This window comes from Apus apus, chromosome 1, assembly GCF_020740795.1.
Source record: "Apus apus isolate bApuApu2 chromosome 1, bApuApu2.pri.cur, whole genome shotgun sequence".
In the NCBI taxonomy this organism is placed as follows: Eukaryota; Metazoa; Chordata; class Aves; order Apodiformes; family Apodidae; genus Apus; species Apus apus.
The window spans coordinates 70,489,149-70,553,487 of NC_067282.1; the positions used below are offsets into that span (position 1 = coordinate 70,489,149).

A 64,339-nucleotide genomic window follows, 5' to 3' on the forward strand; every position below is an offset into this window, starting at 1 on the left:
TCCAAGCCAAACCCAGAAAGTTGGCTTCCAAACAAACTTGAATTTTCCACTGAGGGGGTGGATAATCGCAGTGCAGAGGAGGACACTAAAACCAGAGCTTGTGCTCTGGAGCCGCAGATGCCTGTAGCATCCCTCGTGTGGGAAAATCCCAAAAGCCTGCTGAAGGGTGTGTTGCCGGCTGCGAGAGGCAGATGGTCAAGCCACCTGCTTGCCTTGAGGATGCTGGTATATATAAGTGACTATTTGAGGGGGCAGGAGGGGGCTGCCCAGGGCAGCCAGGAGAGGAGGGCTGACCTGTGGAGGGGGCTCTGGCATGGCTGTGCAGCCACAAGCACAAAGCACCACCAGACGCTTCATCCTGCTACCAGAGAGCAGAGCCTCCTGCACCTTGGAGGAAATCTCTGCGGGTACCACTTTGGGCCCCCTGGGAGTGTGAGCTGGGAGGGGGCTGTGTGCAGGGGCACGGGGCAGGCAAAGCGTTTCTGCACCAGCCCCTGGGTGAGCCTGTGGCAGGAGAGCTCCCAGCCTGAGCAGACAGGCTGTCTCCTCTCTCTAATTGCAGCCTTGCGCAGGGCTCCTGCGTCCCTGAGTGGGAGCTGGCTCCTTCCCCTCCGTTGCATTGTCTCTTCCCACAGCCTGGCTCCCGCGGGGCTCCCAGCTTTTCCTCTCGGGCTCGCAGCCCGGCCCTGCCCCGCTGGCCCTGCCTTGCCCCTCACATCTCAGCACCGCCTCCTTTCCCTCCCTCTTCTGGTCAGATTTTCCTTTTTTTTTGCCCCCCACCTCAGGGTCCTCCCTGACACCATCTTTTGTGGGACAGTCCAAAAAGGGACGGGGCTGAGCTGGGGAGATGCAGAGGTGGGCTGCCCGCTCCATCCCCTTCACCTTCTCATCTGTGCTGCCGGGCCACAGAGGTCCTGCTGCTGCCTGCCTGGTGGGGATGGGCAGCCCTGGAGCCCGCTCAGACAATAGCAGCCCTGTGCTGGAGAAGGCAGCTCTGTCCGGCTGCCGCCGCGCTCCACAGCCGCCGCGCACGTGGGAGGGGAAGGGTGTCCCACTGCTCCCTGCACGCTGGGCTAGACTGGGGAGAAGATGGATGGATCAGTGTCCCGGACCATAACCAGCGCACTCCCCCATGCACTGGCAAGGCTGGTGCCTCTTTGCAGGGACTAGGGTGGTTCTGTGTACCCCAAGTGCTGGCTGGGCCTTGGACTTCCGCTGTGCTACAGGCTCCCCCAGAGGAACACCGGGCAGGTCCTTTGGGACACACTGGTGCCTGGAGGACCCTGCAAGGCATTGAGACTGCCTGGGCCAGCCGCACAGCTGAGTCCCTGCAGCTCTGCACCTGAGGTGTGGATAGGCACCCCAGGCACAGAGCCACACGGCTGTGCCCCAGCCCTGAGCCAGCACCCCACGCAAGGCCATGAGATGCACCAGCCTGGGGGGCCTCTGAGGCAGACCCGTGGTGTGTGGGTTGGCAAGACCCACAGACCCCGTGTCCTTGGGTGCAGTGGAGGAGACAGCAGCACGTCTGGCTCCATTTCACAGGGGCCATCAGCCAGATGTCCAGACCCTGGCTGCATGTCAGGTATCAATGCTAGCCTGGTATAAAAGGTGGTTTTCTCAACCCTTTCCTCATCCATTAGCGCCTCACAGAGCAATGAGTTATGGCGAAGGAGTTATTGCAGCATCAAAATGATGTTGCTGCCACTTGCCAAGCTGCGGTTGCACTCAAGACCCTTGAGGAGAGTAGGAGGAGGAAGGCTCCAGCTGCAAGCCCAGGAGGAGAGCTGGGTGGGCAGTGGAAGCTGGCTACTTCCTTCCATGGCCCCAGCAAGCAGACCTGGGAAGGACAGGAATCGGGAGCAATGTGGGAGCATACTCACCTGTAGGCAATCCCAGTGGTGTGTCTCACCTAGAGAAATAAAAGGCAGCTCTTCCCAGGCACCCAGGTGCATTGCCTGCTGATATTAAACGGGAAGAAATCACAACTTGCTTCCTTCTGAGCAGTCCCTAAGTGCAATTTGTGCTGAGGCAGAGGCAACCTTGAAAAAAGACTTTTCCCATCAGAGCTATAAACCCCCTTTGAACCCTGACTTGAAAAACACTCAGATTTCCTTTCCTTCCTCTTAGGTTTCCACTGTAAAAATCATTTGCAGAGCTTGCTGCTTCACAGCTTGGGGCTGTAACATGGGAATTTTAGACTTGAGAGGGTTGGTGCCATGTTTTTTTAAGCAGGGGCCTTTCCTAAGAACTGGCCCTCTCGCTCTGGCTTGACTAGGGAAGCAGTGGGTTGGTTTGGTGGTGCCTGGGAGAATATCTGCTGCTTGGTTATTGCAGGGCAGCTGGAGATTCAGCAGCAGCTGACCTGTAGGTGCAGGTTTATTATTGCAGGCTTGCTCTGGAGTGTTGCTGCCTGCCCACTTGTTTAGTGTGTGACAGTGACAATCTGATGGTGGCTGAATCACTGATACTGATCTCCCACATCTTCCTCTTTCCTTCCCACCTCCGGAAGGCCACCACAAATGTCTTTGGGAGAAGGAAGAAACACAAAGGGCTCTGCAAGTCCATGGCAAGGAAGGAAGGGCCTGTTTGGCTTTCCCTGCCCCAACTCCTTCCATGCACATTTATGTACATGCATTCCATGGGCACCATGCCTACTAAAAAGCCTCCTCTGCAAGCTTTCTCTTAGCTCCTTGAAAAAGAAAAAATCTCCTTTGCTTCAGTTCATGCATTGAATTGAAACTGGGCCTTTCTGCTTCTCCCCTGCAGGGTCTAGAAGTCCATTCTGGGATGCAGGGGTATCATAGAATCATTAAAGACCACCTAGTTCCAACCTCCCTGCCATGGGCAGGGACACTTCCCATGAGACCAGGTTGCTCAAAGCCCCATCCAACCTGACCCTGAACACTTCCAGGGAGGGAGCAGCCACAGCTTCCCTGGGCAACCTGGGCCAGTGTCTCACCACCCTCACAATGAAGAATTTCCTCCTAATATCTAACCTAAATCTCCCCTCTTCCAGTTTCAAGCCATTACCCCTTGTCCTCTCACTACCTGCCCTTGTAAAAAGTCCCTCCCCAGCTTTCCTGTAGCCCCTTCAGGTACTGGAAGGCCACTATAAGATCTCCCTGGAGCCTTCTCTTCTCCAAGCTGAACATCCCCAACTCTCTCAGCCTGTCTCCATAGGAGAGTTGCTTCAGTCCTCTGATCATCTTCATGGCCCTGCTCTGGACTCACTCCAGCCACTCCGTGTCCTTGTGTTGGTGCTGTGGTGGAGCTGCCTCCTTGTAGACACAGGCATGCGGGGAAGCTTGCTCACCAGGCCAGCACAGCTCAAACTGGGACATCCTGGAGCCAGTCCTTCCTTCGTCCTCATCAAAAAAGGTTCAAATCCAGCTGGCTTCTCTGCAGCAGAGCTGAGGATGGCCTAAGCAACTATCAGGCTGCAAGCCAGCCACTCTGTGATGGCGCAATGCCTGCAAAGCTGGGTTCCTCAGTTCCAGCAAGCCCTCTGTCTGACACAAAAGCCCCCAAAAAACAATGGCCCCACTTCCCAGTGGCCAGTGACCCAAAGGATGCCACGTGCAGAGGCAGTCAAGCATGCAAGGATTAATGACAGCTAGAGGAAGCCGCTCTCCAGCCGCACCGCCGTGGGATTCAGCAATACAATGGCCAGAAGGAGCACGTGGGCTCCTCAGCTTTTTCTCAGGGCCTAGGTAAATAATCCCCTTCCACGGGAGCTGTATGGATTCCCATAAAGCTGAATAGCAAAAGCAGTTCCCAGGCTCATGGGTAATAACCATTGTTTCCCAGGCCACATAATTATTATTTTGACTGTCAGGAACCTGGGAGAGAGAGTGCAGAGACAGTATTTTCCCAATCAGCTCATGGCGAGTAATTTAACTCTGCTTACAAGGAGCCAGCTGTGAAACAGTAAGCACATGCTGACTCCTGGGAGAGGAGCACGGCCAGTGCCCGTGCCTGCTGCTGTCTCCCAAGGCAGCGAGGACCCGGGGGTAATGGCATGTGATGGAAACCACATCTCCACATCTCATGAATGTGTCTCCGGGTCTCCCATGCCACAAAAATGCTTTGGAAGTTGCTGCAGGGCAGAGCGAAGCCGGGAAGGAGGAAGGAATGTGCTCAACTAGGCAGGGGAAGGCACCGCAGCCTCTGTGCATGGGCTAGGAAGAGGCAGGGTGCAGGGCTTTTGGCAACCAAAGCCCAAATGTTTTTTTGGGCTGAACCAGGAGAAAGCAGCTGATGGGTGTTCATTGACAGGCAAGCTGGCAGCCTGGGAGGCCAGGTCTCTCCTGGCAGCTACGTGGAGCTGGCAGCTCGAGGGCTTTGGGCAGGGAAAAAAAGAAGGACAAGAATCCCAGCAGCTCCGATATGGGGAGATGGTGCAGAGCACCAGCTAGATCACACTTCTTGATTACCAGCAAATTAATTCGTGTGGCTGGAGAAAAACGATGCCGAGGGCAAAATCCTGCCTCTACAGGTCGGAGCAATTCTGCCGGCGGCAGGGGTGGGACCAGCCTCAGATCTTACCCATGAGGAGATGAAGCAGCTCAAGCCCACATGGTCCCACTGCACATCTGTGCACATGCCGGCGAGTCGGTGCAAAGGAGCAGGACACGTGCCCTGCTGCTCACACGTGCTGGAGCCAGCCTGCTGCACCAAACCCTGCCCTTGGCAGCAGCGGAGCTCGGGGTGGCTGAGGCACGGCAGGCTTGCTGGGGCAATGGCTGGTGAGGTTTGCAGGCAGCACCTTGCCTGGCACCTAACCTGCCCTGCTTGGGGGCTCCTGCATTTGTGCGCTCCCCCAGCTGCGGTGGCATCAGGAGACGGAAGACGCAAGGCAATTTGGTGGCCAGGTGGCTGACTCGACAACTTTGGATGCCAAAAGGTGATGCTTGAAACGCACTGCATGTGCAGCTCATGCCTGGTGGCTTTTCAGACTCATTTCAAATCATAGAATGGTTGGGGTTGGAAGGGACCTTTAAAGGTCATCTAGTCCAACACCCCTGCAGTGAGCAGGGACATCTTCAACTAGATCAGGTTGCTCAGAGTCCCTTCAGTGTTTCCAGGGATGGTTATCTACCACCTCTCTGGGCAACCTGTTCCAGTGTTTCACCACCCTCATAATAAAAAATGTCTTCCTTACATCTAGTCTATATCTACTAACTTTTAGTTTAAAACCATTACCCCTTGTCCTATCACAACAGGCCCTATTAAAAAGTCCCTCCCCATCTTATAAGCCTCCTTTGTATAATGAAGGGCTACAAAGGGGTCTCCCCAGAGCCTTCTCTCTCTTCTCCAGGCTGAACAAGCCCAATTCTCCTGCCTGTCTTCTTAGAAGAGGTGCTCCAGCCTGCTGGTCATCTTCATGGCCTTCCTCTGCTCTCACTCCAAGAGCTCCATGTCCTTGTGTTGAGGACTGCAGAGCTGCACACAGTACTCCAGCTGGGGTCTCATGATTGCAGAGTAGAGGGGCAGAACCATCTCCCTTGACCTGCTGGTCATGCTTCTTTAGATGCAGCCCAGGATACAGTTGGCTTTCTGGGCTGCAAGCACACATTGCTGGCTCATGTCCAACTTTTCATCCACCAGTACCCCCAAGTCCTTCTCTGCAGAGCTGCTCTCAAACAGGCTGCCCTCTGACTTGGAAAGGTCTGGCTTGCCCCACTTACTAGCAGTGCCATCACTGTTGTCCTGCTCTGTCCATCTTCTCTTCATGTCCATCTCCTCTCTCCCGGGCTCCTTGGGCCACATGTGGGTGTTTGCCCCAGCGACTGGAGTCTCCCACCTTTCATATCCCTTTGCCAAAAGGGTTTCAGTCTTGCATATTGTGTAACCACTTTCCAGTGCCAGCACCAGTTTTGGCTGCTCAGGTTACAGGAGGATTTCAAGAGCCATTTGCAATAAAGGAGCAGCATTTAAAGGGGCACAGGCACAGCCCGAGAGGCTCTGCTTGTGGCAGCACAGCTGTAAAATCTGCTGGCTAACTGCAAAGACTGGTATGTGCTGGGCTTGGAGAGGAAACCCCGTTCTTGGAGAGTTAAAGCAAGCTCAGGAAAGGTTACTTTTAGCAGGCTTGAGGCGCAGGGAGCCAAGGTGACCTGCCTGAGGTTACACACAGCAGCAGGGTGTAGACAGCCTCCTCCCTGGCTTTAGGACCTGGGTGCTTTGCCTGCAGGCAGGTCAGAAGGCAATTTGTGGTGACCTCTGCTCTTGGAGCCATGCTATGGGGGGAAGAAATGTTGGCTTTTCTGCTTCCAGGTCTGAGTAAACGTTTCTCCAGCTTCAAAACTTTTCTTGTGGGCAAGCACACAAGTGCTCTGAACTTTTGTGGGGGCTGCAATTCCCTCAGCTTCTGCTGCTCTGCCAGCAATGGGGGAACCAAGTTCAGGGGACAGACCAAGGGGTCTGCCTTGTTCCCATTGTCAGGGCAGTAACATTGCCAAATGCAGAACAATAAATGCCCTTTCCCTGGATCCAGTTCTAGGGCAGATTGGTCGTCATGGGTGAGACTGACTCAAAAGGAAATCTTCTCCAAACAGACCTTCTCCAGGAACTTTCCTGGCATCGTGTCCTCTGCAAATCTTTCTCTGCAGACTCTGTTACTGTCATGGAAATGGGCAGTTGAAGTTGTTGGGCTGTTGGTGTGGAGCATGGATAACCCATGTGCTATAGCTCTCCCACTGCACAGGAATGGAGGGAAGCTGGCAGTGCAGGAGATCTGATGGTTGAGAAGGGTGAAGCAGATTGCCTGATGGACACAACAGGTCCCTGAGGCCCTCGCTCATCAGACCAGTTGGCAAGGGCTGGGTTTATTTGGGGGAGATAGATGCCAATGACATTCAGCTTCTGCCAAGGACAGTTTGGAGGTGGTGCTGCTGGAGACCTGCACTTTCTATGCAGCTTGAGCTTTGAGCAATGGCCTTGTCCATGTTTCACAAAGACGCCCAGCCCCTCTGAGCAGCCAGAAGCTGCTCTGCTCCCAGCAACACAGACGACAATAACATTCCTGTTGCCTTTAATTGCTGTCATATTTGAGCCATTGTATCTGTTGACAATACACTGTGGGGAGAGCTGAGACGCTTCCAAAAATGTCTCTACAGAGCCAGCCTGAGAGTGATATAATTGTTTGTCTGGTATGCTGTTGAGGCACCAGAGCAAACATCAGCTCAACACCCTCAGTGGCAGCAGTGGTAGGATGCTGGAGAGAAAGTGAGACCAGGGGTGGGGATGAAACAGAAGGATGGAGATTAACACAGACCCTCTTCTTGCTTTCCTCCCTCTGACAGTGCTCCCCTCCTGTAGTGCTTACAGTGAGAAAGCCTGGTTATATTTCGCTTCTGTTCTGTTTCAGTCTTTGGGCTTGATAGAAAAAAAAAGCAGCGGATGCAATGGAAAAATGAAGTGAGAACAGCAATGCTCCTAGGTCACCCTCTTTTTCCTTTCCACTGTGCTTGCCAAGCACAACCCTTTTTGGTCTCTGCTGACAATGCTCTGTGCTCCACCACAGCATGCTCCAGCCCTCTGGGACATGAGCTGAAACAGAAACTCCTGGCAGCCCCCAGGGAAAAGCAACAGCGAGGAACTCTATAACCACCACGAGGCAGGGTGTCACTGCCATGAGATGCGTGCGTCAGGGAACTTCGTGAGGGCTGCAACCGCCCCAGGAAGACACCATGTCCAACATCTGAGCGAACAGCCAGCTAGAGCTCTGAGTGTGAGAGAGATGGCGTAGCAGTTGTGATAAGGCTGCTGATGAGCCCCAGGGGGTTCATAGACCAGTCTGTCGTTAATCAAAAGGTGTTTTTTTAATTTTTTTTTCCCCTCTGCTTATCCTCTCAGCTCTGAACTGCTTGCTCTTTGGTGTATCCTGAAGAAGTTGTTAAAAATACAAATTGTTTCCTGGGAGCTTAATCCAAGGTATAGCCCTAGGCAGTATCATGTTCAGATGCCTGATCCCTTGCACTTGGTTTTCAAGAGCTTAGATCTGAACTTTCTTTAGCAAAATGACTTTTGGCTTGTAGTCTGCAGACCCCATATTTCTGAAAGGTCTGTGAAATGTAACTAAGGAGAGCAAACACTGGCTAGTTTAAATTATCTGTATGGGGCCTGCGCCTTCAAAGGGAGAAAATCTTGTGAAGATGTATTACCAGAAAGATTGAAAGCCACCAGGTATCCAAGAAACTGGAGGCACTTGCAGGAGAGATGGCTGTGCTGGCAGTGATGTTTCTTTGTTCCTGAAGGGGAAGTTTTGCTTGCTTTTAGAAAGCACTGGAGGACCTGATTCCTCTCACAATCCTGCCTTAAGCATTGGCTACAGAGTAAATGGAGGATGTTTTCCTTCCCTGAATATCTGTTTCCTTCCTAAATAAACCATGGTTGAGTCTGTTGGGTTTTGTTTTGTTGTTGGTTTTTTGTCTGGTTGGTTTGGTTTGGTTTGTTTTTTGTTTTTTTTAATGGAAGAAATACAAAGCTGTAGGGAACTTACAAAGCTTTTAATATCTGCATTTGGTCCCTGGGTACTGTGAGGACTGGTGAAATCACTGAACACAGAATAGGAAAGGACCTTGGGATCAGCTAACCCATCCTCCTCTCCAAGGCATGATTACATAAACCTAGCCCATGCTTGACAGATGTTTTTCTGACATACCTTTAACAGCCTTCCAATTCTCCAGCCTACTCAGGAAGTGATTAACTTGCTTTATTATTTAGAGATGGTTCATGGTATTGGCCTAGATCTTCTCACTGTGTTTTAGGTATGTGAGTTTGACTTTTCCCCAGTGGGAAAACTAAATGGGTTATTCTCTTCCCTTCTGCAGTGACCTTTCACATGTTTGAAACCTATTACCGTGGCTCCTCTCAGTCTCCTGTAGATTGGGCAAAAACACAAACCAAGCTTTCTTGACCTCCCATCACCATCTGGGGACTGCGATGGGAAAGCAGCTGAGCAACCCTTTGTGCAATTCTCCCACTGTCCGTGATGGAGATGATACAGAGGGAGTGGATAAAACTAGGATAGGTCAAAATGTCACCCATGCTCTGTACTCACAGAGCTCAGCTGAGAGCCATTCACATGCATCAGCACCAAGATGCCTTTTTTGCAAATGATCCAAAGGCCTGAAGCTATGATTCTGCTAAACTCCCCTTGTCCTCATGAGTCACAGGATAAAGGAGCTGCTGGATTTGGACTCTGTTACCTGGTCTTTACCTTCTACTGATATGAACCCTCTGATCTTTTCTGTTCTGACTCTTACCTCTTACACCACTGAACTTCCTGGAAGTCTTCCAGGAAGGCTTGGGCTGAGCCTCAAACACCCGCTCTGCGTGGGCAAGTTCAGACGCAGGTTTTTGCAAGCAGGTCTTTGCTTCACCCATGGACAATTTTCATAGGGGTGGTTTGCCTCCAGCCCGATCTGTTGTTGTGGCCTTACACATACAGCTCATGGCTTGTTCTTGCCTCCTACTCCTCGGCCTGCCAAAGTCTCATCTCTGTTGCAAATACCATAGCCCTGGAGCAGGCAGGCACAGTGCTCCTCTCATGTTACAGGAAAATTGATCCTTTTCATCCACAGAGAACTAGAACGGCACTTAACTATTTTCTGAGGCAGCACCACTCTTGAAGCTAATGAAATGTCAAGATTTGGTCCATGTCTTCTGTAAGGCTGTAATGTGGTAAACCTAGGGTGATCCCTTCTACATAGGTGAAGCCAAATTTTGTTTGCGACAGGACACTGCTCCATATCTAACCTAGTGCATGGACACACTTTCTGTATCTAGTGTTATTGTCCGACCTTCCCACGCTTAAGACCCGCTGTCACCCCATCAATATTGCAGTGGGGTGCAATATTGTCTTCCTGTATTCAGCAAGACACAGTCATGTTTGCAGGTAGCATTTCAACACCTCCCCTCAGCCAGGCCAAAGCCTGGGGCATGGTGTTTGGCTGACTAAGTGGAGATAGCTTCATTTTGGCATGCTGACAGGACCTAACACTGTGGCCCCGTCCCCCAAAGGATTCCTCTTAGCTGCAGCACAGCATCACAGCATCCTTTCTGCCACCTCAGAGACACACCTGATGGCATGCCTCATGCTACTCCAGCAGCCAGGACTGTGGCCTGTATTGTCTACACATGCTTGTACTGGTATCATCCTCTTCATGCATTCAGAAAGAAGAACCTCTGACCCACCAACAGTGTGGTAATGAAAGGGTGGGTTTGGTAGTACAAGTGGCCTGGGAAATGCCCAGTTATGGAGTTCCCTCTGCCAGATACTCCTTGCCTCTACTAGAAGAGATTTTGCCAGTGCAGCTAGATGTGGCATCTATGCTGGCATGGAAGTGCTACTGCTGAGGAGGTTCTGCCTGTAGAAGGCCTGGCAAAGCCAATATAAGGCACCTGCACTGGGAGTTTTGCTGGGATACATTTGACATTGCACGGTGGACCTCTTTTATTTCCCTCAGTACCTACTTGTTCAAGCTTTCAGGAACAGGCAAGTGCTTTTCACAACCAGAGAGCAATTGCATGCTGCCAATCAGGGTGTACTTCATATTGGTGGTTGGGTTTCTCCTCCCAATGGCAGGTTTTGGTTGGTCACTGACACATGTGGGGACCACACCATGTCCTCAGCAATTAGCACAGCAGTGCCTCTGACCACTCAGCCTCTCTGTGCTTGGCGCTCAGCGGCTTTGCATCCATCCCCAGAGCAGTTCTTTCACTGGCCTTGGAGCTGTAGTCAAGCTCATAGGTCCCTGCTCAGGCTGCACGCAGAAGAAATAAGCTCAAAACCCATAAATGATCATGTGTTAAGTTTTATTGAGGGAACAACTAGGAGTCCCTACCCTGAGACAAAGGTTTTTTGGTGGAGATCTGTGCAAACTCCTGTACCAGTCTGCTTTCCACCTGGGGTCTAAACAAGTTGCTTCTCTACCATGGAGATGCAGTTGCCAATACAAACTCTTCTGATGCATATAGACCAAACACTGCCTGTTTTGTTGGATTTCCAGCTCCAAATGATGATTTTTGAGGCTCCTTGAAAGAATTATTCTGACTTCGTATTCTAAAAAGGCAGAAACTGTTCATGTATTTCTTTAATCCAGAAAAAGTGGAAAAGTTTTGATGATGACCTACCCTTTAACATGCTGCTTTTGTTCAGAGGGTTTCTTATACCAAAGGCCAGGTCTGATGCTTGCTCAGCTGCTCTGAGCAGTGTGAAAATGTTGTATTATGTGGTTGTCAGAAAACCATGATGAGGCATGTCCACTTGGGAAATTTTCCTGACATAAATTCTTTGACTGTATGAATTATGCTGGTGTAACTAAAGAGATGATAGATATGACCACATATTATATGTCATTCTTAGCTAACAATACTGTGCAAAGAACATGTTGTGGGCAATACCCTGTTTTGATGTCTCTGGCCTACATAGACTGTGGCTTCCTCAGACTGCAGTCAATTCCCAAGATTGTACAAAGGTTATGGACTGCCTCCAAACTTCCAGTTGGGGACCACTGTTGTGTGTAGGGGTACAGTAATAGCTAAACTATACAATTACTTCTGATCACATTCACATCAGGGACTTTAGGACCAGACCTTTGCTACATCTGCTATCATTTAAGGCTGTGAAGAAGTGTGATCTTTTGTCTGCTGAGCTGTGTCAGCAAGTCCCTGCTGTGTTGTACATGCAGGAGTTGAAATAAACTACAACTGGCAGTCAGTGTGTTTTGCTGTGCAATACAGCAGTGAACTACCTTGAGAAGGAGTTTCTGAATACAGACCTGGCAAGACAGTGGCCAGCCAAGAGAGTTTTGAAGCCAGCAGCCTGCAACCGGTCTCACCAAGCACCTGCATGAAGAAAGGATAAGGGTTTTGTGGTCCAAACAGCAGCAGAGGCAGGTGCTGAGTCCTGTCAAGTCCAAGCAGGGATCAGATGCATGCAGCCAGCTGTTTGATAGCAAAGCCTGCACCTAACGACTTTTTGTGTCCTGCATGAACATCCCTGCCTGTGGATGCCTTGCCAGCACATGGGGCAGACAGGCTCCCAGCGAAGAGAAGTGAGATACTCCTCTTCCACATGGCTTAGCCCCAGGTCACTTTGCCTGACCAGCTCCATCTGGACACCATCAGCTCCAGAGAAGGACAAGACTCAAACACAACTGAAGCAGAAACACAAGACCACCCTTTCTTTCTTGAATTCTTTCTTTTTTCCCTCTGCAAGGAATGAGTAGCCTCCAGTCTTTTATATTCCCTTGCAAAGAAGGCTGGTTAGGAAAGGGCAAAGCTGGGAGGCTGAGCACCCCGGGTGTAACTGAGATCTGTGTTATGCTAACGAGGAGCTTTGCTCCACGTGGTGCCATTTGTTCTGCTGCTGCTTGGCCGGGCTCCTGCAGCTAAGCTGGGCATGCAATCACCTCTCGCTCTCATTAATGCCAGATTGGGTTCCCGCCGTTGCTCTCCTGCTGCTTTTAATCATGTGGCCACCAGCCAAGTGCTGCTGGGGAAAACCCTACCCCTTAGGTTGGGTGTCAGCTGATCCTAAACCATATAGCTCTTGGGATGGGGGGGCAGAAAGGAAAACAGCAGAAATGGGGACAATTCATGGGAGAAAAAGGATGACGGTCAGAGGGTTAGAAGTGCAAGAACCTTTTGTAAGGTATGTAGCAATAGGATGAGGGGTAATGGCTTTAAACTGGAAGAGGTTGCATTCAGGTTAGACATTAGGAAGAAATGCTTTAGTGTGAGGCTGGTGAGACACTGGAACAGGTTGCCCAGGGAAGTTACGGATGCCTCATCCCTGGAAGTGTTCAAGGACAGGTTGGACAGGACTTTGAGCAACCTGGTCTAGTGTCTCTGCCCATAGCAGGGTGGTTGGAAAGAAATTATCTCTAAGATCCCTTCCAACCCAAACCATTCTATGATTCTGTTAACAGGGTGCCAGGAAAGGACACAGGGCAGAGCCCCACAATTTGTGCCCACCTCTGCATGTAAGCATCCAAAGCAGGGAAGGGAAATAGTCACTGTGGATTTCTCTTTATTCTCCTCCTCCCAGAGCTGCAGGTGGTCAGCCTGACCAGGGCCAAGAGGCTGCTGCCAAGGTCTTGTGGCACGGTGGGGCTGCAGGTGCAGAGGGCGTGAGTAGAAAGGTGGAGAGAAAAACACTTAGCCCTTGGGGAGTTGGGAGAGGAGCTGAGACACACCAGGTGCGTGTGTGCCAGGGTCTCTCTTAGGCTGCAGAAGGGATTTGTGTCCAAGGACTCCATAAAGCATGCTGTGACCATGCCCGTGCCTGCTGCTTCCACAGGTTATGAGTTGGCTCATGGGCCTAGCAGTCCTGCTGGTGTCCTTCAACATCTTCTAAGCATAAAGAGCTGACTCCATTGAGGGGCTGGGAAAAGGAAGCAAGTGGAATCCAACCACTTCTAGTCCAGAAAGGGTCTGATTTTGGTGACACCTGCCAGGATTTTCCTCTGGAGCACTAGGGTCTCTCTGCCATCTTCACCCAAGAGGTGGAGCATACACAGTGGAGACTGACCAAGGACATCTCCCCTCTGCCCCTTGGGGGGTAAAGATATGGTTGTTCTGAGATGTTCGCTCTGGGCTGGAGAAGATTGGTGGCAGAGGCAGACTTGAGCAGAGCACAGAGCTGGTGTTCCCAGGAATGGCACAGAGCAGAGGCAAAGGAACCCCTGTGGCCGGTGCTCTTGGCCTCACTGATGTGGGCATGAGAGACTGCCATGCTGGTGACCAGAAGCCTCCACATGCAGCAGGCCTGCTGGGGGAGGAGGAACGCTCTTCAGCACGTGCCAGGAGCAGCACCTACAAGCTTCCTCTCAGCACAAGCCCCCTCTCCTCACTGCAGAGAGAGGCAGAGGTCCCTGGAGACTCAAAAGGTCCAGCCTGGCCAGGTCAGCCCAGAGGCACCTACTGTAGCACTGGTACTGTGGTGGTATTTTTAGGGGCAATGACACTTGTGTTCCAAAGCATACAGACACAAGGTCAGTCTGACCTTGGTACTCCTTTCTATTCCCCAGCCCCAGGCAGTTCCCCACACAGGCCCTCTCGATTGCTCACCAGCCTCCTAAGTGTCCCTTACAATCTTTGCTGGCTGCACACAGGAGCTCAGGAGGGACACAGGCCACCTGAACGAAAGGACAGTGTGGTGGGTTGACCATGGCTGGCTGCAGACACCCACCCAGCTGCTCTCCCACTCCCCCTCCTCGACAGGGGGAGAAAATAAGATTAATAAAAGTTCCTCGTGGTCAAGATAGTGACAGTTTAAAAAGTAAAGCAAAAGCCACACACAGAAGCAAAAAGAGGAATTCATTCACTACTTCCCATCAGCAGGCAGACGTCCAGCCACATCCTGGGAAGCAGGACCTTAGTACCTATAGTGGTTGCTTGAGAGGACAAACACCGTAACCATGAACACCCATCCTTCCTCCTTCTCCTGAGCTTTTATTGCTGAGTATGATATATGGTACAGTCATCTGGTATATCCCTTTGGTCAGTTGGGTCAGCTCTCCCAGCTGTCCTCTTCCAACCTCTTGCCCACCCTCAGCCTGCTTACTTGTGGGGTGCAGGGGGAGGAAAGAGACAAAGCCTTAGCACTGTGCAAGCACTGCTCAGCAGTAGTCAAACCACTGCTGTGCTATCAAAGCTGGTTTAGCCACACATGCAAAGCACAGCACCATACAGGCTGCTGTGAAGGAAGTTAACTTCCTAACTCCATCCCAGACAGACCGACTACAGACAGTAGACTTGTAGAGGTCTTGTCTCTTTTGTACACACACTTCCAATTGCTTACTTTATTTATTTAAATTTTTTTGCACACTCTTGCCATCTCACTTGCACCTGGGTCGGCCTCCCCAGTGACACCCATCATGTCAGCTCCATCACATAAATAATGAACCATTCTCTGATGTCCTCAGGAGTGTTCCTGCTCAGAGATGCCCATTTCCCTCATGCATGCTACCGTGAACACCTGTCAGTGAGCCATTACACACATTCGTGCTCATACACAACCATTTGTTCCTACCACAAATACAGCTTGAACATGAATCTGAACCTCTGCACTGATAAGCTACCCAGCAACCTGAACTCCTAACATGGACTGCACTGGTGAGCAGCACTTACAATAAAAATCATATTAGCTTCCCATCTGGCTTCCCAGCCAGACAGTGTGGCAGCTTGGGAGTCGTGTTAGGTCAAGAGATGTGAAAGTCTGAACTAGCTGCAGCTGCCTTGAACAGCTCTGGAAGGATCTCTGTCTTTGTTCAGCTTTGATCCTGCTTTAATAGGCAAGAGGAACTGGTTTAAGGCAGCAGGCAGAGTCCCTGGGAAACCCACTGCCAGAGCAGAGGCTTGGCTTTGTCCAGTGCCTGGGCACCTCACGCAGAATGAGGACTTTGTGTTTGCTTTTGGCAGATAACTAATTCATATAGGAGGTTCATGAATATTCAGCTTGTGCTGAGGGTTGGGAAGAACAATTCTTAAAACAAAGAGGCAAAGTCTTTTACCCTTCATTTGGGGGAATGCAGTTCCCAGCCTACGGGCTGTGAGTAGCCTGCAGTCCCTGTCTGTCACAGTCAGATCCATTAATGACCCGTGTTTTTCCAAGCCTGAGCGTGCATCAGGGTTTTGTGAAAAACAGATGCAGTCAGGGAGGGCTTGTAGTTAATGTTTCTGCATGAAGGACAGTTTGGAGGTGAGTCCAAGAGCATAAGGAGCCAGGCTGCAGTCAGTCAACCTAGCTGTTGTAGCCTGTCTGGCTTTGACTCCTTTCTGTGGCTGTACCTGTCCTGGGAAGCTGTAGCAGAGAGGTCTCCCAACAGTGTGAATATGGCTCTTTCTGCACAGCTACTCTAACTATTCCTCCTTGCAATGAAAAACAACTGGTGAAGACTTCATCTTCACCAAAGAGGTTTGTCAGTAGCATGCTGTTCCCAAGTGGCCTCCTCTCCCCTTTGCCTTACGCAGCACACATATTAGAGCTTAGACATGCTGTCAAGGTACTGATGCTCACAAACTACTAACAAATAATTACTGTAGCTTGTTTGTCTATGCTCAAGACCCTGCAAGTGCTGCAAACTCAGAATTCCTTCCCAGGCAGTGTGCAGCTGATGAGCAGGAGTTTGCTACACCCCAGCGACCTGGGTGCGCAGCTAGGCTCTTGTGTACATTTTCTCCAGACAAAGCAGTTGTCCATGTTGTTTGCAGGCATTTCCAAGTGAAACGAACTTTTCTGGTAAAAGTGCAATAAGCTTTCCTTGTAAAAGTGCTCTTTTGCAGCACAACTTCACCTACACTGGAGTTGTTGCTGCTCTGACAAAGTGCAGCCTTTCCTTCTCTTCCCAGCCACTTTCCAAAGTGGTTACGCTGGTCACACTGTTAAGTACAGCCTTGTTTTCCTTGTCTACATCAGCACGGGGACTCTCCAGGCTCCTGTAATTGTAATTGTTCCTCGTTGTCCAACCAAAGCAGTAGAACAAGTTTGGTGATCGCTGTGTGAGGGTTTGCCACCCCGCAGGGGGGAAGGCAAACAGTGGGGGCTGGAGCTGGGCACAGTGGGCACTGCTTGCACCAAATGAAGGTGATGTTACTTTTGTGGATTTCTGGTCTGGACCCAAAACTCTGCTGCAGTGATGGCAGGTGAAGACAGCTGCAAGATGTGTTTATCAGTGCTACCTCCTGGGTATACAAGGCACCTGCCTGGAGATGCATGTGCCGGGAAGGAAGCTCTGTGTGACAGTCTCTGCTGTATTTTCACACTTTCCGGGAAATGTGTGCAACACCAGCTCCCATCCCCAGGCCCTCCTCCTGTTGCCTTTCTTTTGCAAGGGTGTCTGTGTGCTCCTTTCTCTCCTTCCCTCTTTTACCCCAGGATCTCTATTTTCTCCTTCTGTTCAGCTCCAGCTTTTCCATTCCACCCCATACTGCAACCCTCCATTCCCCCTGCCTTCCTCAAACCTGGTCTTCCCTCTTCATCACCATTTCTCTTTTTGTCTTCCTGGCAGAGGGGACATTCAGGCTGTCTGCCTGTTGACCAAGGAGGAGGAACAGGGACGAAGGAGAGAGACATGGTTCATGGGCAGCATGACTTGGTGCAGCACAACCACATGCTGATTTTGTGCCTAGCAGTGATGGAGAGTGCTGTCACACCATCATTATTGTGTTGGCATGGCAAAGGTGGGAGGGAGGAGGCAGGAGATGAGGGGGAAGGAACTTGAAACTTTGGCTGTTCCTTTGTCTTGTCACCTCCTCCGGTTTATCTGGTGCCCTGCGGAATTTATGATCCTCCCCCCTGCAAAGAGTTGTTGTATTTCAAGTCACAGAGTGCCTTCCAGCTGGGCCTGGTGTGGCTCAGCCAGCTAGTTGGCCCTTTTATAGCCTTGCAGGGCTTAATAAGCAGTAACAAACTTTCTCCCAGCAACAGATTTGGGAAGACTGATTATCTCTGTTTTACAAATGGGGAAACAGTGTCGATCCAGTCCAAGTCTTTCTGGTGGAGCTGAGAGAAGGATACAGACAAGGATTTTGCATACGTTACTCCGAGGTTAATCCCTTGTTCTTTCTCCCTCTACACACTCAGCTGGATATTTGCCTGACTTAGGGAAAGTAAGGACATTAACTCTTGCCGCTTGAGGAGGCAGAGAAAAGGTAAAGCAGAGGAGCTTTAGCAAGTTGGAGCGAGTCCAGCAGAAGTTAGCCAGCAAAATTCCATCTCAGCAGTAGGAGCTGTCATCTAGGTATTGCTTTTCAGGTAACCCAGATGAAGGACCTCAGGAAAGTCAGCCTTATCTGTTTCTTGTCTCATTGCTACAGAGTGTTGTGGAGCGGACAAGAGGTAAGGGAGCCCCTGTGACATGCAATTGTACATCACAGCTTCCAGAGCAGTTATGCCAGAGATGGCTTTTACAGAGCAACCACTCAGTGAAGTTCAAGCATCCACAAGTATGAGGGGCAGCCTCCTGCCCCCTCACCCTGTGTCAGATCACTGATCAAGGGCCACCTTCCCAGTCCAGGCAAGGTCACATGTAAGGCTCTGGCAGCAAACTCTCCACAAGCGCTGTGCCAAGCTGAGAGGCATTGGGAATGAGAGCTAATCCCCAGCACTATGAGCACATCTCCTGCCAGCCCTGTAGCATGGTGGAGAGGTAGATGAATACAGAGAAGTGGATTTCACACCTCCTGTGCAAGGTTTGAGGCATTCCCAGCTCTGGAGGAGTAAGGTGAGCCCTCAGCACCTGAGGACATGGGTGGGTGCTGATGCAGCCACCTGCATGCTGGGTGAAGCACCAGGTGCCCCAGCCCTTGGGAACAGGTGCAGGGATGCAGTGTATCACATGTTGCTGGTGGCTCTGTTCCCCTTTTCAGTTCAGCCAGGAGGGGAAAAACACAGACCTCAGATGAGGGAGGTGCCTGCCAGGTATGGCTTTCTCTGAGCATTAAAAGCCACCTGTTTTGCATAGAATCCTGAGGTGGCTTTACCTTACAAAATGCACCTGGGTGCTCTGGGCATCACCCTGAAACCCTCCCTTTCCCTATGCATGGAGCAGCCAGAGGGCCCCGTCACACTCCTCCTGTCTGTCTATGCATGTACAGTGCCTTCAGGCTGTAATAGGTAGCTGTAAGACTGTTAACTCCTTCCCTCCCATCCCAAGAGGGCAACACACATGCAGTCATACCAGGCAGAGCTCCTGTGCAGCCAACAGCCAACTACTGGCTTGACAGGAGTGGCCTCCTCTGTATACCACCTGCCACTCCAGGAGCGTCAGTCTTCCTCCCAGAAGAAAAGTTTCAGAGGTCAACCTGATACACCTGAGATTCAGCTGTCTTGCCACTGCTTTCCTACACATGGTTTCTCAGATTTTTAGAGACAGGAACACATTGGCTGCAAACTTGTTGGGTTTGCATTTATTTTGGGTTTTTATATGCACAAAATGTGAAAGGCCCTGCTATTCAGTAATCTCCAGTACTGCTGTACTGACACCCTCTCAGTGGGGTTTGCAACCGGAGAGCTGATGGACTACACGTTTCTTGGATAGATTTCAGCTTGCCTTCCTCGTGGCTCTGCTACAGCTTCTCTAGTTACCACATGTAGATGTGCTGAAACCCAGATGAGTAACACGCACGGTGCCTTCTGCCACCCCTGCTCACTGGAGAGCGAGATGGAAAGGCAACTGCAAAGGCTCCTCCATCTCTGCCAGCACAGAGGAGTTGTGCAAGCCTCAGTGCTAAAACCTGCAACTCAATCCGTGGGCATGACCCTTTTGGTAAATCGAGCTGAGCGTCCCAAGTTTCTAATTCTCCTGCATTATTAATGTGAGTCAGGCTCTGCTTATAGGCCCAAGTGCTCATTTCAAGTGTAAGCTTATTCAGAGTTTGGAGATGGAAAATGGCAGGACTTTGGCTTAGTCTTTCTTTTTTTAAAAAGACCCTCTGAAGTTATGATCCAGGGACAAGTATCCCCATAGACAGAAGGGGACCCGTGTTTCAGTTTTGTTTCTGTTCCCTCACCAGGGAAATTGTGCACCTAGGGTCACAGTAAGTGTTATGCTCCGGTCAGGATCCAGGCTGAGTTTGCATTGGATCAGGTAGGGCTTGGAGAGGTAAGCAAAAACTTCAAGAGAAAGCAGCAAGCTGGGCAGAGGGCTCCATAAACAACCTCTGAGGAGCGTGTGATAGAGTGGCATGTTTCTCCTCCAGACACAACTGGGGAAAGACTAGAAAACCTGCCCTTTTGGAAAAGTTGCAATGCACTATTCATGAAGACAAGGCAGGCCTAGCTTGATTTACAATAAGGATGATTTATGGTAGGCATTGGGGAAGAATGTCCAAGTTTTTAAGGACTGCCAGTCCTCCAGTAAGTACCCCCAGCCTCTGCTGCTGCGCAACCACCCCTCAGCTCTCTGCAGTTTGGGCAGGGTGGGGGAGGTATCCTTGATCCTGTCTCAGAGCAACTGGTGGGTTAGGTCAGCATGAGCTAATTGGTGATGCAATTGGGTACAGCCCACAGCCTTTATCCTTGCAAGAAGGCAGCTTTTGGGGTATGCTTCATTCAGCTGTGTGGGGCTGGGTGATGACAGCCAGGCATCTCCCTGCTGTACCACTGTAGGAGAAAGCTTGGGGGCAGCAAATGCATGGCCCAGTAGGGAAGTACAGTTTTTAATTTAGGAAGTAGCTGGAATTTCATAGGCTTGGAGGTGAATCCTCACCAACTAGGTGTTTTAGACTTAAGTATGACTAGAAGTGGGGTGATACTTTGTGCAGGGAAGCTTACAGCTTGATCTTCGTGGTTCAGCTCTAAATCTTACCCGTTGGATGAAACTTTTCTCTCTTTCAGATTAAGGGTAGAAATCTAGTCTCACAGTCAGATTAGTGTAAAGGTCCAGTAAGAATGAGTAACAGCTACACAGTGCTAAGCACAGAATTAGGTGCAGAACTTTGACTACCTTTTTTATTACACTATAATCTTCCTTCAAGGCATTCCTTTTACAGTGGCAATGACCCAGTTTCATACTCATTAACTTGGATGGACTGACAGCAATGAGCTTGGCTTTCCTGCCCCAGCCACATCAAACAAACAAAAAAACCTGCATCAACACAGGAACAAGCACTACTTGCCAGCAGGAACCAGAGGTGTAACCTGCATCCACTTGCACAGTTGTTTTCAACCTTAGCCTTCTCTGATCCTTATGTTTGCTTCTGGTGTTGCATCTGCAGAGACCTCTTGCAATCTACAGCACTGTTCCCAAGCAGAGACAATGAGGCTCTTCATGGCACTACAGGAGAGTGGAAATGTAAAAAGTTAACAGCACAAGGTGGAGTACCAGTTATGCTCAGGTCTGTCTGCAGTCCTGAAGACCTTCAGGTGAAGAAGGACAGCTGACATCTTTCCTTTGTGCTCCAGCGTGCCATAGCTATGTCATAGTACCCTGCCTGGTGTCCCCATCTCTGATCACACACTGTCCTTCTCGTGCTGTGATTTTTTTTTTTTTTTTCTTTCTTGCCATCTTGTAAGCTGATTTCAGGACTGCTACATGGCCACAGACCATGAAGACACTCATGCTTTGCTGTCAAGGACTCTGGAAGCACTGCTAGAATCAAGCTGACCCTCAATACACTACTGCCTATGTTGCCAACACAGGCAAGAAGTATTTCCAAAACTCAAATGCAGAGCAGACTCCCTCTGTGGAAGAGCAATAAACAAAACTCCCCCTCCTCCTCTTGTACCCAAATAATCCTTTTTTTTTTTTTCTTTTTCCCCTCCTACTTCTCTGTCACTTGGGAGAGGCAGAAAACTCGACATGACATCTATCTTTCTTAGGGTGGAAGCTCTCCCAAAAGCCTCAACATATTCATGAAATCCAATACCTCAGAGAACCACCCACCTCACTCATGCTAAAACCATTTATTGAAAGATCGCATGAAACAATCTGTTGTGCAACACTCAGAACATCAAACAACCCCCTTATTTACAGTATATACACTTAGAGCAATAAACCTCCCTTTTGAACTGCATTGGCCAATATAGATTTAAAGGGTTTTTTTTACTTTTAATCAACACTTCAATTTGTTGTTTAAGCATTCAGTGCTTTGGCTTGAGAGGAGCTGGTCTCATGACGTCCCATAGGACGAGTCGATTAGGTTTGCAAAACCTTCCGTTTCCTCCACTGTGGTTCTCTGGGAGAAGAGAGTACAGCTCCAATTTAGTAATGCCAGCTTCTTGCTCAATACACTCAGCTTCTATCAGGAAGCCTATGGTTCGAGTCTGGAAGTATACCTGGGAAATGCTGCCTCAAAAATGAAGGAAGAGGAAAAAGGATATTTCTTCAAGCTGTTAAGCAAGATTAAAAAATATCTGTAAAATCTGAGAAGCCCTTTCTGCAATAGCTCCAGCTGGTACAGGCCAGCAGCAGAGCATCAACCACTTACAAGCAGTCCCCACCTTTGGTCAGTCAGCTGAAATAATGTGTTTCTGCCAGTGCCCTGAGCACAGACCCCAGAAGACACGTATTTCTCGTAGCTCCAAGCTGCCTGTCCTGGCCCTGCCGGATCAGCAGCACCCTGAGCCCATTCCAGGGCCACCACAGCCCATCAGCTCAGGTCTGAGCCAGGCAGGGAGCCCTCAGCCCCGCTCCCGTCCTGCTGGCTGGCACAGTGGTTTTGGCTTCTCCATCACCCAACTTGTTCCAGACGCCTGTTATTTCAGCTAAAGAGCAGCCAATCCCCTCCACTTCTTCTTCAGTCTTTTCCATCTCTACTGCAGGTGACTTCCTCAGGGCAAGGAAAAACTTTCTTTTACTGAGTTGGTACAATACATAGGGAACGATTTGCATGCTTTTATGGGCTGTACATGCCCTTGCCTGGAGCAGGAAAAGAGGATTGCATGGGGGGTGACGTGTTTTAGCTCTTCAGAACATACCTTGGGGAGGCTGTCTGGTGAGTTTTGCAATGCCCGTGGAGAGGCTGGTGTGCACACTGTGAGGGTAATAAGCTGCAAAGTATGAAGACAAGGCTGGTGATGTTTGTTACTGCTGTCTTACTACTCATCAGGGCATAAACAACAGAGAGGAAGCTCCCACTGTTTATGTAGGAACTGGAAGCAAGGCAAAGTTTTCTCACCTGTCCATCAGGATAGACTGAAGATGACTCAGGCTGTTTTCCTCACTGCTTCTTTGCAATATATATATGTTATTTATTTATTTATAAATACTTAGTTCAGTGAGTTTAAATTCTTAAACTTTCCAGGTGTAAGTATTCCAGAAGAGCTATCCCAGCACCCTCCTCATGGAAGCACTGCTTTTGCTGTCACAAGAGTTCTGTTGGTTTAGCTGATTTTGACAAGTGAAACAAAAATAACTATATATTGGCAAAAAGACTTAGAAGCAGATTCAACAGTATTTGCACTGAGGTGTTTGCCCTCGTGGAAATTTCAACTTCTCCGCAAAAAAAAACAACAAAAAAACTGGCACAAAAAAAAAAAATGAAAAAAAAAAGAAAGACCTGCCTCATGATGAGCTTCTTCCCACTAAACACTTTCAGTGTAACTAGAGACCAGGCTTGAAACAAGCTAGTGCATCCAGCAGTCCTCCTGCTAATGCACAGGAACAAGATGTGAATTCTGACACTGAGCCCTCAAGCCAAAATAAAATCCTCAGGCTCTTTAGGACTGGGAAAATCCAGCTCTGGTGTGTTTTGCTTTTGTCTGCCACAGAGGAATCTGCTGGATTTGAGCATTAGATCAGAACATCTTGAGGCTCAAGGGTGGATCTCAGTTATGCAGCTCAGGTCTATCACTAACCATAATGGGCTCTGCTTTGTTTCTTGAGGACATGCCCGTGCAGACAATAGCTATGTGCTGGCAAGCCAAAGTCTAAACGTATCTAAACACTATATAATAATAATAAAAAATCCACAACCAAACACACTGGGGGATAGGGAGCTGTGCTACCGTACTGTATGTACTTGGCAGATAGTTGTGCACTGTACAGAGCCAATGCCTTTGGAAGAGCAAAGCAAGTTCTCCTGGGACATGCTGTTCCTTAGAGCTGCTCCCCTGGTCTACCGTCTCCACTGTAATTGCCGCTTGGACTGCTAGATGTTAATTCTATGGCCCCAGGGAACGCTGCTTTTTCAGCAGTCTGTGGGAAAGAACAAAGAAGGCAGCAGCAGAGCGCCCAGAGCAAAGCACCTTGCTCTTCATGAGGGAAAGCTTCAAGCTACAAGTCAGCAGGATTACCACAACTCCAAGCGCTGCTAAAATGTCACTGCAGTCCTGGTACAAGTATGTGTTGCATGAAAGTAAAGCTGCACTTGCCCAAAAGCAGCCAGTGCCAAAAATACACTGAAAAGAACAATTAGCTCCTGGTGAAGAGCTGGTATCCACCTAAGCAGAGGCTGGGCTTTTTAGGTTAGTCTGTAGCTGAGATCCCAAGCAGAATTATGGACACACCTTAGCTTTGCCATGAAATTTCCAGGAAGCCCAGGCAAGACAAGTTTTGGTGAAATTCACTGTCCCTAACTTTAGCTTATTCAAAAGTTTAGGTCTCTGAACAGAGCCAAAGTTAGTGAAGAAAGATGGGGACTTCCAGAATGACTCACCTCGCTCTAGGTCCATTGGTGGATGTTGGTGGAGAAATTGCTCTTTGGAAAGGTGCTCTCTAGTGAGTATGGAAACAACACAAATCCCAGCCTTGCCTCTCTGTGCTGTGCTTCTTTCAGCCTCTTGAACAATGAAGATAATGGCACGATGAGGCTTTTAGTTTGGGACTACACTGGGGAGATACCGTTTGCCAGCTGGGTAAATCCACAAGTGGCTAATACAGTGCATCACAGCAGCTCTGAGAGCAGAAGTGAGCTCTCAGATGGGTGTACCAGGCACATCTCTTGGTACTTATGGCAAATGGGCAGCATCCTCCCCTCAGCAGGCATTGCCTCAGGCAGCCAAAGGAACTGATGCATTATAAAACCACGTGCTCTTCCCTGGCAACTTGTTCCCATGGGCATGGTCTGCACTCCTGTTGGCTGCCAGGTAATACTTCAGACTTTTGCTAATTTGATTAAACCCAGGATCGCTTTTTCTTAATCTGGGTGTAATCTCCCAGACAGAGCCTATCACAGCCTGTGGCCAATGTGGAACTTGTTTATCTAGGGCAGCCAGAAGTGCTGCCCAAGAGTGTGACAGCTGCATGATAGTCTGCCTGGTACTGTGGGGTGGAGATGGGTGGCCCTGGTTGGGAAGGAAGGACCTGCCACCCTGTTCTCCCCAGCAGCACGGATGACTGCTGAGGTGCACTGCTGGTGCAGGGGAGTGCCTGGGGCAGCCCAAAAGTTGTAACTCAGTAGCACATCTGGACAGATAACTCAGAGTAGCCTTTTGGCCATCTCAGAATAGGGCTGCAAAGCCCCTCAGCCTGCAGAGCCTCAGGATAAGAGAAGGTGGAGGAAGACAGGGAGCAGCACCCTCCCCAGAGATTTTCCTCAGCGGCTGGCTCTGGCCTGCCAACAAGGACTGCGTGACTTGCACGCCTGGAGGAGACAACACAGGTCCGTCCCTGTTTTGAGTCTGAGCCACTGCTGCTCTGCTCAAACTTCTGGGAGGATGATGAGCTCCTGCTGCTCTGCTCTGCAGCCAGGCCACTGCTATGCTCACCACAGGGCTGCTAGGCTGGCAGCGTCCAGACATGCTCTGAGTGTTGTACGTCTGTGCCTGTTGAAACCCTTTCTCTGCAATGATCCTGAAGCTGATTAAAGTACAAGAGCCTCCGTGTCCTCTGGTCTTTACACAGAGTAAGCAGCAATACAGACACCACTTGCTAGGACTTTGTTCTAATCTTCCTGGGTCTAATGAACTTCATCCATAGTAAAGGTGAAGCTGCAGGTTTATGCAGGTTCTTTCTGAAACTGTAGGGGAACTACATCTTGTCCTTCCCGATGCAGTATGCAGGCATTCCTGCCTTATTTTAAAATTGAAGCAAACATATAGGCATGCATTTGTGTGAAACTCTGCTGGAAAAATCTCTGGGCTAGCACTTGCCTTTGTGGATACCAGAAATCCCAAGTAATGCCAGTGATGGAGAGGGGGTTAGGCTGAGCTCTTGAAACAAACAACAGAATGAATTTATAAGTATTTTCTTTTAAAGAGATGCTATACCTCTCAACCATGCAAAGAAATCCTTCTCAAGATCTCAATTACTGCTAGTCAAGGCTGCTTTTTAGGCCCTCTTGTCTGGATTCTGAACACACAAATAGAAAATTTTTAAAATTACATTTTTGTAAAAGCCAGTCACCTTGTCAACTATGCCTGTCATCTGAGTTCTCTCTCTCATTCATCAATTCTCTTCTTGTAATTAATTTCCTTACTTTTTCCATGAGGTAGTATTACAGAGTGTTGATAAGCAGCTCTTTTCTTTTGCCCCAGAACAGTGAACAGTGCAAACAGGTAGGTTTTTAAATCCTTGAAGAGAAGGATGTTCTGCAACCAGAACTTGTTACTGAATTAAAATTGTGTTGCAGACATGGAAGACTCATAAACTTGAAGCAAAAGTCTACAGCTGGTCAGCATGTTGCTTCCTCATGCCTATTTGAGCTTCTCTGGGCAGTAAATATTCTGGGAATACAACACATCCTTGGGCTATAGCCCATCTGCACAGAACGATTTTGCTGCTGAATGTGCATTTCTTACTAAGGGTAACTGCTAATCTCAAGGCTATAATGATACTGATGCACTCATGCCATGAACTGCAACCCACTGTTCTGGCAGTTGTTTTATTTCCACACCGCAAGAGCTGGAATGAATTGTATGTGTTGGTGAAGCTTATTTTTGCTGGCTTTCTGTCTCAGGCAGTGGAGGATTTTATGGAGCTATCTTGTCTGTTTCAAAACCTTTTTTTAATCATCGTTTTTCCCAGCAGTTACATCGTCCTGAAATAGCCCCGTATATAAACACCAATCGTGTCAGTGCTTCATGTTTCCCAGGGTACAAAGCTCTCTCTACAAACACAGCTTGGGAGAACTACCATGACCCTGCACCTCCTGGCCAGCAGGCTGGCTGGCTGTGGCTGGTATAGGTGAATCCTTGCTCGCTCCTAGACTTCCTTATGCATCTCAGCTAAGGAGACAGCAATTTCTCTGCACATAAACAGGAAGAATGAGGACTTCTGAGCATCAGGGATCTGAATCATACTCAAGACTGTCCCAAATCCAGACTGGGGTGGGACTGGAGTGTTTCCTAGCCCCTTCCCCAACTCTGTCACTTCAGCAGGACACCAGGGGCATCCCACTTGAGGTCCTATCTCTATGCCTCAGGGAGATAAGAGCACTCCCTTTCTAATTCCAGGTGGGCAGAATGCTTTTCCTAACAGCTGTGAAGCACTTGGCCATTATAAGCTATGGGAACCCATACAGGAACTAGGCTCAGTAACCAGCAAATCTAGGGACTCCTGGCTCTCAGGCCATGGTGGCAAAGCCACCATTATGGCAATGCTGTCTTGTGCTGGCACTGCTGTTTGTGCAGACCAGATGTGAGAGCAGATTCCCAAATAAAAGACTTTCCCCCAAGGAAAAAAAATGGGGGGTGCTTGCTGCACGTTTGCTTCAAGTGGGATCAATTCTCCAACCTGTTTCATGGTGTTTGGCTACAGCACTTGGGCCAACACAGCTGCTAGGACAGATGGAAAGTGCCAGGACAGCAGAAGGATGGGAAAGGGGATTATGGTGGTGAGGAAAAGCTTTTGCCCTGCTAGTGCTGATGGATGTTTTGGGACAGTCAGGCACAGCCCCAGACTCCTGAATGATGAGATTACCCTCTGTGAGAGTGAAACATTCTTCAAATGTACCTGGGGAGATAAGCCTTTTTTGCATTTTGGTTTCCTCCTTACCACATGCTGCATTTTAGACAGTTACATGGAGGCACTACTAAAATGTCTGCTCTGTAGCACATGCCTTATACCTGTTTTTGTAGCTTTTTGCAAAAATCTTCATTTTTGGGGCTGGATTATCCCAAAAATGAACGTGCACAATGACTGACTCCATTTCAGAGCCCAGTACTTCCAACATTTTCTCTATAATCTCTTCAAAGAAGAACTTCCCTGCTTCAATTAAAAAAAAAAAATAAATCAGTTCTCCTTCTAACCAACAACTAGTTTCTTCTCAAAGCTCAAACACTCCCATGCCAGTTTGACAACTACCAGCTGAAAAATGCATCTGGTGGAAGACCCAGAGTGAGAGTCTTGGCCTTGAGTACAGGATCCTAATCCATAACCTATTACTGTGCACAGCACTTGCCAAGACAGCCCACACAGTGAGGTAAGGTTGTACCATTCTCTCCCCTTCCTTGAATAAAAAGTGCCTGCTCTAATGAGAAGCAAGTCCCTGATTCAGCAAAGCACTTAAGTGTTTTGATGAACGTGGGCCAGACTGAACGTCTTGTGCAGAACTCGGTTGTCTAGCGAACAATATCAAATATTTTATTGATGGATGCAGACTTAAATGAAAATTAAAGACATGGCTATTTAAGGCTGTAGGTGCCCAAACTCATATTGCTCATTTTTTATTGTATTAAAGTAATCATTTGTACGGGAACAGAAGCAGCCATCTCCAGAAAATCCATCCCTGTCATGCTGGGAAGAATATCCTCAGTCCTCCTCCATCGCCCTGTCAATTGGATAGCTTATGTAGCTTGCTTAGAGACTCAGAATATTCAGGCTATTTCAGATCAACAATTTTCAGCCATATCCTTTATTTTCCTAGCAGGAACACCCAGCTTTAGTACCCCTATTGGCTGCATAAGTTATGGAGAAACGAGGCACAGCTTCCTGTAGGCCAGATCAGATAGAAGGTAAGACTGACACAGTGGAGAACCACTAGACAGGTCTTAAGATCCTGCCATCACCCTTACTTGGAGCTGGATTGGCTGCTGGCCAACAGGCAGGGCACTGAGCTCCATGCTGACCTTGGTCTCTGAGGTTACAGCCAGCAAGGGTCCCTGTCAGCCTGCTCTCCTCTAACATCTCCACGCTCTCAAACTCAGAGAATGTTAGTCTTGGAAAACTAACCATTACGGGAGGTGAAGACAAATCTCAGTCTATTAAAGCTGTCTCCCTCTCACTCATTGTGCAGTGTTTCACCTGGAAACACAGGATGTAACAGCACATAGTAACTGACAGCTGAACCATAGGGCATGTAGACAGGTAGAGAGAGCAGAGGTTGGGCTTTGGCACATCCTGACTTCAGGGTTTTTCTATTTGGAAATACTGTCTTCTTGTCATGCAAGCTTTAAATGCAAAGTTATCAATACCTTTTATATGTTTGAAAACATTTTGGTAGCATAGTAAAATGCTTAACAGAGCTTACCGTTTCCAACAGATACACATTCTATACTCTACCCTTGTCCACTCTGCAGCAACAAACTGCAACTGCCTGTTACTTATCAATAATACACCCACTTGCCCTCTCAGCTAAGTAAAAAAAAAACATTAGAAGTACGGATAAAAAAAAAAAATAAACCTGTCCTTTTTTACCAGCTTCTATATACTTGGATGCAATTACCTCCCTGCCGTGGAATGCAGGCAGGTGCAAATATGGGGAAAAAAAAAAAAAAGAGTACATGCAGACATTTTCTTGCTCAACCTTATGCTATTTTAGATATATTCCCATACAGCCACTAGCACTCAAATGATTTGCAGAGAAGGTGTAAGTTACATGGCACTCAGTTTATCTACTCTGGAATGGCGAAGTGCACACACAGATATACACACTATGGTTCCAGGGAGTCTAGAGATTTCAAGCTGCTTTATCTCTCAGATAACTCACTGGCAAAGAAGGGCAAACTAAAATCAGCACTGGTAACTAAAAATGGAATGATAAACTATTATTATAGTCTTTAAAAAAAGAAGTGTCACTTAAATGCATGTTACAGCTTTGTCCAAGGCAAGAACGTAACCCTTTATTTTTTTGATTTGTGGACTCCTGAACATTTTTCCTGGAGAAGCACAAATCCTTGAAGAGTGCCTTTGACTCTACTGGTGATGGCATTGCTTTTCTTGCTCTTGCAGCATCCTCCCCTCCACGCAGTCTTTGGGGATTTGCAAACCAGTAGTAAAAATCTGTCTCCTAGCAGTCGGACAGGAACCACCCTCTCCTAAATCCCACACGTTGATCTGATTCACTGCATGACTCTAGCAAGCCTCCGCCTCCTCTCCGGTAAAACACAAAAACCCCACAGTTTTTAAGTCGTCAGTCTGAGGCACTTGGAGCTTACTCTTGAGAAAGGCTGAGCAGACAAAAGTTCCCACCTACAGAAGTGCCAGATGCCCAGGAATTTTATACAGGCATATCACTGAGGCACTTGAAATGATGGGAATGCTGCATATTTGTGCCCTTCGCCTCTGCAGCCTGCAACACCATCACACTGAAAGAAGGTAATGCCACTTATTTGCAGTGGCAAAGCTTGGAGCCCTGATTTTCACAGGAGTCTTTTTTGAGGAGTCTTTGTCATATTTTTGCAACAGTATTTGAATGACTGACTTGAAAGGCTTCAGAAAAATGCAAAATACTGTAAAAAATGCAAAATGTTTGAATCCTTTAGCCAGGGGGAAGAAAAAAGCAGAGGAAGAAGCTTAGCCAGGCCTGACCTGCTACAGTGGATCTTGATCTTTGCTCACCCCATAGTTAGACATTGGTTTCCCCCCCCCCATTCACAGCCACATCACTCTTAAAGTGATCTCATTTAAAGGCAAGGGAGAAGCCAGCAGTGAGTGTGAGACCTGTAATTACAGCCAGAAAGTTGATAGAAAGACAGTTACATACAGCCATTTCTGGGTCCCCTCTTAAGCGAATTCCCCTTCAAAAAGCACAACCCCCTTTTGATCACTGTTCTGAGCCATCCTGGTAAGAGACCTCACGATGGAGCACACCTCACTTTACTTGCCTTGCTGCAGCTTTTGTTGCCTGCTTTAGTCTGCTGTAGATAACCCCATCCTCTGGAGGCTCCTGAGAGAAGGCTCAAGTGGATGGGGGGAAATAGCTTATTTGGGCCCAGCTCCATTTGTTCTTTTGTTGGGGTTTTTCTGCTATGTGGGAGCTTCTGCTGTGAAGTGCACTGTACTGCCCACCGCCAAACTGCCCCAAAGTCTTTGTAGGAATTGCCACCGAAGAAGTGGCTGTGGTTTTCAAGGTGAAAGCCAAAGGCTGACTCTTGCTGCAACATATGGAAAACACTGCTGAACACAGGACATGTCACAGAAAGAAAAACAGGTGGGAAATTACATTATTTCCTATTCTGGGTAGCATTAATTACTGGGATCCTAGTTTTTCCAGCAAATGGAGCCCTAGGCTGAGGCAGCTGAAAAGGTATAAAGTAGACTTGCTGCTCAGTGTCAAGCTACAGGCAGTCTGTTACTGGAGCCAGGAGTATGCCTGAGCAGAAGCTGTCAAATTTAGCAGCACAAGCAAAGAGCTTTCAGACTGTTGGACTCTTAACTAGAACCTACCAAAGCATTTCTGCAGGTCTGCCTTCCCTCTCTGTGATACTCTTTTCCCATCCCTGCAATGGCCATAATAAAACTCCTCACTGTAAAACCCGGTGACCTGCAAGGGTATGTGGAGCATCCCTTGTGTGCCAACACAACTCAGGACGGACTCCTGTGTTAGGCAAGCGTGTACAGGGCAGGTGAGATGGAAGGCTATCCCCCTTTCCCCGACTCCTCTCTAGCTTGCCTCCCCATGTCAATTTCCAGCCGCTGCTCCGTGCATGTGCCGAGCACCAGCGCCCACCTGGGAAGAAGCCCCCTCCCCAGCCCCATTCCTGAACTCTCTGGAATGTCTATTGCCGGGCCTGCGGAACCCAGGACCTTCCAGAAGGAAGTGCAGCAGCTGAACTGTGTGTTGCCACCCCAAGGGTGGTCTCTGGGGGCAGGACAATAAAACGGGTGAAGGCGAGAGGTCCCTGCCGACCCGCCAGCCGCTGGGCAGGGTGTGGGGCTGGGGACCCGCAGAGCCGGGCAAGGCACGGACAAAGACTCCACTGGAACGACGGATGGTGATATATCTGTGCTATCTCCTCGTCTAGATTTCCGTTCTTCCTTTTTTTCCCCTCTTCTCCTACGAGTTACAGGGTCGCAAAAGCTCCTAGCCGCATTCCCTAGTTCGATCCGTTCACCCGTCACAGGGGTAGTGATTGGGAGCCAACAACTTGGCGATGGCCGCCATTAGCATTCAAGTGGCGAGGTCTTAATAAAGCGCTTGTTGTGGTTCCTCTAGGCCGTTCGTCCTGGCTTCTTCCTTCAACCGCGCGCTGCCGCCGGAAGCGGCCCTCCTGCGCTTGTTGGGGTACGCAGCGAGATCCGCTTCGCTCGAAACCCGCCGAGGGGGATGGGACCAAGGCTCCCCCTGTCCCCAGGTGGGCTGCAGGAGGCCGGTGTGACGCGTCCCGCAGCAGCAGGCCCTGACAGAACGCCCTGCGCTGCTCGACCTCAGGCCCAGCCGCCCGCATCCTCCTCCCACCCCGCCCGAGCGTCCCTGGAATTCGGCCGCCCATCCCACAGACCGTGACCGGTCCGAAGGGGAAAACGAGGTGCGGTGGCGCATGGGGAAAATAACCATCCCTCTGTTAACTGCTGGCCGGGACCGAGAGGGACGCAGAAGCAAGAGAGCAGGGATTTTTCAGGTGCTGACACCCGATCTGGATCTGACCCAGGGACAGGAGAGCAGTTTCCTGTGCGTTATCTCTCAGTCACCCTGCCAGGGTATCAAAAAGAGTTTGTAATTGCTTGTAGATAACTGGAAACGCAGCCCTCCTCGTTTTTTAAGCTAACCTCACTGATCCCTGTTAACGGGAGAAGACAAGCCCTCTGCCCTCCCTGCCTGGCTCGACACGATACGGTTCCCTTTGACCCGTCTAGCTTCGCTCTCTGTTTCCCTCTCTGCCAGGAACGGAACCGAGACAGGTTTTTCTCCTGAAAGCCACACGAGGTCCGAGCTGGGCGCGCTCGTTCCACGTGGGGAAGCAGCAGCAGCAGCAGCAGCAGCAGCAGCAGCAGCAGAAGCAGCAGCAGCAGCACACCCCGCTTTAAAGCGCTTTCTGCCAAGTCCCCGCAGCTCCGAAGCCTCGCGGGCACCCGCGCTGCCCCTCCGCTCACCAACCCCGCCCCCCCTGCCCCCCGCAGCAGCAGCACAGGCTCCGGTTCGGGCAGAGCGGCCTCTCCGGGGGCTCTGGTGCTCCTCCGTGCGGGGCGGCAGTGCTGGCGAGGCCCGCGGGAAAGCCGCGGGGCAGCGCTGGGCCCGACCGCCCCCCTGGTAGCGTCGCCCCCGGGAGGAGCTTTCCCCTTCGGGGCGGGAGCGGTCCCGACGCGCTCCCCCCCCCCCCGGGAAGGCGCGGCGCGGGTTGAGCCCCACGCTGCGCCGGGGCCGGGGCCGCGGGCAGGGCGGGCGGTCGCCCCGAGCTCCGCCTCAGGCCGGCCCCGTGCCGCCTCCGCCTCCCAGCGCCCGGAGGGGCGGGCCGGCGGGCAGGGCCGGGGCGGGGCGGGGCGGCGGAGGGCTCTTTAGGCGGCGGGAAGGCGGCGGTTGTCGGAGCTGCGGGCGGCGGCGGAGAGGAGCGGCTCGGGGGGGAGGAGCGGCGCGGGAGCGGAGCCGCGGAGGCAGAGGGGGAGGCAGGAAGGCGAGCGGCGGCCGCGGCGCTGCTGTTGTTCCGCACCTGCCGCCGGCCCGCGACACGTGGCGCCGCTGAGCCGCGCTCCTCGCCCCGCGCCGCCTGACCCCGCACACCCGGCACCATGGGCAAGGGGGTGAGCGGCGGGGCCGGGGCGGAGCGTGGGGCCGGGAGTGGGAAATTCAAGGAGCCGGGCCGTGGCCGGTCCCCCTTTCCCTTCTGGGCTGGGGCGAGCGGAGCTCCGCCGTCTTTGTCCGCGGCGGGGCCGGGGCGGGCGGCAGCGCGGCCGTTAGAGGGCGGCGGCGGCGGTGCCAACTGCCCCGCAGCAACGGTCCCTGGCGGAGAGGAAGTAACGGGGCGGGGGGAGACGCGGGCTGCGGAGCCTGGTGCCGCCGGCTGCTCCTCGCCGGCCGGGCCGCAGACATGGCCGCGGGGGGCCCCTCCGCGCCGGTGAGCCCGGGCGGGGGGTTGTGCGGCGGGGGGGGGGGGTGAGGGGTTGGCCCGAACGCTGCCGCCTTCGCCTTGACTCGGAATTCTCCCCCCCACCCGAAAAAGGGGGCCTCTCGCCCCCGGGCGTGTGGGGCCCGCAGCCCCCGGGGCGGGTGTTATCTGATGTCCTTTTGGAGCGGAGCGTGCCTGCTCCCCTCTCCCCTGAGAGTACTTTAGACTTCCTGAGACGCGAGGGGCCTGGGGAGGTGGGGGGCGAAGGGGGGAGTTGCCAGGGTTAATTACGTTTATTACGGTTAAATTTGCCCCTGGGCAGCGGTGAGGGTGTGGTGGGAGGTGTGATCGCCCCCTGGTTTTCCGATCTGCCCTCTTGTTTGAGGTGAGGCAGGCCTCCTAGAAGGCCCTGCAGCGCTTTCTGCTGGGTAGCGGTCTTGTTCTTACACAAGGGGGGGAAAAAAAATAAATCCTTAATTCAGATGGTATCTTTTAACTAAATGAAAGTGCCTGTGGAGGTTCTTGAAGACTTTCTGGAGTTGGGTGTTGTGGTCAAATGGCCGTGTGTGAAGCAGAAAGGCCTCTTGGGGTTGCCCCGGTTTTATTTTATTTTGAAAAAAGTAAAGACCAGTTTCTGGGCTTTATTGTTTGAATGTTTGTTTGTTTTTTTCCCTTCAAATACTTCCCCGTGTGTCTTCTGTAGCTGTGTGTAGACTTTTATTTACTTTTGGCTTAGACGCATTCCTGGAAAATTCCCAGATTTCTCTGCTTCTCGAGGGAAGCAGGACGGTGCTTGAGTCGCAGAGGTGGTAGCCTCGTCCCTGCCTCCAGGTGTTGTAGGCTTCCTAAGCACTGTTCAAACATTGACTTGACTTTTCATTGTCCTCGTGGGTGCGGTACAACAGCGGTGATGTTGACATAACTGCATGGAGAGTAGGGGAGCTGCAGGAATATGGCAGAACAGACTTGGAAAAGGGAGCATGTGGGGTGGGTTTTCTCCTCAGTGAAGTCCCTGTGATGCTTTGCCAGCCCGGCATGGTGTTCTTCAGTCTGTTGGGCAACAGGCTAAGAGGTCATTTAAGAGATAAAACATCGAGGGAGGATTTGGTGTTGTTGCAGTCTTCGGGATGCTTTAAAGCATCAAAGAAGCTTTAGGATTTTGTGTGTGTGACTGCAGTGCCAGAGGCTTCAGGGGCTTAGACTACCTTGGCTGGACTAATGGGAGCTGCAAATGCTTTATAATATAGAAGGCTGTTAGCTGTCCTGCCTCTATTTCACGTTTCATAGGTTGCATGGATAATTAAAGTAATTGCCTGGAAACTGAAGCACTGGCATGGGGATAATTCAACAGTGTACGACTGCCTCAGGCTTTCTGGTAGCAAGTCACAAGCTTTGTTAAGTGGTGAGAACGTGTGTGGCTGATTGGGGAGCCCCTGAAAAATGGGGATGTGAGAGAGAAAAGCTGTGGAAAAGGCAGTGTGTGGTTGCAACACCGAATAGCATGTGCCTGCCCTGTGTTGAGGTGCCCAAAAAGGAAACCTCTTTTCTCACGGGAGCATGGGATGGAAGAGAGTGTAGAAGCATAAGTGTGAGAGAACAAGTTGCTTGTTGCTGTGGCTGTGAGGAGAAGCCAAGCAGAGCATCTATTTTACTTTAAATGGTAACAGGACGAGGGGAGGGCCATGAACTGCCTGGTATGTTATTTAGCCCAAAAAGCAGATTATCCAAGGAGGTGTGTGTGGTGGAGGAAAGCTGAGGGGATTTAATTTCTGTTCAGAGCTGTCTGGAAGCTGTCTCCAGACAGCAGACAGTTTCACTGTGTCCCTCGCTGCATAGGCATAGCACAGTTGTTTGTGAGTACTTTGAGTTGCTTCTGTAGGTCAGTGCTAATGCCTGAACCTCAGGGTTTTTTTTTTTCCCCTGTCAAGAACTAGGAAGGCTTATTGCATAATGGACCAACTGAGGGGAAATTATGCAAATCAAAGCAATCCTTATCTGGTACAATAAGAAATCTTAATGTTTTACTGTTACTCCTCCCCCATCTTTTTTTATTGCCCACTTTTTATTATTATGGCTAGAGCATACTCCAAAGAAAATCCTGGATCTAGTCAGCACATGTTTTTGCAAAAGCAGTGTGACAGGATGAAGGATCTCTGGCAAGTAGTCTGTACCTGCAGATTGCAATCAAACAACCCAGTAGTGTCCTGACCTGCTGAAAACTGCAGGTCATGCTTCATCTGGGTCTTTTCAAGGGATAGCTGATGTGACCAGCTCCTCTAGGGGAGGTCTGTGTCCTGTCCACTCATGTTCATGTGCTTGACAACTACTAGAGGTGTCTGGATGGATGGTAAAGATGCACTAAAATTCCAAGCAAAGAAGTGTGGGAGATGACACTCTGTATTTGATATGGCACTGAAAAACCAGGAAGGGCTGCTGAGCTGTGCAGCAGTGGCATTTGGAAGGCTGGCTCTGCACTTGAGTCTTCAAGCAGCTCCATCAGAAGTAGAGGTGTCTGTCCTGATTTTCAGAGAAGACTTAAGGTGTGTAGGTGGTCTTGTTTTTACCCTGATTATGAAAACCCTCGCAAGGTTTAGTTCCCTTGTCATGGGAGGAGAGCTTGTCCTTCCATAATTTGGGAAGCAGCAGTCTGGTCACGGTGAGTAATTACTATCTGTTAAGTAAAAACTGCTTTGCACCGTCTGTCCTCGATGCTGAGAATCTGTTGAATTGATGCAGTTGATTGGACTTGTAAAGCTAGGAGATGGAACGCAGCTCTTGAGAGGGAGTCAGAGGGATCCAGAGAAAGCATTAGCATCCCTTGCTAAGATTACGTAGGGTCGTGGAGTGGTGTTTCTAGTCCAATAGGCATAGTCCGTACCATGACTCATCTGGTTAATATATTTACTGAAGACTGTCTCATGAGGCAGCAAGACAGTAACTTTTCTGTTTTCTCTGCACAGTTGATTATAATGACATAAGTACTAGAACAGACCATGCCTCCAGAGACCGTGTAATTTATTTTGGCTCTTACTTGACAGTTCTTGTTGGATTAGGTGATGTTAGAATATAGGGTACTTCTGAGTTTGCTGATTTGCAGCACTCCTGCTTCCTGGTCAATCATTGCTTGTGTTGAAAACATCAGCCATGAATGGCTAAATTAGTCCAGAGGGGAAAACCATAAGCTGTATCTGAAAGACAATAGGATTTTCTGGGGGTTGTATAAAACTTACACTGATGTGTACAAATTGTGTGCTTAAGCCAATGGAAAAAAAAATCTTGCGTGGAAAAATGAAAAACTTGTGGTTTTTTTTTTCTTGTGGCAGTTTTGATGAGTCAGAGTTCCTAGGCTAAGTCAAGCAACAGGGGTGACACTTCTGATGAGACAGATGTTCCTTTGTGTTAAGGCTGTGTGATTATTCTCTGTAAGATGTGTATCTGGAGTGCCGTAGGCCTTCTTCTCATTGTACAGATGGAAAAGGAGGGGGTAGCAGGGAAATCTGCAGTGATGAGGGGTGGGATGAAACCCTCATCCCCTGGCAGACCAGCCATCACAAGCCTGTGTTGAACAGGTGGGGTTCATCTTGCCAGAAGAGAGGCAATGGCCCTGAAGGGACAGAACAGGGGCAGGACTTTGATCTCTGTGTCAAGTTCAGATTTGAATGATGGAGCAGGAAGTTCAGACTGCATGAAATGATCCTATAGCAAGAACTGGACCCAGTGTTACTTACCTTTTCTGTAAGGGGGAGATGCTGTAATAAAGCAACAGAAGGGCAGGTATTGAGCTTAATTTTTTTTTTAGTGAGGAACTCATAGGTACTCAGTAAGATGGACTCCATTAAAACCCAATTAGTTGGGTGCTTAAAGAATCGAGTAACTCTATCTGCTTTATGTTCTGAATGCAGCTGGTTGCAGGGGTTTTTGTTCATTTTTAAGCAAATGTTGAACAAGGGCACTGAGCCTATTCATGTTTGCCACTTGTAGGTTGCCTCTGCAGCTGAAAGAGCTAAATGCGTTAAGATACTTGGGCTGTTCACTGCTGCCCCCGATAAGCTGAGTGAGTGTACTTCTTATAGAAGTTTCAGAGAACCAGGAAGTTCTTTGCAAGAGCTTGTCAAGTTTTTCTGGTGAAAGGGGTGAAGTTGAAGGTGATGGGCTGCTAGTCAAGGCACCACCTTCCCTAGAAACCACTTCTCATCTCTAGCAGTAACCAAGAAACATGGGTTTTGTGCAGGCCTGTGTTTGGACTTGTCTGCTAGAGCTCTAGCAGAAATCAAAGTTGTGTCCTTCAGAGACTAAAAAGAGAAGCACTTCATGATGACTTTTTGTGAACTGCCCCGTGGCAAATTCTTGTGATGCTGGAATGTGAGGACTGTGCTGGTTTAAGTTCCATGGCTTTTGCTTTTTTATGAAGTGAAATGAGAGTTTAGGTGCAGGGAAGGAGGACATCAGGAATGCTGACAGTTTACAGTTTTGTGTACTTTTCCTGAAAGAGAGAGAAGGCAAACAGCCTACAGTCCACTTATTAAAAATTGTTTCCATTGCACAGCTCTGTAGCTGCATGCAAGGATATGGGGGATGCCAAGCCTGTTTTTACTGAAGAGGGCAAGAGAGGATTGCTGTGCATGTGAAATGCATTACACTAGCTGCAGAATGGTGTGCACAGAGCTTTCTCAGAACAATAAATATCCTTGTCTGGCTGAGACTGACAGCTTCTTTCAAAAAAGTGATTTTTTTTTTTCCCTCTATTTTCATGTAGTTTCACTTTTGGTTTTGGTTCCTATTTCTCTTTGAATGAATAATAAAAAATGCCTGTGCTTGCTGCTTACCAGGACAGTTCTTGGATCCTAACAATAGTTTTCGTGTCCAGATCCCTCTCAGGAATCCAGCTTGTGATTTGAGATGTTCATGGAACCATCAAGCAAGGCGATGCCTTTGAAACCTTTTCTTAATCTTATTAATGGCTTGACTCTGGTGCCACTAACTGCTTTTTCATCTCAGTACTTCTCAGGGGTCCTATTGGGTGAAAATCTCCTTGCATAAAACTTGGCAGGGATGTCATAGGTCCCATGCAGAAGGGAAGGGAGGGAAAAGCTGCTAGTGGAGGCTTACGAGAGTCTGGAAGTGTATGGAGTACTTAATGGACTGCACTGTGAGACTGTACTGGTGCCTGATTTTGGTACCTTACAGGGAGTCCAAGCTCATTGCAGTTTGGCATAACTTCTGCTTGTAACTCTTCTGTACTTTTTTAAGGTTTTTTAAGTTATGTTTGTGTGCTACATCATGATTTGTTTGTTGTTAGATGCATGTTTACCTAGTTACAAGATCTAAATCTCTGCATGATTTAATGTGGAATTAACCATAATGAAAGTGAATGTAAATCCACCTGAATAGAGACTTGAAGCAAATCATCTGCTCTGTCAAGTGTAAGCAGGACTGAGCACAGATTCAATCTGCAAAAGAGTACTCCTGCTTTGTATACCATTCTTGCTGGTCAAGCTACCATAAATTGAAAGCAGATTTTTGTTGCGTAACCAGCCAGGCTAGAGTGCCAAACTGAGAATGAAAGTGTTGGAACTTATCCCCCAGATTTTACCAGTCAGAGTACCATCTCTTACTTCAATTGATAGGCTGCTCCTTGCCAGAAGATGTAGGAGACAGAGGGGGAGGAGGAGTTAATGCCTTGAAAAGAACATATGTATGCACTTAGGAATTGGAATTTTTCTGCTCTTTATCGCTTTTTCAGCTTGAGCTAGGGCTCACAAATCAAGACTGAATAGGATGTAGCTTACTTTCCTCCTAGCTAGACTTGCATAGTGGCTGGCTGTAATCTGGGTATTGGGGTGCTCTTGAGCAGACTTGTCTGCTCATTTGCTCACTTTTTATTTATTGTAGTGGGATAACTTTAATAAACCATAATAATTTTGTCTGCTTGGCAGTCTCATGTGCATAGTTCATGTCTACAGCTGTGGAAGGTGACTGTAAGGTGTTTCTAACAGTACCGTGTCTTCTCTTGCAGGCTGGAAGAGACAAGTATGAGCCCACTGCTACATCAGAGCATGGCACGAAGAAGAAAAAGGGGAAGAAGGAGAGGGACATGGATGAGCTTAAAAAGGAAGTTGCAATGGTAAGAGTGTAGGGTATCGAAAGAGCAGCTTTCAGAATGTTCACTATGCCCAGAGCCCTTTGCCTCATGTGACTAAAAGAAATGGTTTACTGACAGCATGGTGTAGCTGGAGGCACTGATCTTTCTTGTTGCCTCTGTCTCCAAGCCAGACATGCTGCAGTGTTTCAGTATCAAGATGGCCATGCAGCAGGCCCTGAAAACATCACTTCTCAAAAGATTCTTGACACAGAACCCAAGTTTCTGCTTGCCTGCATTGCCCATAGCATAGCTGCATTTCCTCACCCAGGCAAGCACTGTCTGGATAAGCAGCATTACAGGCTTTATTTTGCTGTCATGTGAGTAAGAGTGCTGTTCTTGTTCCAGCTGAGGAGCTGAGTCTGTACAGCTCCATTTACTGGCCTGTGCTCAGACTGACCTCAGTATTATTCCTTCTAATCATGTTTGAGGCTGTGGGGTGTCTCCCATCCCCGTCTGTGAATGTTGGATGATGCTGTACATCTGCCTGAGCATCATCCAGCTTAGATCAGCTCTCCTTGATGATGATGCAGGTTTTGTTTCTGTGATGTGGATTTTGAGTCTGAGCTTTCACATTTTTGGCCCCTCTGTTAGGGAGAAGAAATATTAAAGCTTGCCCCAAGATCAGATTTTGTGTTCAGCAGCAGTGCTAACTTAAAAGCATCTGCTCCCTTCAGTACAACCTTTTAAGGGAGGCGCTGCTCTGCACCAGCATGATCCAATTGAAAATTAGGTTGGAAAGGAGTCTTTTTGGGGGAAGAGACACTGCTTAAACCGGGAGTATTACTTAAAAGTGTAAATTACAGGATTAATCATGTTTACATTCCTATATTCCTTTCCAGTTTCTTTCCTTTCCCCTCTTCCCTCACCTCTTGGAAAAAACTGTACTGAGGCTTCACATAATTTGCTGGGAGTGTAAAGACTGCACTGACACATCGTCAGAGATTGCTTAAAAAGCTGTCATATCATACCCGAATAGTAACAAGAATGCTAAATATGATACTGCTTTTGAATTGCAGAATGAGATTCTCTTCACAGAGAGGATGAGCCGCCTCTAGTCTTGCTAACTTGCCAAACTTACAGATAGAAAACCTGGAATGGGGAGCGGATTTCTGAGCTTGTGCTGATCAGCCTGTGGGGATTGCCATCACCTCTCCCAACCATTTCTTGTCTTTCAGGATGACCACAAGCTGAGCCTTGATGAACTTCATCGTAAATATGGAACAGACTTGAGTCGGGTAAGTAGACTTTGGTTTTCCTCCCTCCTTGTCCTAATCTGAAAAGAAGCAGTCTCAGCTCAGAGCACTTCACAAAGGGAAATCTGGGTGGTCTGGGGATTTTTTTGCCTTTTTTTTGGTTGTTGTTCTTTTTTTCCCCTTTTTTATTTAATCTCCCCTCTTCCAGTTAAGTTTCCCAGGCTTTGGGAGAACGGTTGAGCTCACAAATACTTTTCTTCATCCTCCCACAGTACAGCCTGGCTGTAATACTTTAGTGACTCTGTTTCTAACAAAGTCAGTTATCTGCCTTTGAATTGTTCCAAGGTCAAGTGATTATTGGATTTTTTTTTCTGAGGAGCTTATGAAAACAGGCAAATGTTTGTTATATTGTTATATTGCACATGTAGTCTACTGAGTTAGCACATGCCCAGGGACTTAATGATGGCTAGTAGTAGTTACAATTTTACTCTTTCATAGTGTGCAAATGTCCTAGCCAAAGTCCAGTGCAGAAGCACTGAAGCAGTTTAGCACCTTTGCTCTTCTTTGTTTAATGAATTTTTTGCATGACTGTGCATAGCAAGAACTCGGCTTTTACTCTGTAACAGCACAGAGACTTGCACGTTTCTGCCAAAGGCCTTGGCTTCTGAAAGCTGAACTTCCTGGAAGGCCAGTCCAAAGTGTCATCATTTTTATGACCACCAGCTTTCACCTGTTCCATAATTTGATAGGATGGATTGTACTGGGCTGTTCCTTAGAGTTCAAAGTCTACTGCTATGGCCTCCTTGTCTTGCCCTTCTTCAGTGTTTGAAGCCCCCATGGCATTCAGCCTTCACATCCTGCACTTGCGTTGCAGAGCCCTGGCAGCTATGTGGAGATTTCCATTACCTGTTAGCATCTCCTTGATGTTGTGGTAGAACACGAAGAAATTTGGAGCTGCCATCTGCAGTCAGTCTTGCCTATAAAAGTAACCTCTCTTCTAGGGTTTGACTCCTGCACGTGCAGCTGAGATTTTGGCTCGTGATGGCCCAAATTCCCTCACACCCCCACCTACCACTCCTGAATGGGTCAAGTTCTGTCGGCAGCTCTTTGGAGGATTCTCACTCCTGTTGTGGATTGGTGCTATTCTATGTTTTCTGGCTTATGGCATCCAAAGTGTGGTGGAGGAGGAGGCCAACAAAGATAATGTAAGTAAAAATGTCTGGTTTACCTCAAAGGAAGGCTGAGCAGCCTGTTTGGCTCAAAGCAGATTAACTTCCTCTAAGCATTCAGTCCAGAAGCTTTCTCTCATAAGCACGGGAAATTCAGTGTGTGAGCTTAATGTGTCTTGGAGTGTTTCCACATAATGAAATGAACAGCTGACTTCCTTCGTGTTGTGCTAACAACACTAGCTTGTGGATGGCCATTGTGTACAAAATGTACAGAGACTGCAAGTACCTCCATGCTTTGTAAATGGGGCACTTAAATACCACACAATTTATCTGAACTAACTGGAAGCCTTTAAGGCAGATAGTCCTCTGACTCATTTTCTCTGCTTCTTGTAGCTGTACCTGGGTGTTGTGTTGGCAGCTGTGGTCATCATTACTGGCTGTTTCTCTTATTACCAAGAAGCAAAAAGTTCCAAGATCATGGAGTCCTTCAAGAACATGGTGCCTCAGGTATGGAATACCTCATTTCCTTGAGATCTGCCAAACTGTAGCTTGGTCAAGATTAACGGTTTTAAACATCAGCTTCAACTGCAGAAGGACTGGCTGTTAGTGTGGGTTACTAGGACTTAATTTTAGGGGTCTATGAGACTTCTTCCTCTTGTACTCCAAGCAACAATGCTAATAGGCCAGGACAGTTTCTGGGACCCTGGGTGTTTAAGCAGCTTATTCACATTCATAGGATACTTAACAGTCTGGGGAGTTCAGTAGCTAGTGTGATAAGCATTGAAACTTAGATTTCTTCATTGGCAGTCTGGATTGTACTTATCTTATAATTGGCATCAAGGAACTTTAATAGCAAGAAAGCAAAAATAGAACTCTTTCTTAATTTGTGTTGAAGAGAAACATTTTAGTACAAGTAGAAACCTCATAGAATCATAGCACAACTATTTTAAGATAGTTCTGTAGTCTGAACCCCTTCTTAAGAGTTGCTTTTGACATAGGTTTTTTCTATACTGTCTTTCAGCAAGCTCTTGTGATCAGAAACGGTGAGAAGACCAGCATAAATGCCGAAGGTGTTGTAGTTGGAGATCTAGTGGAGGTGAAAGGAGGAGACAGGATTCCAGCTGACCTTCGGATCATATCTGCACATGGTTGTAAGGTACAGCAGGAATAAGCTGTCGGAAAACTTCACTGTGAAGAATAGTTAGTCTGGTTTCAAATAACGTCTTCTATGCTGTGAATGCGTGGTGGAGTGGAAGAGAAGGGTGGGGGGAGTGCCTGGTGTTCTATCTGCTTTCATTGTTGAAGGCATCTGCTTACGTTTGTGTGACAAAGTACTGTTGTCCCTGCAGGTGGATAACTCCTCACTCACTGGTGAATCGGAGCCTCAGACTAGGTCTCCAGATTTCTCCAATGAGAACCCGCTGGAGACCAGGAACATTGCCTTCTTTTCCACTAACTGTGTGGAAGGTACGTGACTTTCTTACTTCACTAAATTGTGAAAAATGCTAGCCATTGAACTGCATAGGTAAGCAGTGAAAATGCTGTGAGTTTAGTGTCTATGTTGGTAGTCTCCTCCTACTAAACAAGAGCAGATTGAAGATTCTCAGCAAAGGCTTTGCCTGTTCAACTGCAATACTGTACAATGGGCAAAGAAGACTCAAGCATGACTGCCTTATTACAGCAGTGTTAAAGTGCAGGTAATACAGTGTAAAATAAGATGGTTAGGCAGAGCTATAAGAAATAACACAGCTGCTGCAGAAAGCAGGGATTTCAAACATCTCTGGCGGAACTTCTGTTGCAGCTCCGAGTGTGGGGATAGGACCTCTTTGTGTGGAAGTCCAGAGCATCTTTTTCACATCCACAGGGTGTTAAGGTGTGACTGTTTAGTGATGGTGTAGAATTCTGCCTGAATCCTGTTGTGTCCTCTTTTGGCAGATTCTCACCATCAGCTCTTTCCCACCACCCCCAAAAAAGCCCAGCCCAGCAAAACTGAAGGATGTTCTTGATCTTTCTCGGGAGTCTTAGGGAGAGAAAATGAGCCTCCCCTTAAAGGAAGGAAGAGGACAATGTCTACTTACTGCAGATGGCTTCCTCTAGTTCACTGCAATTGGCACTTGATTCCCTGGGATAAAAGGGAGAGGGCATACAACTTGACCAGTGACTCAGGAGTGATGCACAGCATTTCTCCATTTAATTCTCAGGCTGCTAGAGAGTAAAAAAAAAAAGCTGCAATGGGAGAATTGGAATGCCTATCTGCATTACCTTGGACGAAGCTTGATAAACTCTAGGACAGACTGAACAAACTCAGTTTAATGTGTTTTGGGAAGGGTTTTTGTTTTCTAAAACGTGTGTCCCTTCTAGGCACTGCACGTGGCATTGTCATTAGCACTGGGGATCGCACTGTGATGGGCCGTATTGCTAGTCTGGCTTCTGGACTTGAAGGGGGGAAAACTCCAATTGCCATGGAAATTGAGCACTTTATCCACCTCATCACTGGAGTGGCTGTGTTTCTGGGTGTCTCCTTCTTCATCCTTTCACTCATCCTTGAGTACACGTGGCTAGAGGCTGTAATCTTCCTCATTGGGATCATTGTTGCCAATGTCCCTGAGGGGCTGCTTGCAACGGTAACGGTGAGTGAAGCTGGAAAAAAAAAATGGAATGGGTTGTATACATGTTTCTTAAGCAAGTGGAGTGCTTCATGCTTGGTGTGCATTCGTGAAGGTAAATACTAAAATAATGGCAGGTACTCCCTTGTGAGTGTAAATTCAGTGTACTCAGACTTCAGTTGCCTTAATCGATGTCAAGTTCTGCAGCTGTTTATCTGCCAAAGATGGGTTCCTAAGCTAGACCTGAACAGAGGCTTGGAATCATACTACTGAAGTGAGCAAAACTAGGAGTTCTGTACTTGTCTTGCCATTTTCTGTGAGAAGAAAGGACCTTCCTGTTACACTGTTCACGTACACAGTAGCCCCTCCAACCCTGAAGGGCTGGCAGAGCATACAGCAAGCTTCACTCTAAAAGCTGGCTGAGTTTATTTTATAAAGTTAAGTTTCCTGAAGGGATTTTGAAAGGAGTACCCAGCTGTGTAGTGGGTGGTGGTAGACAGAGCTAGAGACTTCCATGCAGCCTTAGGAAGCAGAGCAGCAACTGATTTGAGGAATGAACAGTTGAGAGCTGGAACCAGATAAGAGCCTCTGGCAGGAGAAAGGGTAGCTGGAATAGCTGAGAGAAAGAGCTGCTCACTTCCTGCACCAGTAAGTTGCACCCCTATTGCCAAAGCTATTTTAGGCCTTCTCATATGTGACCTGCCTCAACCTATTTTGAGAGTTCTTATGATTGGGGAACTGCAACTTGAAGTAAAATGTTAATCCAGGGCATGTTATTTCCTTTCTAATGTGCTGAGAAGCAGGAGACTGAAGCCTTGAGTCCTTTTCTGGAGGTTTTGTGATGAGGAAAATGTGTCACTTAAGCCTAGTAGCTGGGCCTAAAAGCTGCTGTTTATTTACACTGGCAGGGTGGACATGGAGATAGGTAGTCACTGCAGGACACGAGCTGGTTGTCGTTCTGTGCCCACAGTGAGTTGGGTAGCAGTGTAGTAGTCAACAAGTGCATCTAACCTGGCATTGTCCTTGTCTCCAGGTATGCCTGACACTAACAGCCAAGCGTATGGCTCGTAAGAACTGTTTGGTGAAGAACCTGGAAGCAGTGGAAACTCTGGGCTCCACATCTACTATCTGTTCTGACAAAACAGGCACTCTGACACAGAATCGCATGACGGTTGCGCACATGTGGTTTGACAATCAGATTCATGAGGCTGATACTACAGAGAACCAGAGTGGTAAGACCATCTCCTTGCACTTGAAGCATTTAATTAAAAAATGGTTTTCCTGGGCCTTCCTGTACATCTGGACCTCTAAGAAGTCATGTTTCTAGCTCTCCAGTCCAAGTGATGTTCACAGTGTAAGGACTTCTAAGATATGATCAACAATGCACATTGAAAGACCTGAGGTGACACAAAGGTTTGCACAGTACCACAATTCTGTTTAATCCTTAAACTCCATATAGGCTGCTTTTGCTCAGAATTGCTCCAATGGAATTTGTAGAATGTTCAGTCCCTTATGTTTGTCCTGTATGTGGAAATATTTGCTGTTTTATACATCAGAGTACCTGATTGTTGTTGCCAAAAACTATCTGATGAAATTTTATCATTAAGTCTACTGAAAGTGTGGATGGACAGCAGAGGTGTTGACCTGAATAATAAATTGCTTGAGTTTGGACACAGATGGAAGTATCTCACGTTGAACTAGATGAACAGGGATTTTCCCAGAATGTTCTGGCTGTGTTTGCAGAGTGGTAGCAATGAATGAAGTAACTGTAAGACTTAGCAGGAAGTTTCTTCTAGATATTGATAAAAATCTGAAATCTTGGTGTGCTGTGCAATTGAGAAGAGGTACATACCTTTCCAGAACTGTCTAGTACAGTCCAATTTAGGAATTTCCTAGCTGACATCTACCTTGTGAAATGTGTAGCAGCACATTATTAATATAAATGTTTCCCAGTGGTGCTGCTGCACCCTGTCCCCACCCGCTCCATCACTTAAAAAAGCTGCTTTACTGTTCTTGGTCTTCAACACTAGTGCAAAGTAATAAGCTATAAATAAAGTGTTATTTGGAAGCACTCAGTTTTGGCCTGGCAACGGTTGGCTTGGCTGCAGTAGAAATAAGTCTAGAACATTTTACTTCATGGAAAGTACATTGGCTTATTGGTTAACTGTGTGCTCAAGTTATCTCCTTTGAAGCCAAGTTAAAAGCCTGCGTGGGAGAAGCAGTATCTTTCTTTAAGTGTTTTTCCTTTGGGAACTATTTCATCCAGTTCCTGGGTGATAAAGTGAGACAACCTGGAGGTGGAATCCAGCATCCCTTCCTCAAGCCCCTCTGGAAGAATGTTACTTGTCCAAGATTTCTTGGCTTTGTCAGGATGGCCTCTGCTGCTGCTGGGTGCAGCCACTACTGGAATCTTGAAAGCAGACATGTTTTCTTGCACTGTTGCTATTTTACCCTTGGGTCTTAAAATAATCAGCTGCTCATCAACTACCTGGGAATAAAGGATTGAAAGAGATACAATGTGCTAACAGGCATACAGTGTTTCCTGTTTCAGAGGTAAAGGCTTCTTGCTCTTAAGCCTGTGGGATTTTGGGGTTAGATGATTTTTTTTTTTTTGGGTGGGAGGACTTTTTGACATTATTACTTTGCTTTCAGGTGCTTCCTTTGATAAGAGCTCAGCTACTTGGAGTGCTTTGTCCAGAATTGCAGGTCTCTGCAACCGTGCTGTGTTTCAGGCCAATCAGGAAAATGTACCAATTCTTAAGGTGAGTTCCTAAAATAAACCTTTGTCCTGTTCACCACCACCACCCTCTTGTAATGGTAGTGAGATGACATCTTGTGGGTCACAAGAACCTGCAAAGTAGAGCTATTTGCCACTCTTAGTATTTATTCTCTATAGTCTAGCACTTTGGGAGATGTGCTTTGGGCAGAGGAGATGGGACTGGGAAGGCATGTTTTTTCCCTCAGCAGAATCCCTGCCATCTGCTAACATCTACAGTCTGTTTGGGAGGTCAGATACTTCAGACAGGGCTAGGAAAAAACAGAAAGCCTTCCTTGGCATTTCCCAAGATGTAGTTGTTCCAAGAATCACTATCTCTGTCATGTGTACACTTCAAAGCTACAAAGACCTGGTTCTGGGAGTTGGGAGAAGTAGACACCAGAGCTGAAGGAGCAACAGTCATGGGAGACTGTCTTTATTTAGGCAGTCTGTTCTCACTAGCAAGTCTTGGATTTTTAAGCTTTTGCTGGTTCAGTGCTGGTGTAAATGCCAGCATACCATCAATTCAGATTCCTGCTTCTGAACTGTGGCCCAGCCAGGGCTGAAATTCACTGTACAGTGCTTATAGTCTGTGAAATATTAGTCATGTTGCTTAGTAAACTCCTTCCCAAGGGTGTTCTAATGCTGTGGTAATAGAAATGATGGAACAAGCTGTTTTTCCCTAGCACTGACTAACTTCAGGTCATGTTTTTTAGACCTAAAATAAAGAGCTGGAGTTGTTCCCATCTAAGGAAGATGAGGGTTTTGAAAAGTCTTTAGATACCAAAAAGCAGTATAAAAATGAACAAAAAGAAATATCTCATGGACAAAGATACCAGAAGGGCAAGAAATACTTGGTTTAAATTGCAGCAAAGGAAAGCACATACACATCTCCAGGGCTGAGAACCCCTATCTACAATCTCTACCACTGCTAACCTTATGGGAGAGGAGGCATGGACAGATTAAATCTTGTCTACCAGAGGCTGGTTTTATATTGGGGTGGGAAAGCATATGCCAAGTGTTCATGTGCATGTCATGAGTCATCATCTTAAGTTTGTTGTTCTTCATGGCAAGCAGCTTAACAGCAATTCTCAAAGTTTACCCTCCAGCCTCTCTTTCTCTGACCGCACTTGGTTGTCTGACTTTCTCTGTCCTTTCAAGGGGCTTCTTGACTTTGGCATCAGAAGACTAGAGTGCTCTTAGGGTGGGAGACCTGGCATCCTGAAATGCAGTCTGTGTCAGCACTAGATAATAGAATTATTTAGTCTTTGCTCTCATATCATGTTGTGTAGGAGCTGGGACTGAACTGAGATGAATACACTTTTTTTTAATGCCTTCTGTGGCAAGTCCACTGGGATATAGGCTTTGATAGTTGTCTCTTTCCTCAGAGAGCAGTGGCAGGAGATGCCTCGGAGTCTGCACTTCTGAAATGCATTGAACTGTGCTGTGGCTCTGTCAAGGAGATGAGACAAAGGTATCCCAAAGTGGTGGAAATACCATTTAACTCTACCAACAAGTACCAGGTAAGTGTCTGAACTTGTTTTGGCACCAAGATCTTGTCTAGGCATTATTTGCTTGTAGACTCCTCAAGACTGTAAATTAATGAACCATACTTAGTTACACTGTGAAAGAGATGAGCTTATGGAGCTGCCTCAACACTAAGGTGTCAGATGCTGAGAAAAGTCCAGACATGCTTCCTGCCTCTGCAGCAGTAGCACACAGAGGATGGAAAAGCTCAAATCTGAGAATAGGGATGAGCTGCTTGGAAATGACCCTAACAGGTGAAACCTAGATACAGAAAAAGGCATTGTAGTATCTGTGGTTTTATGTTAAAGAATGGATAGTAATTTCTTAGTTTGTGAACCTTTTTAAAGTGCAGGTAAACAAAAACTAGAGCAGATAATTCCAAACAGTCTTGAGCGACTGTAATCACAAAACACTTGAGTGATGGTGATTACGCATGATCTTGACAGTACATGTTTACAAACACTTCATTTCTTCCATCCAAGCTGTCTATCCACAAAAATCCAAATCCATCAGAATCTCGTCACTTGCTGGTGATGAAGGGAGCTCCAGAGAGGATCTTGGATCGCTGCAGCACTATTCTTATTCATGGCAAAGAGCAACTACTTGATGAGGAAATGAAAGATTCTTTTCAGAATGCCTACCTTGAGTTGGGAGGCCTCGGGGAAAGAGTGTTAGGTAAGTAAAAGCAGCCTTGATAAACTGGAAAAGATTTGTCCCTCATGCTCCTGTACAGAATCACCACATATTAGGTGGACGCTTGTACCCTGATCCTGCAGTGTAACCATAATGTTGAGTCAAGGTCACTTCAGTTGATATAGGAACAGTCCTGCCTTGAATCTAAAATGCAGCCTGCAGGGTCTTGTCTTGCCCAGCAGCTGGGTTGCCTAGATCAAAATGAAGCAAAGCATTTGGGACCTTCGGTGTCCATGGAGGCCACACAGTATTAGATTTGCTCCACTATGTGAACCAAGCTGTGTTTGGGCACCTGGCAACAGCTATTGGTTATTGGAATGTGGGCATGACTCCTGCCTCGATAGCCATGGCTAAACCTCTGATGCTGTCCTGTTATTCTTGTGTAACTGTTTGCAGAAGCAGTGAGTGTTCACTCTCTCTGCCTGCTGATACATAGGAACTGAGTAAACATGGATTTCATGTGTTACAGGATTCTGTCACTTGTCTCTGCCTGATGATCAGTTCCCTGAAGGCTTCCAGTTTGATACAGATGAAGTGAACTTTCCTGTAGACAAGCTCTGCTTTGTAGGACTGATGTCTATGATTGACCCTCCTCGTGCTGCTGTGCCAGATGCTGTTGGCAAATGCAGAAGTGCTGGGATCAAGGTAGTTTATTCTTGGGTTGAAAATCACCTTGCCCTGTACCTGTGGATATAAAGGGCTTCCCTTGCTGTCTGTGTTGCTGTAATATGAATGAAGTATTGATCAGGATTTAACTCATACTACTTCAGGTTTCATTTCTCAGTTAAATACAAATGGTTGGATGTTGGTGGACTGAAAAAATGAGTTAGACTCCAATTGCTAGGGCACTGGCAGGCACTGATGGCGTGCTGTCCCAAAGCATGTGATTTGGCTCAGGTGTGTCCTGCATGTCCTGCAGTACTGACAAAGCACAGGCTGGAAACAGAACTGGATCTGTTGACTGAAGATTAACTATTTTCTTTGTCTTCCATTCACCGCAGTCCTTTGCATACAGGTACAGGTTACTTGCCTGTACTGCAGCCTTGCTCTGTGTCAGGGCTCAGGACAAAAGCCACGTGGCCTTTTCAGTCTCTAAGGATCCTGCCTTTTGGCAGTGTTGTTCTGCATTACAGGCAAGGCTTTCATGGCTGTCTGCTTGCATTTCAGGTTATCATGGTTACTGGAGACCATCCAATCACAGCCAAAGCCATTGCCAAGGGTGTCGGTATCATCTCTGAGGGCAATGAAACAGTGGAAGATATTGCTGCTCGACTCAACATTCCTGTGAGCCAAGTCAACCCTAGGTAGTGACTGGTGGGGCAGGCCAGAGCTTTCAAAGAATTAAGCATTTGCTTTTCTCCTTGCCTTGGATAATCACTTAGCATCTCTCCTTAGACATTAAAAGCTTGGTGTCTGCTTAGCTCAGCATGTTGTGGCTCTTCAATGTGTCTCACGAGTTATGTGAAGAATGCATAAGGCTGTCTTGAATGTGCACATCTCTTGTGCATGGGAAGGAGTGAGGAGTACAGCCATATATGGAAAACTCAGGCAGTTTCTTCTGCCCCACCACTGCCTGTCCTGATGGTCTGTGCCCATGCTGGGGGAAAAACAGCTGTCTGGGTGAAGTCTTTGGGGAGGCTGACTTTTTCAACCTGAGCTGAACATTTGCCCTGGCTGGTTCACATCCCTGCACACGCACAGTGTTCTGGTCCCATGCAGCAGGCAGGAAAAAAACATCTAAAGATAACTTGCAGGTTCATGGGAAGACTTTGGTAGAAAGAAAGTGCCTAGTCTGTTAGTCACAATCCAGACTGAATGGGCTACCAAAAGTAGAATCTGTTTGACTGTTCTTTACTGTTCAGAGAAGAGAGTCCAAACACCACCTACAGACTTGATCACTCAAAGCCCAGTTCTGTCCCTCTTCCTCTCAAACTCTCTTCGTGGTCTGATTGCATGTGGGCAAAGGGAGCCGGAGTTGGGCTGGGTAGGAGTTGACACTATTCAGTAGCTACAAACAGAACACCCTCTTAGGGGTTAATGTTTGCCTTCATAACGTAGTGCAGAACTGAGGCATCCTCAGAAAATGTGCTTTGGCATAAGCAGGCTGTTTGCAGAATGGTTGGGCTGTCTGCATTGCTTAGCTTGACCCAGCCTGTGTTTGGGCTGGAGGGTAGCCATGTAGCTTATGAACTGTGAATAGAGACACCCAGTGGAATGAAATTGCTTGGGAAGACAAGTATTGTGGTTGAATTCTTCTCCTTTTTCTTTGAGAGTAGTTTCACAGCCTAGCAATGCAGGCCAGGGATCACTGGGCTGTGTGACTGAGCAGGTCAGCAGCTGGCTGTAAGGGTGGGGAAGGAATTCCCCTGTCTGAACTAGGTGATGTCATGAGCTGTGTGGATAGTGTCCTAGACCTATAAGGGATGGTATGCTGGGTGAGAGAGGTGGTATTTTGATGTAGCATGGAGGGTACCAAACCAGTCTAAATATAACATAGCATGCTTTTGTTGCTGAAGGGTGTGAAATACTCTGAACTGGCATAGTGTGACCTCTCTCTGAAGAGCTAGCTATGTGTAGATCATCAGTCTGTTGCAAAATGGATTGCCTGCAGAAGACCACAGCATCTCTTGTGATGTTGGAAGCTAGCTGACTGAGTCAGGGGTTCCTTTCTTGCAGAGAGTCCAAGAAGCTATGGAAACAGCTAGACAGAAGTCGTAGAAAGAATCAGTCTGCTCATGGGGCTTTTTTCTATTTCTTGTCTCTGTCTTCTTTTTTTTTTATGTTCCCTATCTACCTTTTAAGCTTGGAGCACCAAACTTCCGTGCAGAGGCTGCCTGGATTAGTAGTTAGTCACAGCAGGAGTTGGTCTTTCCCTAGAGTGCTGAAGAGCCATAGTTTTGAGGCAAATATAACTAATGAGAGACTTAGTTTAATTTGTGAAGTAAAACATTATATTGTCTTTTGATTGCAGGGATGCCAAAGCTTGTGTTGTTCATGGCTCAGATTTGAAGGACATGACTAGTGAGCAACTGGATGACATCTTGATTCATCATACAGAAATTGTCTTTGCCAGGACATCTCCTCAGCAGAAGCTTATAATTGTGGAAGGCTGTCAGCGACAGGTAAAGAGAGGGAGTCAAGGTTTTCCTTTCAGATACATAAAAATGTACCAGTCTGTGCTGCCTTCTGAAGTGGCAGGGCTTAATCATCTCAGTGTCATCAGATAAAGGGCCAGGCTAGATCTGAGTCTGTGGGCAGCCTTCAACTGATGATGTTGGGCTGCTCTACAATGCATAAATATAAGGGTCTTGCAGGAAAATATCTTGACTTTGTTCTGAGGCTTTATTCTGATCCATGATTCTTGTTAATGTACTTGATTTCTAAATGCTCTGGAAGTGCTTGGGAGAGGAGGATTAAAACCTGTTATATGTTATATATATTGTCTAGCATCTCCTTTGGAGAAAACAGCATGGTTCTCTGAGCCTGCTCAGAAGGGGGAAAGGGATGAGGAAAGAACAAGGAGAAACTGACGTTTCTTTACAGTGAAGTGAAATAGATTATGCTTCATCTCCTGAAAGACAAAGGAAAAGCTTTCTGCCCAAAACTTGTATGTTGATTAGTCTTTCTGTCCCTCCCTTTGTGACTAGGGTGCCATTGTAGCAGTCACAGGTGATGGTGTGAATGATTCCCCAGCCCTGAAGAAGGCTGACATTGGTGTTGCTATGGGTATTGCTGGCTCAGATGTCTCCAAGCAGGCAGCTGACATGATTCTGCTGGATGACAACTTTGCCTCCATTGTCACTGGGGTTGAAGAAGGTGAGTTTATCACTTGTGCACAGTGATGGCAAAGTAACATGTTTCAGCAGTGTTAGTGATTCCCTTTGAAATAGAGATGTTTGGACTGTTTTATTTGAGCTTATCTCTATGACAAGTGTTTTCAAGGAGAGCAGCACTGTCCTCTTCCTTCAAAGTCTTTCTTTTCCATGGGGCTAGCACAATCCTTTGGGATGGGTAATAGGAAGCAGCTGAGTTACAAAAGCTGCTTTGTCCTTTTGTCTAACACTGACCCTACAGTCATCTTTTGCCAGCTGAGTCTGACACATTTTCCTTCCTTATGGAACAATAGCTCTCAAGCAGGAGCAGAACAGGAGGTACCTCCAGGGGTTTTTAATCATCTTGAGAAACCAGGCCTTAGCATCATACTGAACCCTGATTGCTGGGACCAAAAATATTACTCTGTATATGTGATGCTTTGCATGGGGCACACAATGTCTCTCCAGTTAGCTGCACTAGCATTTTGCCTTTCAATGTTACCACTGAAGCTGCCTATGAGCTACTCAGATGCCTTCTGCTGATAACTGAGAATTATGTTGACCTCTCTTCCTTGTCCCAGGGCGTCTGATCTTTGATAACCTGAAGAAGTCTATTGCTTACACCTTGACCAGTAACATTCCTGAAATCACACCGTTTCTGATCTTCATAATTGCAAACATACCCCTTCCACTGGGAACAGTCACCATCCTCTGCATTGACTTGGGCACTGACATGGTGAATGTCTTTCCTTGTCTTAAGAAGTGTGGGTGTTCTTAGGTACCCTAAAGAAAGAACAGGTGAAAGGAAAATGCTTAAATAGTTTTCTCTAATGTTCTGATTTGAAATAAGCAACTGATTGATACTCCCTTAAACCACACCCCCTGTCTTGTGGCTCTCAAGTCTGAAGACCTTTCAGATCCATGTAAGGAGAAAATGGGGTGGGCAGGGGGTAAGATCCTTCTTGAATGATACAGCAAGGGCTTTTGGCCAGTAGTGTTTCTCAAGCTGCAAACACAGGGCAGAGAAGATACAGTGGAAAATTGAAACTGTTCTAACAGCAGTCCTGTCGCCTTCAAAGGTCCCCGCTATTTCCCTGGCATATGAGCAAGCAGAGAGTGACATCATGAAGAGGCAGCCCAGAAATCCCAAAACAGACAAGCTGGTGAATGAACGGCTGATCAGCATGGCCTATGGGCAGATTGGTGAGCTGCTCTGTTTTCTCTGGCACTGACTGGAACTCGGTGGTAGCAGTGGTTATACACCAGCCTGAGTCAGTGACTGTTCTGCTTATTTTGGTAGGGCTGAGGTTTGGGATGCGTAAACCAGAACCTCAGGCTGTTAGGAACTTGCCATAATTCTGCCCCCATGGCACATAGCGGTGGTATGTGCAGCTTGATCCGTTGAATCGCTTTCACAGTAATTTTGTTTAATTACATAGTGCTGTAAAGGAACTGGCTGACAACCAGCTAGCCCTGCTCTGGTTCAGACTTGTTCAGCAAGAACATAGATCCCATTGTTAGTTTAATTAGAAGTAAAGGATTCTCTCCAGTGTATCCCTAAACACACAGTATTAGGAGCCTTGATTAAAGGCAGCTACAGGGACATGCCCAGTCACAGGATGGGCGCTCATACTTAATTGCAGCAGGCCTTGGGAACCTCGTTGACTCTTGTTTTGCAAGGATTGGGGTGGGCTAGGTTTAAGGAGCAAAGGGAGTTTGGTGTCCTTGAGTACCATGCCATCACAGCACAGGGCAGAACAGAAGTAACTGTACAAAGTTGGGAGCAGAAGCTGCTCAGCAAAAGGCTTGCAGCTGATTTTGATACTAGCGTGAGCTATTTCTATAGCTGTTGCTTGGGAGACTGCCTCACCAGGAATAATTTTGCAGGTGGTGGAAGTCTCTTTCCTGTAAACTGCTTTCTGTTACAGTCGCACTGCACAGTAGCTTCATCAGTTTTATCATCCTTTCTTATCTCTTTAGGTATGATCCAGGCCCTTGGAGGTTTCTTCACCTATTTTGTCATCATGGCAGAAAATGGGTTCTGGCCTACTGGCTTGCTAGGGATCAGAGTTCAGTGGGATGACCGATGGGTTAATGATGTGGAAGACAGCTATGGGCAGCAATGGGTAAGTTTTGGGGGACAGGTTAGAGGCTGCCAGCCAGAATATTAATGCCTGCTGAACTTGGTGTGAGCACCAGCGAGCAAAGGCAGCATCTCTGAACAAATACTCTCTGCTTTCTCTGCTTCCTAGACCTACGAACAGAGGAAGGTCGTAGAGTTCACTTGCCATACAGCCTTCTTTGTCAGCATTGTGGTTGTGCAGTGGGCAGACTTGATAATTTGCAAGACCCGAAGAAACTCTGTCTTCCAGCAGGGAATGAAGTAAGTCAGGCCATCCATGAAGGATTTAGAACTTGACTGTGTGTCTCTTCCACTACATGGCATTCTAGTTCTTCATCCCAGCAGTGTCTGGGAATCTTGGCATAAGTCTTGAACACTCTGGTGCCATGGTAGTGGCTAAAAGAGGGACTGAGTGCTCTCCCTCTCTCGTAGTACCTGCTACAGTCCTCATGCTGAGACAAAGGGAAATGCTGACTTCTGCTGGCATTGTCTGTGGGAGCCAGCCTACCGCAAAGTATAGTGGCCTGCTCCTGCACATAAAGACTTTGTGCAGCAACAGAGCAGCTGATCTATCAAGAGATCTGGTAGCATGAACCCCAGCCTCCTGAACTTGTGATGAAAGCAATTGCTGCTCCACTTAGTTGTGGACTGGAATATCTTTGTCTAGAGACATTAAAGACCCTTGTGACAACTGTGCCATCAGCCTGAAGGGCCTGATAATCTCCCCCTTATGGACTTCAGGGCTAGACCAGAAGTCTGTTTCTATTCACTACTATGTGGCAACTAGGTCCTTCTTTTTTGGATGTCATCTGTGAAAGTATTTTGTCCCTGACTGCTTTTCTGTTTCTACTAGGAACAAGATCTTAATATTTGGTCTCTTTGAGGAGACTGCTCTGGCTGCCTTCCTCTCCTACTGCCCTGGAATGGATGTTGCTCTAAGGATGTACCCTCTTAAGTAAGTTGCATCATGAATTTTGTGCAAGTTGTACCACAGAAGAGTAGTGCTTGGGTGACAAGATGGATAAAAGAAGCTGCGGGTTTGTGGAGCATGAACCCTAGTCTTAGCCCAAAAGAGTTTAGGCTAGAGGGTGTGAGCGAGCCTTTGTAGTGTGGTATAACAGGGGTGTGCTTTTATTTACTACTTAAGGAAAGTTTATGGTGAGCCTCCAATTCAGTGCTGCACTAAAAGTTAGCAACACAACTTCAGCTGTACCAGTGTGCTGTAGTGCAGCTGCTTTTGTACTTACTTGCATGGGATACTTTTATGGGTAGGAGGCTGCACCCCCAAAGGCCAGTTGAATTGCTCTAAAACATAGGCCAGGCTACTCTTCTTTACTGAAGATGGCATTTGTGCCTTTCTCTACATTCCACAGAAACAGCGTAAGGTAAAATCTTTTGAAAGATGCTACATAAGTGCAGATGACCAGTTGGTGCATAGTAACTTCCCTAACAGCTGGGAGGATGCCAACATCTTCAGCATTGCTCAACAGTATTGCAACACTTCATGACAGGGTTTAGCCTCAAACTTTGAACAGCCCTCTGGGTTAAGTGCCAAGAAAGCTTCACAGAGAAAAAAAAAAACCACAAAAAAACCCATTATACATCTTGCATTTCATTCAGAAATGTTGTTTGGAGCTTGGTGCTGAAGTGTGAGCATTTCTTAACAAGAAAGCTGCCCTCTGCCCAGTGCCTGCAGCAGCAAGATGTTAGCATGTGTAGATCACAAGGGAAACCAAGGCAGTTCACGTGAGCCAGGCTGTGGGCACAAAGGTTGTGTGTACTTAGAGGAAATATCACTAGATTAATAGATGGGGAGGTGCTGGTACAGAGATAAACAAAGGTGCTGTGACGCACCTTGTGTTGGAATTTACATCCAAAAGTGGATTAACCTATTGCAGGAGAAAATTTGGTGATTCTTGGCTTGGAGTATTCTCAGCTGAACGACAGCCTTGTGGGAGCTGGTGTGCTGGCAAGCTGGGACATGCCAGCCTTCCTACACTCTTGTGTGCCATCAAGTCGGAGCTGAACGAGGCACAGAGCATCTCTGCTGCCTGCATTCTCACTGTCTTCTCTCCCCAACAGGCCCAGCTGGTGGTTCTGTGCTTTTCCGTACTCCCTCCTCATATTCCTGTATGATGAAATCAGAAAGCTCATTATCAGACGCCACCCTGGTGGTAAGAATATGCTCCCAATGTTTCCTTCCCTCCCTCTTCATGCTGCTGAGCTCTGTATAAGCTCTGACAGTGGTCAGGGACCCACAGTGCTGAGCACTGCAGGGGTGTGTTTTGGTGTGTTTTCTGTTCCTCAACATGAGTAGTGCAGTTAGTTCAAACTAAGGACTTTTTCTCTTCCTCTCACTGCATTCTTCTGCAGTGTATGAAAGTACCAATGCACTGAAGTAGATGGAAAAGACTTATTAATGCTTAAGTAGTTCTAGAGAGCTGGAACAAGGCCTTGAAAGCTGCAGCCCATCAACAATTTGGCAAGGTTTTTCCATTGTGATGGGTCACTTAACTAGCTCACATGCTGCAGTGCAAGTTTTCGGAGCCTGAAAGGAGCTCTCATGAGCCTCATACTTGGTCTGCCTGAAGACTAACTGCTTTCTCCCTCCTTTTCTTTCAGGTTGGGTGGAAAGAGAGACCTACTACTAAAAAGTGCCTGTGAAGCATTCCACGCACAGCCCATGCCACCTCTCCACCATCTCCCCTGTGTGCATACTTCATCTTTGCAAGTGCAGAACTGTGCCTGGGCAGGAGTGAGCTGAAACTAAAGGAAACATGAAGAAACATGGACTGGAGGAGAAAGCAAGGGGGAGGTTGGGGTGGGGGGAGTGTCTGACCATCAGTCCATGGGGATGGGAGTTTGAGTAGTTTAATGTGCCTTTTTGTTTTTGTAAAAGGAGACTGAAGATTTTATATGTTGATTTTTACAAATAAAGCTGGATTACAAGAGGATGCCCCCATATGGTCTTAGGTGAATGTTTTTCCTCAAGGCAAAAACTGCTTCAGGGCAGTCTTCCCTCCCTGCTTAGGGTGTGGTGGCTTCCCATTTTTGTAGCAGGGAAGCAGAACTGCTTGACCCAGAGACAACAGCATATGCAGTTTTTAACAGCCCTGGTGCATCCCACTCTAGCTCTGTACATAACCTGACAAACTGCTTGCAAGCATTTGCATTTCAAAGCCTGAAGCTCAGGAATCTTGCTGGCATCCAACTATGCATCTTGGCTACTTTTCTGCAGATGTAGCATGGAGTGGAGAGAAGAGCTTGTGGCTGAATGTCTGCTCTAGCCTGCTTTAAGAGGTTGTGACTTGCTTGCTGGGTTCAGAATACGAACAGGCTTCCACTGAATGGCATGTGGATCCAAGCAGCCTTGTTCTTGAAATTCTGACATTGATTTTCCTGTTTGCTTTGCCAAGCAAGAGATAGTCTTTCCCAGTGACCTCTGTGCATGCATGTGCTTGTTCCAGCATGGCATTTGCCTGTCCTGATAGTGGCTCATTCCTGCAGTGAAGTGAGGGCAGAGGCTGGTCATGGGTATGGAATCCTTCATCTTCTACTCTTGAGGAAGGCATTGCTGTTGTCTGGACTCTAGGGTGGCTTTGTGGATTGAAGTGGGTTATGCTGCTTCTCTCTTGAATATCTGGTCACTTTTCATATGCTTTGATTTGCTGTTTAACCCTTGTGTGGCTCACTTCTGAAAACTTTGTGGGAGAGCTGGGCTTTTGCATGTGGACAGTCACCGTGGAGTCCTAACTTCATGCTCCTAGTGCTGTTGTGCTAAAGCCACCTGGAGATGCTTCAGGCCCTTGGTCCTATTCCTGAACTGTTGGTCTGTGCTCCCTTTAGATTTGTCTACCTCTGCAAAGGGTTACTCTAAACCACAGCACTGAAAGGATCTGCAGTTAAAACTCCATGTTGTCATCTCTTCTTCCTCATTACTTTGATTTTTTTTGGGCTTTTTATTTTAAAGGTGTTATTTTAAAGCCAGGTCACTTTTCTCATGTACTGAACAAAATAAATAGCTAAGAGAGCATTAGGGAGGGGAAAAATGAGAAAGCTGAGGGTGGCAACTGTTTTAACTTGTCTTGAACACTCTAACATGGAAACCCCAGTTGGAGATTGTTAAAAAAAAAATAATAAAGTTTTCCAGTTGTTGGAGTCTGCCCATGCTGACTGATTAATTGGTGTAACTGGGCTTGAGGTGATCTTGGCTGGGAAATGGAGATGGAATTGCACTAAGAGAGGAAGGAAGAGGGTAGCATGAATTTTACTTGGTCTAATGATGACAGAGCAGAGATGCAGAAAAGGCACTTGTCCACTCAGGTGTGATGCTTGAACTTTTTGATTAGTGCCTAAGACTTCCTCAGAGTCCTGCAATGAAGCCGTGAAATCAGTGTTGCTTCTCTGATACAGGTGAGAAAAAAAAAAAATGAACCTCTTCTCCCTGCCATTTCAGCTTTAAACAGCCTTAGCAGTGGGCCTCTTGCTAGAATAAAAGATGTAGGTGTGGAGGGACCCTTGAAGGTCCAGCAGCCCTCTCAAAGCACAGCTGCTTTTAAAGCACAGTCAAGTTGCTGATGTCCACCTTGAGCTGAGATCTGAATGTTGGCAGGGAGGAGAGGGGTCCCATACCTCTGAGCACCTGTCCCAGAGCTGAAGCCATGCCCCATGAGCTCCCATGCTTCCTCAGGAGGCTGCTCTTGTGCTGCAGTGTCACTGAGGCTCCTTTGCAGCCAGGTCCATGCCAGGTGTTGCAGGAATGCTTCTTTGTTGCACTTGCTGCTCAGGAGTAACACCTAACCTGGACATCTTGCAACAGTCCATGAGCATCTCTTGGATTTCATGCTGTCACTTGCCAGGCTAGTTGCAATCTCCTGGGAAAAAAAAAACCACTCTGGAGCAAGCACTGGCTGCTAAAGGAAAGCTTCACCTTGCTGCGGCTGCCTTAACATCCTGGCTTGGAAAAAGGACTGAGGGAGCTGTGACTGGAGCAAATGGGGAACAAATGCTTGGTGAAGGGAGCAGGTAACCAGGGCTGGGGTAGTGGTGAAAAGCGACACAAGATGTTCTATTTTGGCCCTAGCTGTTGGTCAATATTTACAAGCTAAGCCATACGTAGTAATTGGAGAATGAAATTACTAAATGTCAGTGAAGGTGGAGTATAATGTTTGGGCTAAAAAGGTTACAGGTTTTTACAATTACTAACCTGAACCTGCCTCTGACACCACTTTGGAGAGCTGGTCCTGAAAGTTCACAAAACTGTGAACAAGGCCAGGCAAAGTTTTTCCTTCCTTCTCCCTCCTGTTACAGTGCAGAAGTGGAACACAAGTTAATTTCAGCAGTTTTCCCAGTGCGAAGACCAGCGTGGTAACAGCATTTACTCTTGCAGTTACAGAGTCAGCATCAACTGCATGGGACTGTGTGGCTGCTGCTATCATGTTGAGGCTGCTGTGGATGGGTTGGGGTCTGACCAGAGCCTGGTCCCAGCTGGAGCAGCAGGTACAGACCGTGAGCTAGGACTCTGATCACAAAGGTGATCAAACCCAGGCTGTGCCACAGGGGGTGGGGCACAACTTGGGGAGCAGCTGGGCACTGTGCTGCTTGTTGGCTTGCAATCCAGATGCAGAGAGCAAGAGCAGTGAGTCAGCAAAGACATCCATGTGGCCCTTCAGGCCTGGAGGGGAGGGAGCACAGTGCTGTGACTGTTCCATCTCCACAGCTTGGCCCATGGTCGTGGCTGCACCAAGCTGCTGGACTTGGAGCACCAGCTGGCCTCTGCCAGAGCGTTGCATGGCACAACCTCCCAGCCGGAGGGCTTTTCCACTTCATTTGGTGATCCCATGCAGAGGTGGGCAGGTGGTGAGATGGGGCTTTGACTCAATAGCCTGTGATGGAGAGGCTCAGCACACACCTACGGGTGTCTTCAGAGGCACTGGGGGTGCCCAGTCACTGCCCTCCCCTGTGCCTCTGATGCCTGTAGGCTGAGGCATCACCTGCGAAGCCTGGCTCAACCTTCACAGCCCACCTGCTTTTCGTGGGAAGCCAGCTTGGCCACCTCACGGCAGGCAGAGGCACAGGGCCAGCCACATCTGTGGCAGCAGCACACTTCACCTTCCCCAGCAGAAAGGGAGGTGAAAAAGCTCAACTGGAAAACACCTGAATTTGCTGCACCGGTGCCAGGCATGGAGGTTTAATCGCTGCCCTGCGGGCTTGGCAGCTGAGCCAAGCGTGAACAGCAGGCGCCTTGCACAAACAGCACCGGGGAAAAGCTGGAGCTGCTTCACTCGCCTGACCTTGGCTTCTGCAAGAAGCTCCTGCCCCAGCCCTGGATGAGCTAGGCGTCTAGAGCAGGCCTATTTGTGAGAGGTGGTGTGCCCCGCTGGCGCACAGGCAGGTTGGTAAAGCCATGGAGGGTCCCTACTGGGTCTCTCTGCAGCCCTAGCAGGGAGGAGAAGCAAGGTTGAGTCGTGGGGCTGCAGGATGGCTAGGGTGGCTGAGGACAAGCTGGCACAAGGACAGTTTTGAATAACAGGAAGGTCATGTCTGCTGTGATTAAGCAGTGACGGACCTTGAGTGTCTGTCACCAGGCGGTTGGGCGTCATCACACTGCCGGCCTTGTTTTGCCTGTGGTTTTGTTGCCTTGCAGGGGAGAGAGTGACCTGCCAACCCTGAGGGCAGCCTGAGTTTTGTTCTGTCCCTTTTCTTGCAACTTAGAGCTCTGAATAAGGTTCTGGGCTTCCTCTCAACCCGAGAGCTTTCTGAGACCCTCTACATGTTGTCTCCTCTGAGAGACTTGTGGGATGAGCCGAAGGGGTCAGCCCCATCCTTGACCTTGCAAGCACAAAAGCATTAGAGCCAACATCTGCTTGGCAAGCCTTGAGCTCAGGTGGTTCCATGGCTACATCACAGCCCCCATAAAAAGCACTTTATGCATGGGTCTGGCAGGAGGGGCATCATTTACAGCAGCTTTGACTTAGTGCAAGGGGCTCTTGCCACAGGGGTGAGCTCATCCTCCTGACTCTTTTTCCACCCTCGGAGGGCAGGATGTACTTCTAGTAGCCACAGTGTCTCCTTTAACCTAAAAGCAACAAGGAAGACCTTTCATGAGATGCTTGTGACTCACCCCCTCCTGGCTAGCAAAGGGACCTGAAATAGCAACAGTCTCTGACTAGATGGGCACAGAAGGGCTCCCAGAAAAGCTCACAGGGGTCAGAGAGAGCAGCAGCAGTGTGTGCCTGACCCACACATCCCCTCTGCTTGAGGTGGGGCCCCAAGGCAGAAGAGTGAGGGCAGGGCGTGGGGACAGCTGGAGATGGTGCCCACCAGGATTTGGGAGCCACAGAAGACCCCTACACGGCAGCTACCTCAGTACCAGGCTCTCACTGAGGAGGGTGTGTGTTTGGGTTTTTTCCCCCACTAAGCCTTCCTTTTCACGAGACCCACTGATCAGTAAGAATAAAGGCCCTAGTCCCTCCCAGGCCCTGCTCCCCAGCACCGTTCCTCAAGGGATAAAGCACTTTTCCACCAGACCTGGCAGCAGGCAGCTCTGAGCCCCTCCACAGGAGTCACTCTCCCCTAATTCCAGGACCTGAACACAAGAGAAGTGCAAAACATCCCCACCCTCTTCCCCCCCCCCAACCTATTAGACCTCTGAACTAGCTGATTAACTGAAAAACAAAGCAGATTAACCCCAATTAAGTAGAAATTTATAAACAAACATATTCAGTAAAGCCTTTTGGATAGGCTCCCCAGGCGTTTGGCTTTGAACACACCTCCCAGGGACCTCCCATAGCTCTCACTCACAGCTTCATACTCCATCAGCTTCCAAACAAACCCTTCCAAACAAACTGTTCTCAGCTCTCCCATAGCTCCCTGCTCCTCTCCTCTCCCCACCAGCCTCTGCAGACCTCCTCCTTCTCTACCTCTCTTACTCCACATGCCACCCCAAGAGACTCTAAACCTCTGGGCTTTGCTGATGAAGAGTATGGCAGAGGGTCTGTATTGATGGAGAGTTTTAGTTCCCATAGGGAGGCATAGAAATCCCTCTCATCACACTCATCTTTCCTCCCATGAGATCATCTATCTGCCTGCTTCTTTCATCTGACTTCCCAAACACAGTAACATTTTCACTTGGGCAAACCTTTGAGCCCTCTGACTCTTCAAACAGCTGGAAAGCAAATACAGCCAGTTTGCCCAGTTCTGGTAACAGCAGCAACGGGATCTTGTATTTCTATGCTTCCTTTCACTTTAATTCCTCTAAATTTCCTGCATGGTACACAAAAAAAAATAAATCCCTCTGCCTCTGAGAAGCTTGTGCTGCTGCCAGTGCAAACAGCCCAGAGGGGAGATGTGATCAGGAGGTAGGTACCAAAAAACCTCTCCAGTGAAATGCCACCAGAACTTTCCTACTATCACTGGAAAAAAAAAAAAAAAGTTCTGCTTCCTAAGGAACACGGGATGCCAGTTCCTGTGACTGGGAAAGTTGGTGTTACCCCTAGAGGCTTGCCCAGCTAGCACCCCCACGTCCAGTGTGCTTGCCAAACTGAATCCCCAATGTGCAGAAACAAGCCAGAAAATGAGGGATGGTTTGAAAACCATCAGCCATGAGGAATGGGAAACCTCTCTCCAGACAGAGAATCTCAGCTCCTCCCCCTACTGCTGCAGAGATGAGGTTGAATGGCCAGCAGAAAACATTCACACTATTTTTTTAAATGTTAAA

The 64,339-nt window shown here is 48.0% G+C and overlaps 1 protein-coding gene across 1 annotated transcript; it reads left to right on the forward strand.

Moving 5' to 3' along the window:
• Positions 1–33,072: 33,072 nt before the first annotated feature.
• Positions 33,073–59,778, forward strand: ATP1A1 (ATPase Na+/K+ transporting subunit alpha 1). The gene is made up of 23 exons (XM_051615229.1): positions 33,073–33,296; positions 39,618–39,725; positions 40,919–40,978; positions 41,938–42,141; positions 42,499–42,612; positions 43,127–43,261; positions 43,455–43,572; positions 44,467–44,735; positions 45,745–45,943; positions 47,364–47,473; positions 48,855–48,989; positions 49,476–49,668; positions 50,156–50,331; positions 50,854–50,990; positions 52,658–52,808; positions 53,334–53,502; positions 54,080–54,234; positions 54,578–54,701; positions 55,479–55,624; positions 55,751–55,881; positions 56,474–56,575; positions 57,703–57,794; positions 58,243–59,778. The coding sequence occupies exons 1-23, from the start codon at positions 33,285–33,287 to the stop codon at positions 58,269–58,271; spliced, it is 3,069 nt and encodes a 1,022-aa protein (XP_051471189.1). The 5' UTR covers positions 33,073–33,284; the 3' UTR covers positions 58,272–59,778.
• Positions 59,779–64,339: the final 4,561 nt, after the last annotated feature.

Excerpts from the sequence above, each read along its gene's own strand:
- ATP1A1 (XM_051615229.1), top strand. Across the intron at positions 43,262-43,454 it reads TATCTGCACATGGTTGTAAG|GTGGATAACTCCTCACTCAC; the intron begins GTACAGCAGGAA and ends TTGTCCCTGCAG. Across the intron at positions 43,573-44,466 it reads TTCCACTAACTGTGTGGAAG|GCACTGCACGTGGCATTGTC; the intron begins GTACGTGACTTT and ends TGTCCCTTCTAG.